The sequence below is a fragment of the Balaenoptera ricei genome, chromosome 7, assembly GCF_028023285.1.
Source record: "Balaenoptera ricei isolate mBalRic1 chromosome 7, mBalRic1.hap2, whole genome shotgun sequence".
Taxonomy (NCBI): domain Eukaryota; kingdom Metazoa; phylum Chordata; class Mammalia; order Artiodactyla; family Balaenopteridae; genus Balaenoptera; species Balaenoptera ricei.
Window position 1 is genome coordinate 107,923,465 of NC_082645.1, and position 72,089 is coordinate 107,995,553.

Genomic DNA, 72,089 nt, shown 5'->3' on the forward strand with positions numbered 1-72,089 from the left:
AGAATTAATAATAAGGAGGCAAAGGTTTTGAACAGGTGAGTAACTTAATAAAAAAATAGTCAAGGGAGACCCAGGAGGTGGGTTGGGGTGCATTTATGGGAGAGTGAGAGACATTCTAACACTCTGTGACTGACCAACCTATTGACTTATAGACACCCTTTCATGAAAGAATAACCAACTGAAATGCTATCGTCTACCTGAAAAGAGATTTGGGCAGAAAAGTGCGACTTTTCTCACCTCACTTGTTAAAAGTCATGAAAGCCCCTTCTCAGTTATTCTTAGAAAGACAAATATGTTTTGGCAACCACATACCATTTAGGAAGTGGGAGCAGTTGCTTCCCAACACCCCTTTTAGCGAGGGTATTCCATTATTATGACGTGCTGAGATACCTATTTCTGGAGTTCTGGGGTGGGGGGTGGTTGTTGGGTTGGGTTTGGTTTGGGGTTTTTCAGGAGGGAAAGCGAGGAAGTGACTGGACAGTAAAACACTCCTTCATGACAGAAACAGACCCTGGGGTTTTCATTAGGAAGCAGTGTAGTGTCTGTTCAGCTGAGCAGTAAATCAGGGCTCTGTGGGGATGGCCGGCTCTGACAACTGAAGTTCAGCTCTCCTACTTTCAGAAGAAGTTGGCCACTCATCCTCACATTTACTGCAGGCTTAATTGCAGAGTAAGGCTTGGCCTTCCAAGCACACCCCACCCTATTTCCACCAGCAAATGCAAAAGAGTAGAGCCAGCTACACCCTACGGAGGCTGGGAAAGGCTCTGTATCACTTTCAGGCTTAATAATTCTCTCTACGCCCATCATTTTGATTCATCCAGCAGGAAAGTGTTCAGGTCAACACCTATTATCTCCAGGGGAAAGAGTCTCAGAAATTATAAAGTGCTCCAGAGCAATCTCCTGTACTTTCACATAGGAAAAAAAAAAATTACCCTGGACAGAGGAACGCAGACTGTGTTCCTCCCCAATTAAATACATCCAGTGCAATATTCCTAACTGAAACCATTGTGGCAGGACACACACACATGCATAAAACAACCTGTTTTTTCTCTCTCATCTAAATGCCTAAATTTTACACTTTTGTTGATAATCGGCGTTAGAAGAATGTCCTTAAAGGGATGATAAATCAATATTTCAAATTTGCTATTTATTAAAAACTATAAAAGCTTTAGTGTGGGTGAAGGTCAAACGTGTTGGTTGAATTATACTTTTCAAATTATACTTGTTTAATTGTCTGTGCATTTAGCATCTCTAATGCTACCCTTGCAGAGAAAAATCAGAAGCTGACTATTAACACATAAAGGATTACAGAGAAACTAAATGTGATGAAAACAATAGGTAATTATCCTTTATGAATTTGTTTTCTCACATGCAATATAGTTTTCCTTTTTGTGGGATTAAGGTGATGGGTGAGGATGGACGTGAGTAATTAGTATAGAAGATAAGGTCTTGAACTTCGCTCTGCATAAAAACCACCCAAGGGACCCTCTCACAGCAAAGATTCTAAGGTGAGGCCAAGGAATCTGCATTTTTAACACACACTCCAGGTAGCTTTGATTTAAATTGTTCTTGAGCCACACTTTGAGAAATTCTGGTAGAGCTGAACCCCTTTAGCCACTGGTATTGAAGGAAGGAACCATCTCCCACCATGTAGCCTATATGGTAGTATTTTGGGGAATTTGGAATAGCTGAAGCCCCATTGCTATAAGGCATGGACTAGCAGTGTTGGCTTGAGTGAGGGCAAAAGCCTAAATATCCATAGTTTGCCAAGTGTCAGATGTATACATGACATCTAATTAGGTATCAGGGAATTAACAAATATCCTAACTTCTACCAGGCTCTTCAAAGGATGTGCTAAGTTTCACACTAGAGCTATTTGTTAGTTCAGGAAAAATAAAGCCACGTGAATTCCAAACTACTCGCCATTTTTTAAAGTGCATAAAAATTCCCCCCAAACTATTTTTGGTCTCTTTTCAGAATAAAAGTTAGATTTTTTTACCTAAGAAAATTTCATGCTGTACAGATTTTAAATTTGTAGTTACCAACCCACATATTTCTAAGAATGTTATGAAATTTAGTCATGAAGCAAAAGGTATAATAAAGCCTCTTATAAATAACAATAATCTTGGAAACTTAAAAAAATAAATCAGGCATCAGTGAGAAATGTCTATCCTTGATCATGCTTCCTAGCTCCAAGGCACATCCCAAGAAATTATTGGAGATGATTTATTAAAATCACCAAGCCAATCAATGCTGAGGAAAAGAATCTGGAGTGTTAAGAGTAAGGTATAAACTCTAATGGACACATGGGCTCCCTTTAAAGATTCCTCCAGGAAGGCACCACTGTGCTGTTATCTGCAGAAAGAGCCCACATCTTGGCTCCACCTCATATCAACTGTGTCACCATGGGCAGCTTACTTGGCCTCTCTGATCATCTGTTTTCATATCTTTAAGCATGGAGATAACAACGTCACTTACAATTGTGATTATTTGGAGTAAATGAGATAAAGCGAGTGCAAGCATTCATCACAGTCAGTACCTGACTCAGAGGAGATGCTCAGTAAATTTGATATTTTCCCCATAATAGCATGAAAACATTTAATTTTTGAAAGAAAGGAAAGCAAGTAAGGACAAAATAATTTAATTGGTTTGGAGTCTTATTTTAAGTTTTTGAAAAAATGTAATATATGCTATCAGGACAGTTTAAGACATGGCTTTTAGAGGAACTCAGGTGTAAATCCTAACTCGGCCCCTTAGTAACCTTGTTATTTGAAGTTTTTAGGCTTGGGCTCCTCATTTATAAAAATGGGACTAACATAGAGATACTGTGAGAATTTCCAAGAGAAAGAATATAAACTACTTAGTATAAGGTCTGGGACAAGATGAGCCCTTGGTTTGCAATAGTTGTTATTCATATCATTATCTCATTATTATCATTATTATTCATTAACCATACAGAAAAGATCAAGGCCCTTGAATGTTCATTTATAGGCAAACTTATTTGGTACAAGTCCCATAAGTTCGCAAAAAGTCAAATTGCATGATCTTGGCCTTTTGGCAGAACAGCTTTATCAGCCTCAGAAGTAACCTCTAAACTGTTTTCCAGATCGTTGGAGGCCAGCCACATAATATTTGGCTTCCAAGTCCTGGAATGATTGTCATCTTTGCAGAGAGCTCCAGCCAGCCGAATTGGAGACCTGGCACACTCCTTACAAAGTAAGCATATCCTGGCCCTTTGAGTAAGAAGGTGGGCATTAAGTTAACCCTTACAGTTTAAAACACAAAGAAATGCCTGTGTCCCCAAGAATCCATTCAATTCTGAGAAAATGGGGGCCTTGTATACCCTTAAAGGCATTAAAATGTGTATAGATTCAACTAAATTTTTCAGGGCAATAAAAGATTTATGCATGATATGCAAATTAGGTGACAGATATACAAATCATAAGCCAAGTCTTTCTTTGAACTAGAAACAATTAAGAATTGGCTCCACCAGGTACTTCCAAAGAGGATAGGTAGGGAAGCGTAGCCCTCATCTGGTTCCACACAACTAAAATATCCAGGTGTTTGGAGGAGAGGGGGCAGGAAGTGGATTCGAGTGATTCTGCTATTTCAGACCCTTAAAAACGATGTCTAGGGTGAGAAGGAGTTGGGAGTTTCTGCCCCTCAACCTGACCCTTGTTATTTCCAGCATGTGTTGTCAAGAGTTAGTGGCAGCAACTTTCTCAGAATGATTCTAACTGGCAAGGGATTCTGAACTTGACACTGGTTTTAGGGTTTTTGGAGAGATCATTAAACAGGCACCTCTAATTCATTGGAAGACGGCCATATTTATAAAACCTATTTTCTCTTTTTTAGAAAGATAATTTTCTCCCCATACTTAAAGATTTACTTTTACAAATATTTCCTGTGCCAGGCCCTGTATGAGGCACCCATGTACATTATTTCATTGCATGTCCCATGACGTAGGCACATCAGCCCCAAGAGACTTGGAGCTCGTAACGTCCACCTCATAGTGCATCCTGCTACAAGTCACAAAGATAACAAGTGGCAGAAGCTGAGAAAAAGGGGGGTTCTGAAGATCTATCTTTGTAATAGGGAAGAACAAATCTGACTCCATATTGGATGTTTCTTTTACTTTAACCTTTGTATTCTATTGCTTTTGCTACAAGTTAATCACCGAAGGGATGTTGCCTACAGCTTAAAGTATCATAATGGCCCATCTCTGGGAACCCTGCCTCCCAGGTAATGAGCATTAAGCTAAAATACCTTTGTTCAGCTCACAGGAAACATCCTGATCGGGCTCACCTATGAATGGATGCAGGAAAGAAGAAATTAACACATCCCCTCCGAATTTATCACCTTTTTTACTTTACCTCTTCACCTCCCCCCTCTCACGTTCTATAAAAGAAACTAACATCCAAACCCAGGCAAGATGTTTCTTCGGAACACTAGACCACCATCTTCTTGGCCTGCTGGCTTTCTGAATAAAGTCTCTCATTTTCCTTGGCCCAACAACTTGTCTCTCGATTTATTGGCCTGTCATGGGGTGAGCAGTATGAGCTTGGACTCAGTTACATGTTGACCTCAAACCCATGTTCATTCTCTAGACATTAATGAGAAACTGAAAAAGGATGATGCCGAGTCTCTGTCCTGAAGGAGGAGGGTATGATCTAGCAGCAGGAATGTACCCATGTGACACCAAACAAGGTAGAGAAAATAAACAGAGTACAACTGCAAACAAAATACTTGCAGGGGTGGGGGGCACTTAAAGAAATGAGAAGTTGCATCTGCTTGGAACAATCAGGAGAAATTTCATGGAGGAGGTGTCATCCCAGAGGTGTTAGAGTAGCAGAAGGTAAAAACATGCAAGGAGGATCCAGAAAAGCACTTTGTAGAATTAGCCTAGAGGGTAAGTTCCATAATGGCGACTGAACACATACTGTACTAGTTAATTCTGCTGGTGATGAAGAGTTTTAGTACTTCAGCAAGGGAAGCAGTGAGATAAGAACTGTTTTAGGAGGATTAATCTGGAGCTGTGAATAGGAATGAGCACGTTGGGGGAGACAGAAGGCTGGAAAACTCATCAGAAAGCCCAGTAAGGGTCTGAATGAAGATGGGGGAGGGAGGCAATGGAGGAGGGGCCAGCCAGGACTGTCTGCCTTTACCAATCTTTCCAACACAGAGCACAGTGCCTGGTACTAAATTTGTTCTCAGTATGGAAGAATGGAAGCCAGGGAGGAAAAGAGAGAGAGAATGAGGGAAGGAAGGAGGGAGGAGGGATGGAGAGAGGGCAAGTATTGGAGACATTGCCCATGAAGATTTGGGGAACTCATATTGAGTATTTTCAACTTGCAAATGTCAATCCAAAAAAAAAAAGTGCATATAAAACGGGTTAAATCCAAGTGAGATCTGTTGTCTAGTTCACTGTATTCTGCCAATGTCAATTTCCTGGTTTTACTACAATACCATCCTATGTAAGACGCTAACGTTGGCCAAAGCTGGATGAAGGAAACATGGGACTTCTCTACATTTTTTGCAACTTCTTGTGAGTCCATAATTAGTTCCAAATATAAAGCTTTCTAAAAAGTGAATACAAGTTGTAAAATACATTCATCCGCTTGTCCTATCAGACAGCTGTCCTTGCACTTACTTTCTTTGGCAGTTCACCAGGCTAAGTTAGAACAGTGTGACCTGTGGGGTGAGACAGTCCCGGTTAAGGATCCCAGTCTCAGGGACATGCCCCTTAATCTCTGGCATTCCTCAAAAAGCCTTTATTTCCCTAATCTCCCAAAAGAGCTGTTATTTTTTCTAGTTGTATCAAAGTTCACAAGTTTTCCATTTCAAAACCATTTCTATTCCAAGACCCAGTACATCAAAAGAGCTAAAGATGTTACCTTTATATTCACATTTTCTATTAAATTTCCTTCATCTCAGAGTTGTTCAAATCAGTTTACGTTATTCTCTAAATGTTCTATAGGTCTTTATTCTCCCCCAATTTTATATCTATGTGATATTTTCAGCCACTTACTTTGCCACACAAACCCCACATTTCTGTAAAACTCCTAAAATGCTATAAGTTTCTCCATACCACCTCTGGTTTTTAAGATTCCCTGATTATATGATGAAATAAGCATATTCATATAAAATGCTTAGAACAGTTCCTGTGTCAAAATGGGAAGTTAGTAAATTATAGATAATACGATCAGTAAGTTTTATTTGCCACCTCGCCCGTTAATGCCTTTTAGAAGTGTGACTTTTCAAAAAATTCTTTAGCTTAGACTTATAGTTTTACTTTTGGTATTATTTAATATTTTTCTTTATTTTAAATCTAGTGAAAGAGAAACATGCAAAGTTAGAAAACAGAAAATATGAGAGCAATCTCCCATATTCAAAACTGATTTTGAGAAGAAAGCATTTTAAAAGTTCTCCAATCTTCATTGCCTACTGCCTGTAGATAATGTTCCGAAAGATGTGGCATCTATTTATAAGTCTATGGTCTATTAGTCTGTAGTTCAGCAATTATTCTAACTTAGAACAAATTAACTTAAACAAAGAAGCAAAAAGTTGAGTCATCCTATTGGAAAACCAGGTCTTCCATTTTTATTTTAGGCATTCAACTTTGCTGCCTAGAACTTATGTTTACTGTAGAGGTAGAGAACTCTCATTTTCTTGGACTCCTTCTTGGGAGGGGGCCACTCATTGGAAAGGTGAGGTCAGTTCCAAAATTAACTGGAGAGAGGTGTCTGTCTTGTAACAGAAACAAGATCTTAGATAGAACCCAACTGAGCTTCAGGAAGGGGATCTTTTTTAGATTTCGCCCTGTGGGTATCACCATGTGGACAGCAGTTTCCAGGTGAGGGCTGTGAAGATGGCATCTCCAGATGGAGACAGGCTGGGAGATGAGAACCAGAGAAATTGTGCCAATCCTTTGGAGTTGAGGAGTATACATCTATATTAGTCTGCTAGGGCTACCATAATCAATTCGATTTTTGGCTTAAACAACATTTGTTTTCTCACAGTTCTGGAGGCCAAGAGTCCATAATCAAGGCGCCAGCAGGTTCAGTTTCTGGTGAGAGCTCTCTTCCTGGCTTGCAGATGGCCACCTTCTCTCTGGGTCTTCACGTGATCTTTCTTCTGTGCATGTACTTGGGGAGAGAGAGGTAGAGGGAGAGAGCTCTCTGGTGTGTCTTCTTATAAGGGTACTAATCCTATTGGATCAGGGCTCCATCCTTATGACCTCATTTAACCTTAATTACTTCCTTAGAGACCTTGTCTCCAAATACAGCCATATTGGGAGTTAGAGCTTCAACATATGAATTTGGGGGAGGGGAGATACAAACATTCAGTCCATAATAACATTCTAAGACAGTGTGCAGAGCAGGTCACCTGGAAGCCATCACCGAGACATCATGACACCTTCATGGTCATGTCCAAGTAACAAAGATCCCCTGTGTACAGCCCACTTAGGGCTCTACCTAAGTTCTTGTTTCTGCTGTGAGAGACACCACTGGGTAGGATCTGAAAGTTACCCTTTTAAAAACATGCTGCATTTAACCTTTACATGTAAGCTTCTGGATTTATTTCTCTTCTTCTTTCCTTGGTATATGTAAAGTCTGCTCTGAGTTCACTTTGTCTACATTCAGATTTGGGACAGAGACCTGAGCAATAGAGCACTGGCTTCCTGGAGTTATAGAGTCACCACTGGAGGGGGGGTGGTGACAGTTAAGGGTCCAAGTCAAGGCTGCTGTGTCAACTCCCAGACCCATCTGGAGCATCTCCTTTCAGGTCAAATCCTGAAGGTTCAGAAGTTACGAACTTAATAAGTTAGGAAATATTCTCTTCCATAGTCCCTCACTTTTCTACTATTATGTCTAATTTATTTTCCTTGTATTCTGTTTGCTAGAATATCCTGAGAACGTTTCCTGAATATTGGTTGTTATGGGTTGAATTGTGGCCCCACAAAAAATGTCTTAACCTTCAGTACCTCAGAATGTGACCTTATTTGGAGATAAACTCATTACAGAACTAATCAAGTTAAAAGCAGGTCATTAGAGTGGACCCTAGTACAAAATGACTGGTGTCCTTATAAAAAGGGGAAATTTGGACACAGAAACACATACAGGGGGAAGATGACATGAAGACACCCACAGGGAGAACACCATATGAAGATCGTAGTTACGGTGCATAAGCCAAGGAACTACCAGAAGTTAGGCAAGGACACAGTAAATTTCTATTGTTTTCTTTTGTTTAAGCCCCCTGGGGGTAGTTAATTGCCGCATCCCCAGAAATATATTGGTGAAACAAGCTGAGTCAGGTTCTTGTTGGCATTAGATTACACACATCTTGCTTTATTCCTTGCAGTAACAGCCACTGAAAATTGGGGACCTTTATGGTTGATTAGATCAAAGAACTATATGCCTCAAAAGGGGAAAGACTGAAAAGGACCAGATGGGCATTTCAGAGAAGACCTGCCCCCCAAAATATTGATTGCAAGGTAGTGAGGGATGGCGTAAAGGGAAAATTATAGAGATGACAAAATTATAGAAATGGAGAATAGATCAGGGTTTCTAGGGTTTCGAGAAGGAGGGAAATGTGTGACTATAAAGAGGTAATACTAGGAGCTCCCTAGTGTGGCAGAGCAGTTCTATACCTGATTGCTGTGGTGGTTATAAAAATCTATACATGGAATAAAATGTCATATACACACACATCCCAAGAAAATAATGAATACATTCAAACGCTGGTGAAATACAAGTAACATCTGTAGTCTAGTTAGTTGTATTGTTCTAATGTCAATTTCCTGGTTTTGATAATGTATTGTTGTCATGTAAGATTTTAGTTACCACTGAAGGAACCTAGCTGATGGGTACACAGCCTCTCTCTGTAATATTTTTGCAACTTTTTTTGTGAATTTGTAATTATTTCAAAATAATAAATGTTTAACCAAAAAGAGAGCTTAGCTGAGAGATAGGAGATAGAGATTTCAATTCTTTAATCTCTACTACCCACATGGCCTCAAATTTTGACCTCAATGGCTCCAGTTTAATCATCTGTTAAATTAATATCATAGAATGTGAATATTTTCGTAATCACAACTAGTTTTTTTTAAAATAAATTTATTTATTTATTTATTTATTTATTTTTGGCTGCGTTAGGTTTTCGTTTCTGTGCGAGGGCTTTCTCCAGTTGCGGCGAGCGGGGGCCACTCCTCATCGCAGTGCGCGGGCCTCTCGTTATCGCAGCCTCTCTTGTTGTGGAGCACAGGCTCCAGATGCGCAGGCTCAGTAGTTGTGGCTCACGGGCCCAGTTGCTCCGCGGCATGTGGGATTCCCAGACCAGGGCTCGAACCCGTGTCCCCTGCATTGGCAGGCAGACTCTCAACCACTGCGCCACCAGGGAAGCCCACAACTAGTTTTAAAGAATAGATTTCAAGGGCAGCAAGAGCAAAATTTTAAGCATGTACAGTTGAACTCGTTAGAATTTCAGCTCTTAGATTAATATTTATTCCAGCCTCTCTACTAATTTCTGCTCTAATCAAACCCTGTTAGATACTTGAAAATAATATAAAAATGGAACCCCCTTGGGACTGTGACACAGGTGGACTCCAAAGCAACTTCATGATTCATCAGTTGTCAGCTGGCAATCACTGCAATTATCAAATTCAGATTATCTCTAATCCTGCACCAACATTAGTTTTACGTTTTAAAAAATGAAATAATTGATTCTAATAAGTGGTCCCAGACTTGTCATTAGTGTCTCTTCAATTCCTCCCTGGTGTTTCTTTTGAGCTCTAATCAGATCCAGTTCTCTTCGGTACAGTTTGCAGGCAATATTCATATATTCTATTTTCAAGATTTATTTTTAAAATGATGGTACTTAAGATGCTTGGTAACTGAATAAACAAGTTACAGAACTGGATTATGGATAGTCACATTTCTCTATGAAATACATGTGCGTGGGTACAGGCACATTACATTTATTTTAATACATGCATAGAAAGAATCTGGAAGAATAGACTCCATGCTGTTATCAGTAGTTATCTCTGAAGGATTGAGATTGCAAAAATGCATTTTCGAAGGAATATGTTTCCATAATATTTAATCAATAAAGATTAGGTTATGTTTGATGCCCTCCCCAATCATATTGGCCAACAATATGCATATATTAATCCCATTCCTAGCTATCTATACATCACCACACACACACACACACACACAGACACACACACACACAGCAGATCACTAACCCTGCAATAATAATGCAGGGGAAAGCTTAGATTACAGGGAAGAATCACAGGCCTTGTCATTCTTTCCTCTTACCTTTTAATCCAGCCTAACCTAGAAATACAACTCAATGCTACTGGTCCATTATATCCTGTCCCGAACACTTTGACTCCCTGTCTGCCTCTGAACCTCTAATCCTAAAAACTTTGTGTTTACAAGTAGTCTGTTGTGTTTGAACCTTAACTTCGTTTACTCCTATGGCGAGGAAACTGTGGCAATTTTTCCCCTTGGGCCCAGCCTTGGGAAAAGATCCCAAGCCTAAGCCCATCTGTTCTGAGAGTGGTGGCCAGGGCAAAAGATGCCTAGTAGGGTGGGTAAATAGTCAGGGAGGAAGAGGGGTCTCAGTGCTGACAGCTTGACAAACATGCAAGAGGGACTGAAAATGCTTGTTCTTACATAGAGTATCACCCAAACATAATGACATCATTTCTGTAAAAAAAAAAAAAAATTAAGAACATAAAGAAGAAGGAACAGAAGGTCACTGCTGATGTGGCTTTTGTACATCCGAGTTCAATACACATGTACGTATTTCAGTCTAAGAATTAAAAGAAAGCTAGAGTTCTCCATGAGCAAAGGAAAGGGGAAGACAACATATATAATGTGTAACTGGTCTCCCAAAAGGGAGAGCAGATGCTACCTGGCAGATTAAAGCATGGCGGAAGGAGAGGGGTTGCATCTTGCAGGGGACCTCCAAGTAGCAAGGAAGTCTTCAAAGACTGTGTCCTGCTAAGAAGTTGGTTCTTTGGGGGCCACTGACTCAGGACAAAAGATAAGTTTGTTGACAGTCCAAGCTCCCTTTTACTGATAACCTTCCCAGCCTACATACAGAATTGAACCAAAAGTCATGACACAATCATGAAGAGATTGTGTCATGAAGAGATCATGAAGAGATTCTTCTGTGGGAGAAGCCAAAGATCAGTTCACAAACTGTCAGCAGTATTGTGGTGAGGGGACCACAGTTCTAAAACGTTCATGAGTCATAAGCTTGAACTCTCACGAGCATTAGATGCATTTGCCTGAAGAACGTGTCTGTGTACACTCACACAGAAGCTTGCATAATCTCAGGGATTTCAAAAACCCAGCTTAAGAATTTTTAAAAAGCTGTATTTCCTTGCATAAGGTTAAAACTCAGTGGAAAATCAGGAAGTTCTTAGCTTGGAACTTAGAATACTTAAGAAAAATATGGGGGAAATGAAAATAGGAAAACTAATAACAAAATGAAAGCCAAGATTAATAGGCTTAGTAAAATAGCAAAATCTCTTTGGACCAGACTTTAAACAGAAAAGTCATTTAGTAAAGCTGAATGTTTCCTCAAAGGAACAATAGAAAAACCTCAAGTGTCGGGATGGGGGTGGGAAGCTATCGTATATGAAATAAGTAGAGAAGGAGCAAGAAGAAGCCAAGTTGACTATGAAAACACCCAAATTACAAATTAAAATGACAAAAAGAAACTTGGCCAGGACTTCCCTGGTGGCGCAGTGGTTAAGAATCCGCCTGCCAGTGCAGGGATTCGGTTCGAGCCCTGGTCTGGGAAGATCTCACATGCCGCGGGGCAACTAAGCCCGTGCACCACAACTACTGAGCTTGCGCTCTAGAGCCCACAAGCCACAGGTACTGAGCCCACGTGCCACAACTACTGAAGCCCGTGCGACTAGAGCCCGTGCTCTGCAAAAAGAAAAGCCATCGCAATGAGAAGCCCGCCCACCCCAATGAAGAGTAGCCCCTGCTCACCACAACTAGAGAAAGCCCGCGTGCAGCAATGAAGACGCAACGCAGCCAAAACAAATAAATAAATTAATTAAAAAAAAAGAAACTTGGCCAGCTTACCTAAGCGAGCACAGGGAGATAGCAGGTAATTGGGCTAAAATCAGAAAATAAAAGCCAGAAATGAGATGCAAATTGCAAGACGCAAGCAAAGACTTGTACAACGTTTTTTAAACACGTTAAGGCACAAGAGACAATTACAGGGATGCTGGCCTTCAAATTACTTTTTAATAAAAGATTTTTTTAATCTCTTAAGGACTTATAACTGTACAGGAATTTAGTTTGCAAAGTTCCTAGCAGTCAATGATTGCAATAATGATAATAATAATAATCATAATATTACCAATATGTCACCAGCATGAAACATAAGCTCCAGACATGAAACCTTGTTTCCATTCATTTATTCCCTCAGTAACAATTTTCATATCATTTTAGTGGAGATCTTAAATTAGTAAATTCACATAAAGCATCAGATATTAATATTCTTATTGTTATCAATGTTTCAACCTGCTCAGCACCCATTCACCCTTTTGTGATTCAAGAATCCCTTTTCTCTTTCTGGAAACCACTCTCTTCCTACTCTGAATCCATGTGGGTTGGATAGGGTTGACCTCTGTTCCTAAGGTTCCTGAAGTTCTCCTGACCCCAACTAAGGCAGTCAGAGTGCCACACTCCTCAGCTATGGTTGTGAACTCATGGATTGCCCATGACTGAAGCAGACCAGTGAAAACCATAGTTGTGATATTTGCTGAAATGATCTCTTTCTAAGACATGGGGTACTGAGGAGCAGATATGTCTGGAACAACCAGAGCCATCTTGGCCCCTACAAAGGCAGAACATGACTGAGAGTGAAAGCAACAAAAGGAAAACCAGAGGACAAAGTTTGAGTGCAGAGACATAGGTAGGATGAAACCACCCATTTCTATTTCTAGACTTTCTAGTTACATGACTCATCGATTCCTTTTTCTTGAATAACTTGGTGTGAATTGCATTTCTCTAGCTTGCAACCCAGAGTCCTAGCCAGGAGAAGTGTGTGCCGTGTGCGTGGTATGTGCTGGAGAAATGTCAGTGTCTAAGCTAGAAGAGGTCTCCATCTTCATGGAGCTCAGAGTCTACTGAGGAAGTCCGGCATGAATAATTCATTGTGATGTATTGAGAGTAATAAGGGAGGAGTGCAGGTATCCAATGTCAAAGTTTAATAATTGGTACATCTCACCTGGTCTGAGAGATCAGAGAAGACTTCCCCAGTGAAGAGATACTTATTCTGAGATATGAAGGATGAAAAGGAGTTCATCTGGTTTAAACAGATGACATTGAAGAAACAAAATTCTTGCACATATACAAAACCCTTGAACAAAATTCTTACTCCATCTATGACATAGAAGGAAACTGAGTTGACTAATAGAACAGGCAATATCAGAAATGCAAAGCCAAGGATACACATTACATAGAAATCAAGGAATCTATAGATTTTAAAATATGTGAGACATATTAATTTTTATAAACAATGAGAAATTATATACAAGGAGACAGCTAAGGAAATATACATGTGTTCATGAATACACAGTGTTGAAGATCATTCACTCTGAGAAAACAAACTATTGGGACAGATTAGATAGAACAAATGTGTTCTGCCAAAGGGTTGAGGCATGAGGAGTTCTGAGGACTGAAAATTACTTTTGTGGTCTTAGAAAAGTCATGTAAACCTTTAGGTATCAAGTTTTTATTTAATCTAAAAGAAGACAGAGTGGTAACTAGATGATCCCTAAGAGCCTTTGCACTAATTAAATTGTGTGATGCATCTCCAGTCTAGTTTGTCAAAGCTTAATTCTGACATATTAAAGTATGATTCTGACACCTACCAAGGGCTTACTTTCCTGAGTTCATATTTCACTAGGGCCTTTATATTGATTATTCTCTGCTTGTAGGATTGTAACCTACCTCAAAAACTTGACTTTCAAAGAAAGATAGAAGCTAAAGTCCATGTTTCACGTTGTAGAGCATAGGATGTTGGCACGGTGTGATGCTTTTAAAAATCAAACAGACCTCTCAAAGCTATTCACAGAAGTATGTCTAGATTGAGAAATGACTGAAAGTAAACTATGTGCATGACATATGAGTATAAAGTAATGTGTCAGGCTTCCAAAAAAAAGTACCAAGTGGGCATGGTCTCTTTCAAAGAATTCCCTTGGGAGATGAATCCTTGCTCTGAGACCTGTGCTCAGCCGCACACCAGCTACTTTCGGAAACTACCTTCTTGAATTTCCTTTAGAGACATGCTTGCTCTTTTTTTTTTTTTAAGTTTCTTATTTATTTATTTATTTATTTAGGCTGCGTTGGGTCTTCGTTTCTGTGCACGGGCTTTCTCTAGCTGCAGCAAGCAGGGGCTACTGTTCGTTGCAGTGCATGGGCTCCTTATTGCAGTGGCTTCTCTTGTTGCGGAGCACAGGCTCTAGGCATGCGGGCTTCAGTCGTTGCAACGTGTAGGCTCAGTAGTTGTGGCGCACGAGCTTAGTTGCTCCATGGAAAGTGGGATCTTCCCAGACCAGGGATCGAACCCATATCCCCTGCATTGGCAGGCAGATTCTTAACCATTGCACCACCAGGGAAGTCCCCATGCTTGTTCTTTTGACTACCCTTAAGAGTGACAAAATTTGTCCTTTGGATGATTTTTGAAAACAATGAAAATGTACTTAGCTCCAAGCCAGGTGAATAAAGTGGGTAATCAAGCTGTAGAATTCCACTTTGATCTGAGACATGAAGCAGTGAGTTTTATCCCCCTGAGCTCAAACTGACTGTAGGGCAATTTCAAATAAGATCTAAAAAAAAAAATTTTTTTTTAACAATTACAATATCTTGAAAATACGTGTGTCTCCTGCTAGGGTGACTACTCAAGTACATACTCTGGGCTGACAGACATAGGTAATTTTTAAATCACTTATTATACCAAATCAAATATACATAAAATTAAAATTGGGGGCCCCTCCAATAATTCTCTGTGAATTCATGATTCCAAAATATCTTGGAGTCTTTAACACGAACCATGCCTGTGCATAACAGGCACTCAAAAAATAAGTATAATCTCTAATCTTAAAGCAGGGCAGCAGCAAATAAGTACTGGCGCCAGTCCTTGAGTTTACATTCCTATTGTAGGACCCCAGAGAGCATCTGGCAATAGACAGTAACAACAACATGAAAATTCAAGAGTATAGTGATGGGACTTTGGAGAAATTAAATGCAATTTCTGATCAACATTTTGAAAAATTAATGGGATCTAACTAAATATATGTTTTCCATGCTTGAGAGACAAGACAAGCTTCCTCAATTATATTTGGAGTAACACCTTTGAACAGATCTCCATCTTCATATGACTTCTAACCCCCAAACTAAAGTTCTGTAAGAACTTAAGAAATTTAGACTATTGTCTTTCCAACATGTTTACTGCCACTAGTTGTAACTCTTTACAGTGAAATTAATAATATTCAAATCCCACATTAGTTCACAATCTATTTTTACCTTTTGGAGAAAAGACACTTTGTCAATTTAAGTCAATGTAAAAATTCAAAGAAATTTACCAGTTAATTTTTAAATCCATAATAAAAATAATAGTATCCTAGCCTTCCCAACTTACTTAGGCAATACTCAATGTGAACAAAGAGTTTCCTGAGTGATTTTAAATTTCCAAAATGTTTGGGAGGAAAAATTGGTAATATGCATTACAATTATTTTTGGAAATCTATGTGTATACTGAAGGACATTACAAGATATACTAAGAAAAGGGAGAAGACAAAAGAGAACAGTTAAGATGATCATACTTTACCATTAGCAGAAGTCTTCCAATAATGCACTGCACACGTTTACTCTGCAAATATCTTTAATTTTCACTTAGGAGAATTTCAATGCCTTCAAATAGTATTCACTTTAGGTCAAAAGCCATCTAAAAATGTTTCTCTAAATTTATCTTTAGTTACTAATGTTGAAGCCAACATTACTCTTAAGCAAATATGCTAAGTACCAATAAGTGGAAAAAAAGTTTTTGTCCCTAAGACAAGGAAAACACACTCTACTTCCTCCATTTTATAAAATGACCTAATTCAAAATCGTGACTGCATCAGGTCACCCAATTCATCCACCCAAAGTCTCCGTTAGCAGATTAGGGGTATGCCATCTCAGGGTGTAAATTCTGTAAGGGAGCTTGTAATACTCTGCTCAAATGGAATTGATTTGAGCCAAAAAAGATTTTACGAGGCCAAACTGTTCATATTTTCTGGGTCAGCACAGTCCCACAGAGAGAGTATAGTGGTCCCAGAGGCATGGGCCAAATTCTCCAAGAACCTAAATATGGTTTTTGGAAATGGTTCTCTTTCAGTTGAGATTTCCACCATTCCAACTCCTTCCCACCCCTAAATTCATATAGAAAATAAAAAACATTTCTAGAACAAAGATTAAAGCTGAATTTGATACTTCCTTTTGTTGCTTGATATTATTTTACAGTTAAACATTAAAACAATCTTGCACATTTTCACAATTCTCATGTTTTCTCCATGTCTAATCGATTGACAAATACTAGTTGAGCCTCCTCTATGGGCCTATGGAAAAGGGCCCTTGCCTTTGCTGGATTTGAGGTCTAGTTGGGCAGATAGGAGACCCAAGGGAAAGAATAGCAGAACCGATAAATAAGGGTTCATTTGTGGGGTTCAGACTGCATGTTTTGGGGGAATTAAGATACTTGGGAGCTGTACTGTGCGCAGTGAACAAGGAAAATGGTCTATGTAGTGGGCGACAGATAAATGTCATCCTGGTGAGACAGCGTGTTCAGACCCCATGTCTGTCACTTACTTGCAGATTGATGGTTAGGCTGCCTCACTTCTCTAAGCGTCCAGGTCCTCAGCTGTACAAAGGGGATAAAAATAGTAGCTCCTTTATGAGTTATCATGACAATTGCCAGAAGTGATACTTAGCACAGTGCCTGGCACAAATAATAGCACAGAGCTATTACTTACTCAGGAAGTAAGACTCAGTCAAGATTTTGATTGGTGGATTGGATTTTAATATGAAGAAAGAGAGATTTGGAACAGGGAGGACGTGAGAACAAACCCAGAGGCAGAAGTGATGATACATTTTAGAGATAAACGCTACTGAAATGATCAAGCCTTTTACCAACTTACACTAAGAAAGTACAGTCTTACATAATGAATATTGTGTGTATTTAATTGCAGGAAGAATGTAGATTCCTACTCCTGCTTCCCTAGAGATTCTGATTCAGTAGGTCTATGGAGAAATCCAGGAATCTCTATGTTAAAACATATTACATGCGAGTATTTTGATCAATTAGGGAGTACTCTATGCCAATAAATTGTAATGCCTAGTATTCAGAACACTAAACACGCTAGCTATTCTGTGATTCTAGGGAAGCACATTTTAACACAAATTGTTGGATGATAATTAAATTATTTTTCAATAACTCAAGGCTGCATATTCTAGAGACAGAGTTTGGAATAGTTGAGAAGTAGATGGAAAGCACAGATAAAATCCCAGAATCATTGGCAGTTACATTAGATAACACATCTTCATTTTACAGATAAGACAACTGAGACCCAAAGGAATTAATGACTTAGCATATTCACTATATAGTAACTATATCAGAGGCCTCGGTGAGAAAAAGCCTAGTCTTTCATTTTGCATAAGCAGTTTAAGGAATATAATATTGTTCAGTATGGGAAGGAAGTAAGTTGAACAATAGTAAGAAAGGCCATGAGCCTGCAGATTTGCTAGAAAAGCAGCTTGCCTGTAGAGGCAGAGGCAAGGTCTTGAAATCTATTAAAGTAAACAGAAATTGATTTCACTTGGACTCAATCAAATGTGTATAAAAACATCTGGGTCTCAGTGGACAAAAAAGTGGCCTTGCCATGTACCTTGAGATGCACCAAAATCTGCAACCATAGCCCACTGTGAGAAAGTATGTCACTTCATCAATCCCTCCCCAGATAAAGTTGAAACTGGACAGAATCTTATTTCCTAGGCATAATTAAAACTAAATTTAGCTGTCCCAATAATACAAGGAGGGACTTTAGTAATTCCATGCATCTAAGTTAAAAACAAACTTTCGTAATACCGAACACTCCAGCCCATAAGTCAAGTTTGCTTTGGGCATTCGTATTTGGTCTGTGATTTTGCTTGGAACATTTATTCATCAAAGATCAGAACTGGATTACAAATTCAAGTGTCTTACTTAGGTCCTAAAACTTAACTCTGTCTCTACCCACTTTTGATTTATAACTACCTAAAATTGGAACGTCCTATTAACTGCTTAATTTCTAAAATATGCACATGCCAGGGGAATACTTACTATAGCCTTCCAAATGTTGTCTTCTTTTAGGGTATGGTGACCTTACTAGATTTGCATCATAGTCTTACTCATCGTTGTAATCTTTATGGTGCTCTGGAGTAGCAAAGGCCGATTTAAGTTTCATTAAGTTTCACTCTTCTCTAAAATAGGACAAATTCATTCCAGATATATAAGCCAGAAACCCGAGGGTTATACTTGACATGTACTAATTTCTCATGCCTTAGAACCAATTCATCACTGATATTCACCCCCTAAATCTTTCTAAAATCTATTTTCCTCTCATCGTTTCTAGAGCACACTCTAATCCAAGCTGCCATAATCTCTGTGAAACTCTACTCGTTGATCTGCCCTCCTCCATTCCAACTCCTCTCTGATCCATTTCCGCCCTGCAGCCAGTTATCTTTTCAAAGTGAAAGTACATTTAGGACACCTCAACCTCCTTGCTTAAAACCAGCCAACGGCTTCCCGTTCCGCATCCAGCCCAGGTCAACCTTCCTAATCGCATGCATCCCTGCCCCTTGCTCTCTGCTCGCCGGTCACATTGGCTTCTTCCATCCAGTTCCTCTTATTACAGGGCTTTTGCCCTTGCTGCTCTCTCTGGAATGTTCTCTGCCTGCCTGTCCTCCTCTTTATATAGATCTCATTTTTCAGAGGGCAGTTCAAACATCACATCTTGAGGAAGTTTAACTACCCTGCCCTCAAGTAAGCTCACTAATTTTATTAATAAACATATGTGTATGTGTGTGTATGTATTTATTTTTTTATCACATTAGCCTATGATAAATATATAATCAAGGTTTTAACATAGTTTAATTTATCTACGTCTAGTAAGATGCTAAAGTTTCGGGGCATGTATATATACCAATACCCATGGTACCTCCTAGATGGCAAACCTAACTAATCACTACCTGTCAAATCAAGGTTCTTATGTCTTGGCAGTAATTAGGTCTCAGTGAATAAGTTTTTCTTTGGAGACAGAAGAAAGAAGGGATTATTTTGGAAGGAGGGGACTTTAGGAAAGGGGAAAGGATTTTGCAATACCAGAAGGAGTGAGAGTTTCTGAGAAGCACTTCTATGAGTTGGTGATACTTCCTAGGGCGTGAAATAGATGCTGGGCCACGGAAAATCTCCCCTGTGCTGCCATCCTGGGTTGCCAGGGGCCAAGCTGTGATGTCAGGACTTGTCGTTATGCCTGCAATCCTCAGCTTCCTATTTTAACTGAGTCCCTCTAGCCCTCCCCAGCTCGTCTTCTTCAGCCTGATGTTCATTCCACCCCTCCTCTCCTTCTAGAAGGAGAAGGGAAGAAAAAAAAGAAAAACATCAAAGAAAAAATGATATCAAAGAAAAAGATATATCTCTGTCAGTCTTTATCAGTGGGGAGAAGAGGTTTAATTCTCCCTGTTACCAGCTTTTACTTCCTTCATGGATTTACCTTTCCTTTCTTATATTTACTTAATATGTAAGCCTCCCTTTTCCAAGGACCACATTCCTCTCGAACCTACTCCCTCCCTTCACTAGTTCTCAGCCCCATCTATGCACCAAAATGGCCTGATGTGCTTTCTAGAAATACCCATATCTAATCTAGCAGGTCTGTGGTGGGAGGGGGCAGGTAGAGCTCTGTGCTTCTTAAAGTATCCTAGAGTCTAACCTCATCTAGGGCTGAGAATTAACTGTTACAGTATATCAAGAATCTCTTGACTATTTTATAGCCAAAATGGAGAAAAGGCTGGCAGAATAGAAAGCAGTAGAAGGAGAGAGCAGAAACGGCATTGGAGGAAAATAACAAACAGGAAGGAGAAAAGCTAAGAAGGTTCCATTTAGAGCCCTAGAAAGATTCAGACACGTAAAGGGCTTCAGCCTGTGTGAGGCCAGGGGCGGCACCTTGTTTAAGCCACACAAGCATAGCCAGGCCTGGAGCCCAGCTCTCCTGAACCCTAGTCCACTGCTTTTTTACCTAGAGGGCTCTGAAGGGTAAACCAAGCTTGAATCAGATTCCAGCTCCAGTGGTGGTCAGAGGAGGGCGGGACTGGGAGGGAGTTGGTCCTAACTCGGGAGCTTGGACTCTGGAAGCCCAGACGGTTCTGGTCCCTCCTGTTGGTCTGCTCTTGGAGCCGGGGTCACAGATGGACCACTGGGTCAGGGGGATCTGCTGAGCCTGCAGGGTTATGGGTCTCAGTGCCTGGGCCCGGAGGCAGATGGGGCCATGGCAGCTGCGTCCCTAGTGTGAGCAGTCATACTGACCAAGGCTCAAGACTGCAGCGGACAGTGCCTTCCTTGCAAGGCTGGGCTCACGCGGCCACCACTGCCTGGACCAGCCTGCGCAAACCGGCCGAGACTCCCGGGAGATGTCTACACTGGACTGATGAACTTGAAGAACATGAACAGGAATGTGAAGCAAACTGAAAAGCCTTGAAAAATTATCTGCTAATAGGTTAACTGAATATTAGAATATGTTGTAGCAAGTATGCCTTGCCTTAACTCTGCAGTCTGAAGGTAAAGTATGGTTGATGGGTTAAAGTCTGAAAACCGTTTTCCTTAAACGGCATTTAAAATCTATAAACATAATAAAAATCTAAATGATTTCAATTTAAAGGAAACAAATCTTGACTTTCCATTGGCAGACTGTGTATGTTGAGACGGTTTCCATTGAAGGTATTGGATTTCTATTAACCCATTCACATGATCGTCTCCTGTCCCCTTGTGGCCAAATGTGGACACTTGAGAGCCAGTTACCTGGGGTAGAGCCTCCAAGTGCAAAACAGAGCAGGTGCGGATGAAAGTTAGTGCCTCCATCTCATGAGGATAATACCCAATCTAGGCAATGTATGCCCAAGAGAATTCAATTATTTGATGAACTTACAATTAGTCTAGGCTTGTCTGCAGAGGCACAAAGCCTTTGAGATGACCTTTAAAGTCCAGGAAAGGAAATTTGAGGGGATGGCACCCCCTGCTGCTCAGTTTTATCATCACCAGAATTTAATAGCCGAGAGCCAAAGGAATGATTAATCTGAGATGTGCGTGTACATGAGGTTATGGTTAATACGAGACATTCATGCAAGATTGCGACTCCTCCCAGCAGGCCCTCTGACAGTTCCAGAGCGCCACCTCACTCTTCTTTAATAACTGGCCTGTAAATGGTTCATCTTTAGGTGGTTTCCACCTCCCTTCTTTCCTCTAACCCAAGCACCAAGAGTACTTAAGAGTAAGAATAAAGCCACGTGATGCCTTTGGAGTCCAATCTCGCACTACACCTATTCTTCCACTCTTCAAGGTCAACACAAATGCCATCATTTCTTATCCTTTATTTATAGATTATCTTCTTTTTCCCTAATTCACTTTGCAGAGAACTCTCCCACTTTCAAAAATGAATTTCCACCACTACCATGGAAATCTCTAGTCTAGATCTAGACCAACAAAGACTTCCTTATTCAATGCGGGGTGGGGGGGAGCCAAATAAAAATACACTTTTGTTCAGTTCTTGAAATGTTCCAATACCACATCACGTCTTAGTTGTCCAAATCCTATGGAAAACCTCACCATTGTTTGCTTCATGGCAAAGGCCAGCTTCATTCTCAGGGTGCCCTCCTCTTTGATTGATCTCTCTTCTCCAGAATAAGTGTTTTGTAGTGTCCCCTGGCTGCCTAAGGACCCCAATGAGGACGCCCACCTTTTCCTGTCTTTTGTGAGCCCGTATGTGCTGCGCTCACTGTTTGTTCCTCTGATAACCACTCCCACCAGATTTACAACCAGCCACAGTGGTTCCAGTCTCCTTCCTTATGTAATATAAAAATATGTCACATAATATCCCAAAGGAATCAAACTGTTCAAAATCTTCCTTTTTCCCAGATAAGTAGACTTAAGGAAAGGACATTAATGGTGTGAAATTCAAGTAAGAACTAGACTGTTTTAGCACAGATCCTCTCACACGTTAACAAGTCCACTCACGTGAAGTTTGAGTGAGCTTTGTAAAATTTTTCAGTTATTTCAGCATCTCCACTATGATACTTGAAGCCTCTTTCTCTGCTTTTGGGGATCCGCTGTTCTGAGTGGCCAGAGACCTCTGAACTTCTTCAACGTACTCTAAGAATGTAAACTAATGATAATAACAATAATAATAAGCTAGTGCATTTAGTATGGTTTAATTGTATGAATCTAAAGGATGTAATTCTTTTAAGCTTACAATTTTCTCTTTTTTATAATATGGCAAGTCTAAGAAACTGTAAACTAAATGATTTTTCCAGGATGCCAAGAAATCACTAGCAAACAGAGACTTATTCACCATTTTCTGCAAATCCTGATCTATTAATCAACTGGAACGTGGCTTTACTCTCTAAAAGAAGCAGGAAGAGAAATACCTCAGCCTTCAGAGTTATTGGACCAAATAAGATTATATCAAAGTAACGGAAACTCAAACTGGAATGGTGACTGAATACTTACCTTTAAAAAGTTCAAACATTAGAGCAAATGTTACCTAGAATGTATCTCTGGGTTTGTTTGCTTGTTTGTTTGTTTGTTTTTGTTGTTCCATTTGGCTTTGTTTGGCAAGAAAAACTTAACTGAGTAGAATTTTTATACCTTACTCATTTTAACAGGAACATGTATGGAGAGGCCCAAATTGCCAATCAAGAGTATTTATCCACATGGGAAAATCCTAAGGATGTTAATTATAAATGGTTTATCACCAAGTCAGATGTTGAAAGGAGGGCTGAAAGGCAACTTTGAAAAAGGACATTTCGTTCCTCCAAAAATAAGGGCTTTTCTTTTACTTCTTTGGAAATAGCTAAATCTTGGATTCTTTCACTATCAAATCAACAGCTGAGACTTTTCTTATGATTTCCCCCCATCAAGAAGCTATAACTCATCATATCTGCAAGTATAGATAACAACTAGGTCAGGATTCTCTGTGGAACGCATCTTGTGGGGATGGATATAAACCCAACTCAAGTTGTGGTGACCCTGTGTGTTATTGGTCCACTTGTTAAGGTAATTTGCTCATTTCCAGAAACTTTGTACAATTATTAAGTGCACACCCACTATAAAAATTAACTTGTGCTTGAAGCTGTGTGCTGCTGTCCAAGGCTGCAACAAACAGGTCGGGATGTTTTATTCTCAACCACACTGCAAGGATCCTGGTAAGAACCGCCAAATGCCACCCAGGTATTGATGGTGAGTTTCCTGTCCTCTGCTACTACCATTCGGATATTGACAATGTCTGCTGCTGTTTTCCTGCTGCTAAGGCAGTAAAGGCTGGAAGTGCTCAGATTTCTACAAATAAAGAACAAACACACTCTGTTTATGAAAACAAAGCAAACCAATAAGCTGCCTAAGATCAGCTTGATTCTAAAATAAAAATGGGTATTTTTAAAAGCATGTTGATTCCAGCCCCAACTTGAAAATTTAATTAGGATCATCTGGATGACAGCGAGACATAAATGCAGGAACTAGCAAAATCAGTATCATTTTTGAAGTCTCATTTTCATTATGTCACTTCCTCTTGTCACCACTGTGAAGGATTTCAAGTGCCTGTCTCATCCATATGGTGACATTTTCTCATACGCTGAACTGAACCATAGCCATCAAATTACCGCCCTGACTCAGAGAGTAGCCCATTTTTGAAAGGGCTAAATTATCAGTGATTTAACTCTTTCTGAGGAATTAAGAACTCAAAATTAATGGTACTTGATGCTATTTTTCATTCTTTCTGATTTGCCTGCTACATCGGACAAAACTGTATTAGAATCTAAGTTTCTTCAGTCAAAAGAAAACTATGGATGTGACAAAGCAGGCTTCCTCTTGTGCCATGTGTGGAAGTATTGAGTGGTAGGACATTTCTGGAAGCAATCTGTCCTCATATAACAAGGGCTTTAAAAGGCAAAAAATACAGCTTGGCTCAGGAATTTCAGTGCTGGGAAGTCATCACAGAACTTGTTAATTTTCCCCTAACATCCATGCTCTCTGTCATCTTTAGGTAATAAAACCCCTACATTTAAGCTGGGGACAGAGCTGCCCAGATTAAGCAATCCATATCCTAGTCACCCGTGCAGCCAAATATGGACTTACTTACTGATTAAGGTCAAGCTAAGAGAATGTAACTGGAAATACTGTGCACAGGCTTCCAAGAAATGTCCTTAAAAGACAGTTGATACAAGCCTATTCTCTCTCCTTTTGTGCGGCTTGGAAAATGGATAGCAGGGCTATATCCCAGATCATGAAGTGAGGTCCTCATGCTATTGGTCAGATCAGAAAACTGGAAGTGGACTGGGTCCCAGACAACTGTGGAGTTACCATGTCACTCTAGAAACTCAAAGTCCTTTCTTTTTCTTGTCACATCTCTAAAACTGTATTGTTTTTGTGTTAAGATGTTATATACGCCTAAGTTCTAACAACTGCTTTGAGTCACTCATCTCTTGGTATGCCCACGTGTATGCACAGTGCACACGCTAATAAACTTCTCTTTACTGTTCTCTTACTAATCTATCTTTTGTCAGCCTAATGTTACAGGACCCAGCTGGAGAGCCCAGGAGGGTAGAAGGAAAAAAAGAATATTTTCCTCTCCTACACTGGAATGTTACCTCAGCACCCAAAGCTAAGTGACTTAGAATCCAATATCACTTTTCTTGAGTCACAGCTAGGAGGAGGTTGGTGGAACCTTAAGTAATTATTGGTCTGTCATGATAAATGGTCCTAAGAATTATGCCTCATATAATAAAGGTATCATTTCAGTGGCACTAAGCACATTCTCAGGGTTGTGAAAAGCAATCCGTACTTCTTATTTAAATGGGAATAAAAGACTTTGACACTATATTGGATTTTTTCATTACCTGTGAAGGCACTTTTTAGATTCTATTCTATTTGCTTGACTTCTTGCAATGAACAGTTTATAATTATAAGCAAGTAAGCTAAAGATATATCTTTCAACTGACAAAAACAAAAACTCAGGGAGCAAACCCAGGCCTCATATTCTTGCTTCTTGCTCTGCCACTGCAGGCTGAATCTTGTGGGACATCGGTTACCACTGATGAATTGTTTTAACAAAAGGGTCACCCTTGCTTCCGTGGAGATAATAATTTTCATGGTTTAAAACTCCATTGGAAAAAAAAAAAAAAAAAAACTCCATTGGAGTAGGACAAAAATAAACAGGTATATCATTTTGCTCAAATGTGTTCAGGAAAATCTAAAATTTCAACAGATAATTATAGTACATGGAGAGTACATTTTATTCAGAAGAAACTTCATGTGAATCTTTTTAGCAAGAAAACCACCCTGGGGGGGGGGGTGCTTCCCTGGTGGCGCAGTGGTTGAGAATCCACCTGCCAATGCAGAGGACACGGGTTCGAGCCCTGGTCTGGGAAGATCCCACATGCCGCGGAGCAACTAGGGCCCGCGAGCCACAACTACTGAGCCTGCGCATCTGGAGCCCGTGCTCTGCAACAAGAGAGGCTGCAACAGTGAGAGGCCCACGCACTGCAATGAAGAGTGGCCCCCGCTCGCTGCAACTAGAGAAAGCCCTCGCACAGAAACGAAGACCCAACACAGCCAAAAAAATTAATTAATTAATTTTTTTAAAAAAAGAAAACCACCCTAACCCCATCCCCTACTTACAGTTTTTCTTTTTTATAATTTGAATTTTCATGTATTCAGCTTCCTAAAAGATGAGCATATTAAGAGTTTAAATTGCATGAAAGAGAGAGAATAACAGCAGCAACAAGAACAATTACAGAAAGGAAACCCTAAAACTTACTCCACTGGTTGGCTGTGTCCATAAAATCCGTGTAAGCAGAGGGCCTCCAGTCTCCTGGCAAATGTAACCCAGGTAACAGTCAGTAACATGTCTATACTGGCGACTATCTCCTCTTCAATCATTAGAAACATTGGGCTCCAGGTTTATAGAAGTTACCATGAACAAAATAGCTCTGCAAAAAGAAAACATTCTTTTAGGTCATTAACTCCCCAAGGCCTGTGATTTGTTTGTGGTTTTTGATAAGCGAGTGGCAGCACAATTAGGCAGAACAAAGATTTGGGTTATGGGTCCTGAGATCCCATCTAAGTCAGTGATATTGTACAAACTGCTATGCATACGCATCAGACAAATTTGGTTTTTTGATTTTTTATTTGAGATTTTTCCAACCTGTACTACAGTACAGAGAATAGGATAACAAATCCCCACGTGGGGACTTCCCTGGTGGTCCAGTGGCTGACTCCGCACTCCCAATGCAGGGTGCCTGGATTCGATCCCTGGTCGGGAACTAGATCCCACATGCCGCAGTTAAGAGTTTGCGTGCCGCAACTAAAGATCCCACATGCAGCAACGAAGATCCCATGTGCCACAACTAAGACCCGGCGCAGCCAAAATAAATAGATAGATAGATAGATAGATAGACAGACAGACAGACAGACAGACAGATAGATAGATAGATAGATACTTTTTAAAAATCCCCATGTGAACATCACACAGTCTGGTAGGCTGAATAATAGCCCCCAAAGAAACCAAGCTCCTTAGTCCATTGAAGCCATGAATGTTTCTTTATATGAGAAAAGGGTCTTTTCAGATGTGATTAAATTAAGGATCTTGAGATGGAGTGGCTATCCTGGATTATCCAGGTAAGCCCTATTGTATAATCACAAACATCCTTAGAATAAGGAGAAAGAGGGAGATTTGATTTCAGACAAAAGAGAAGAAGACCCTGGGATGGAAGCCAAGAGAAGCAGATGCTATGCTTCTGGCTTTGAAGATGGAGGAGTAGGACCTGAGCCAAGGAATAAAAGAAATGCCACTCAAAACACTGGAAAAGGCAAAGAAAGAAATGGATTCTCCCCTAGAATCTCTAGAGGAAGCATGCCCTGCAAACACCTGATTTCATCTCACTGAAACTATTGGGACTTCCAATTTCTGGAACTAATTACAGTGTAGAAGAATCAATGTGTGCTGTTTGAAGCCAAGTTTCTGGTAACTTATTGCAGCAGCCATAGGAAACGAATACTACCAGCTTCAACAATTATCAGTACACATCAAATCTTGGCCCCTCATTCACACACACACACACACGCACACACACACACACGCACACACACACGCACACACTCTCCCTTCCATCGCCATTAGATCACTTTGAAGCAAATCACATATATAATAATGGTTTATCCATAAATACTTCATTTTGTTTCCCTAAAAGATATGGACTCAAAAAATAAGCATAATATTTTAACCTAATTAAAAATAATTAACAAGAAGTTTCTTTTTAATTAATTAATTTATTTATTTTTTATTTTTGGCTGCATTGGGTCTTCATTGCTCCGCGCAGGCTTTCTCTAGTTGCGGCAAGCGGGTGCTACTCTTCGTTGCGGTGCGCGGGCTTCTCATTGTGGTGGCTTCTCTTGTTGCGGAGCACAGGCTCTAGATGCACGAGCTTCAGTAGTTGTGGCACGCGGGCTCAGTAGTTGTGGCTCACAGGCTCTAGAGTGCAGGCTCAGTAGTTGTGGCGCACGGGCTTAGTTGCTCTGCGGCATGTGGGATCTTCCTGGACCAGGGCTCAAACCCATGTCCCCTGCATTGGCAGATAGATTCTTAACCACTGCACCACCAGGGAAGCCCAACAAGAATTTCTTAATATAAATATCCTTTCAGGTTTCAAATTTCCCAAATAGTTCCTAATTGTTTTTTGTACTTGGAACATCTTATTGGTTTGTTTATTTCAGGATTCAAGTAAACTCCATACATTGCATTTAGTTGATTTATCTCTTATTTTTTAGTTTTTGCTATGCTGTCCAATGTGGTAGCCCTTAGCCACGTGTGGCTATTTAAATTTAATAAGTTATTTATAAATTAAACAATATTTAAAATCAGCTCCTCAGTCTCATTAGCTGTACTTCAAGTCTTCGATTCTAATATGTGGCTAGTAGTTACCTAACTGGACAGCACAGATATAGAGAATATTTTCATCATCTCAGAAAGTTTTATAGGTTCTCCCTTTTCCTCCCTCCCTTCCTCCCTTCCTTCCTTCCTTCCTGCTTTCTTTCTTTGTTTCTGTCCATCTGTCTTTCATTTTTTTTTGTCCAGTAGAATTTCTTATATTCTGAATTTTGCTGATAGTATCCCCATGATGTCATTTAACACGTCTCTCTCCCTCTTATGTTTTTTGTAAACTAGTAGTTATATTTAGGGGTTTAATCATTTTTTTTGGAAGAATACTTCACAAGTGAGGTTGTGAATTTCCTATTGTATCCCATTAAGGTACAAAATGTCTGATGATTTCTTTTTTTGTTAAGATTAATCAGATTAAAATTAGTTGTTTTAGCAGTCACTGATCATTGTTTGCTTATAACCAATTTTTTTAAGGAACTGAAAAATTGTAGTACTCTAAATTTCACCTTACTTCCTTTGTTTATTTATCAATTTTATCTATTATGTAGAACGTAGAGTTTTTCATTATCAAATATTTGCTTATCTGAGGTGTATTTCATAAAGAAAATGTAGGAATATAGTTTGATTGTTTTCACTTATTTAGAATTTTGTTTTTTGAATTATCAATTGATTCCTCAGCATCTTCTAAAGGAGACCAATGTCAATGAGCTGGGTTGTTTTTTGCTTGTTTTTTGTTGTTGTTTGTTTGTTTTTGGTTTTGTTTTTTTGAGTGAGGAGGGGAATATTATCATGAACTCATGAATTCTCATATATTTGATGTGTTTCAATCCATTTCAGGATGTTTTGTTTTATTTTGTTTTGTTTTTACACTCAAATCATCTGATTTTTGGCAAGTAAGAACCCCTTCAAGCTGGCTTTTGAATCCTTCTGCCATATCCCCAATAACCTTTAATAGCTTCCTTGCTTTTCATTATAAAAAGATGCCCAAGTTCATCTAATCCAGATCTGGAATTAGTCATACCTCTAAGGACCCCTGAGTCCTGTTAGTGAGAAATAGCATTAGAAATCATAATCTAGGAGGTCAGGGTGCTTATTTGTACTAGGCTCTGTAACAGAGAGGAACAAACCTGACTCCACATTGGATCTATTCCTTTAGCTCGAACCCTTGTGCTCTGCTGCCTGTGCTTAGTCATGGAGCTCTGTACCTTTTGTAAGAGAATGTTGCCTACACCTTGAAATATACACCTTAGCCCAGTCTCAAGGCTCTAACCTTTAAAAGTATAACACTTTTCCATTCATACAGAGATAAAAAGTTGCAGAACACAGAGTAACATTTGTCTTGTTGGAAGCTTATAGGAACATTGTGACTAGACCTACCTGGACAGCTGCAAGAACAAAGGATTCCGGCACCAAGAAGTCTGCAACAAGCAGCCACACCCCCTCCCCTTTTAGTACAAAAGAAGCCTGAATTCTAACTCAGGCAAGATGGTTCTTTGGGACTCTAGTCCACCATCTTCTTGGTCTGCTGGCTTTCCGAATAAAGTCACTATTCCTTGCCCCAACAATTCGTCTCTTGATTTATTGGCCTGTCACACAGTGAAGAGTACGAGCTTGGACTCGGTAACAGCTTTGCATAGTTTCTATTTTTAAAATATAGAAGAAAATATATCAATCTCAAGCTAATATTCCCATTTCAGAGTTTTTGTTTGATTTTATATTTGTAGCTATTTTCTCTCTGAAAGTTTTGTTTCCTGAAAACATTAACATATTAATTTGCTCTATCCCAATAATATATATTATATACACACAATAGTAAGATTAATGATATGATTATTGAAACTTCTCTTTCTTTACAGTTGTGTGTGTATGTATCCTTAGGATTTATCTGATAAAATCTATAAGGTCAAACTACTGTGCTTTCAATTCAAATGAGTGATTATGTAATATTCTAAAGCAATTATTCCCAGTGTTCCCTTAAGATTTAGTAAATAAAGGGAATGAGTCAAGCATTTATCCTCTTTCTGATACAAACTGTGCCACCATCTTTATGTAACCGAACAATAAATGATTATAGAAGTATTCCAGGTAATAAATGCAGAAGAAGACAATTAGAATATCATTTTACAACCCCCAGTGAATTAATAGGTCTAAGCATTAGATATCAACAACTTCGACCATCTTTTTATTTTTTTTTAATATTTATTTATTTATTTATTTATATTTTTGGCTAAGTCAGGTCTTAGTTGCGGCATGCAGGATCTTTCATTGTGGCGCGCGGGCTTCTCTCTAGTTGTGGCACGCGGGCTCGGTAGTTGCCCAGTGACATGTGGGATCTTAGTTCCCTGACCAGGGATCGAACCCGTGTCCCCTGCATTGGAAGGCAGGTTCTTAACCACTGGACCACCAGGGAAGTCCCCAACTTCGACCATCTTAAGAAGAGACACTCAGCTATTACATATCTCTTCATGGAAGACAATGCATGCTACCACCTATCAAGTAGTCTAGCCACCACCAACATCTCCTCCAAAATAAGAACCTGAATATGATCAATATCCTCGATGCAACTATCAATTTTCTTTTTTATCTATAGAAATATAGATACCAGAGGAACATGTTGAACTATGACACTAGGAAGCAATCTGCAAAATCCAAACTGTGGAACACTCTACAAGACAAATGGCCCAGGGTCTTCAAAAATCAAATTGCAAGAGAGAGGGGGAGAGAGAGAGAGAGAAAGAGAGAGAGAGAGAGAGAGAGATGAGGGAGCTGAGAGCCTATAGATTAAAAGAGACTTAAAATATACAGCAACCCATCAAAATATGTGGATTTATTTGAATCCTGAGTTAAAATTTTTGTATCATTTATGATATAACTGGAAAATTTAATGCTGACCAAATGGTTAGCTCAGTCTTAACCTAATCTCTTCCCTTCTCGGGTGAGGCCACTTCCAGTTCTGCTACATCATTTACTCCTGCCTTAATTTTTATTTTAGGTATAACAATGATAATTGTTTAAATATTTTAAATTCTTGTCTTTTAGAAATACATACTGAAGTGTTTGCAGGAAAAAAAGATATGAATTGAATTTGCTTTAAATTAACACAGGAGAGGAGAAATGAGTGGGGTATAGGTGAAATGAGATTTAATTATTATTTTTGGAGCTAGGTGATGTATACATGGGAACAACTTTTTCCTAATAAAAAGTTAAAAAAAAAAATCAGATGGCAGAAGGAAGAAAGAGGAGAAAGGAGAAAGTGGAATCAGCTAACTTTATCATAATGGGAAGTTAGTCAAAACTGAGGATTTAAACGATTAAGTATATTACATAAAATTATAGTTAAAGTAATTCCTAAAAACTAAAAACTGAGTACAAATATTCCAAATTTCTAGAATATGTGTGCACATGAATGTGCCCCCCACACAAACACACTGTTACACCTAGTGAAATACACTAAAACAAAGGAAGTGTTAAACAATTGAATGACACTGTAAAATGTATTTGCCATATCAAACTTGTAACAAGGTACACATCTATCTATAAGAAAAGCCCTTAGCTGGAATTCTAAGCAGAGTCCAACAGAATGATGTGTGTAAGTGAAGACTCAGCTAGGAACAGCTGAAAATCAAAGAAGGGACAAAGGTCCATACACAAAAATGCAGACAAGGGGAAGCAAGAGTCATGGTCACAACATCAGACAAGGTGGAATTCAGACACAAACATGTTAAATGAGTCAAGAAAGGTGCTTTACAATGATGAGGGACACAATCCTCAAGGCAGATCTTACAGTTATACCTAACTGTGCACCAAATAACATTGGGTCAAAAATGCAGAGAAAAATCTACAGGAAACACTAGGAGAAATAAAGGCACATCAGCAAAAGGAGGCTAATAAAACATCTTTCAGATCATGATGCATTAGGTAAGCAAACGAACAAAAAAGAAGCCCTAAATCACCTAAGAACAATCTAGATGTAAGTAACATGTATCAAACTCTTAAATGCTGAAACCTAAGAATTCACCTTCTTTTCAAAGGCCTGTAATACCAGGCATCCTATTTATAGGAATTTACCCTGAATATATATACCTTCAATCTCACGGAGAAAAAAATCACAATATTATTCATTGTGGTATTATTTGTAATAGCAAAGTAATGGAAAGAACCTAAATCTCATATCTAGGAGATTGAATAAATAATTAATGGTCATCCACTCTATGAAAAAAATATGCTGATGTTAAAAAAAAAAGATAAGAAAAATCTCTGTGAACTGATATGGAGTAATTTTAATGATGCGTTGTTAAGATTAAAAAAGAAAAATCCAAGATACAAAATATACACCATTTGCATAGGAAAAAAGGGGAAATAAGAACCTACTGTATGTATGTGTGCTTATTTTTACATAAGGATTAACCAGAAGCTGCTAAGGGTGGGTGGGAAGAGGTGGATGGGAATGAGCATCCTCAGAATATATCTGTTTAAATAGTTTTGGGACTTCCCTGGTGGTCCAGTGGGTTAATACTCTGCTCTCCCAATGCAGGGAGCACAGGTTCGATCCCTGGTTAGGAAACTAAGATCCTGCATGCCACGTGGCGTAGCCAAAAAAAAAGTTTTGACTTTTGTTCTACGTTAATGTTTTGTATAATCAAAAAAAAACAAACAAATTAATACAGGTGAGGAAAAATCCTAAAACTAATTTTTTAAAAACTGAACCTGATTATAGGAGTGCCAGGTAATTTCACAGCTGAAGTCTATTAAAATATTAAGCAATAGTAACTCCAATGCTATTTAAACTACTCCAGCAAATGGTAAGGAGTGAGAAAGTGAGAATCTTCCAAATTCTTGTCATAGAGCATAATACTAACATCTGACAGAAAGAGCACACCCAGAAAAAAGAAAATTAGGGACTCATTCAGTCACGAACCTCAAAGCAAAAATAGTAAATGACCCGTATTCAAAAATAGGCTTTAGCATCACATTAAAATAACAATACCTGATGAGCAAGCAGAATTCGGAGGAGCAATACCAGTAAATTTCATCTTAGGAAATAAAAGAATATATTTGGCATTTTAATAAATCAAGATGGGAATAGAAATCAAATTATCATCCTTATAGATGCCAAAAGGCCTCGGATCAAATTTAATATATATTTATTTAATGGGATCTGGGATAGATGGGAAATTTCTTTATATTAGAATAAGAATATATACATCTTCATAATATACATGTACTTATTTATTTATGTATTGCTGCAGAATTGTATTCTACACAAGAAGGAAGTGTCTCTTCTCCACTTAGTGACATGCCAAATAGGAATCTCTTTCAAAACCTGGTCAATCAGGATATTCTATTCCCTGGTCAGGAAAAGTTAAAAGTACAGCATAAGTTAATGAGATCTTGGCCCTAGATTTTTGCTGGAGCTACTGAGAAAGAGGTTTTCCTCATCTCAGGCATCATTAGTAGGACCTTTGAACTGTGACTGCAGAGACAGACCAAGCCTTGAGAGTTATGCAGAATCCAATCAGAGTTGTCAAAGCAAATTGGTGTTCAGGGAACTATATCTAACCTCTGGGTCGACATATCTGGACATAGACTGATTGTGGTCTAATTAGCCCATTTCTAAGAGGACTGGAAAGGAATTAAGCTAGCTTCAGCACTTCTACAATATAGAAGAAGTTCCTGTAAGTCAGTAAGAAAGGGATAGGACACCTAAAATTTTTTTGAAAGGGTGAAGGATATTAATAGGTAATTCACATAAGAACTAATCAGAGAGATGCCTCACTTCTCTAATGATCAGGGGAAAGCAAATTAAAACAAAACCAGGTACAATTTTACAGTCCTTGGGTTGTCAATAATTTGAGACTTCAGAACACCAAGCTCTGAAGAGGATGTTGGAGAATAAGAGCCCTCGGACACCGCTGGTGGGACTACCTGCATACAGAGCCACTGGAGAACAGCCTCCAATTCTTGAAACTGTGGCTGCAGTTGCCCTGGGATTTAGCAATCCCAGGCCTGCGTGCAAGTACCTGCCACAAAAACTACCTCACAAGTGCAAAGGGAGATGTAAACCTGTGAGCTGGGAAAAGCATAGCTTTCAGTAGCAAGGAGTTAGATAGACATAGAGACGTCCATCTAAACGTGAACTGTCAATAAAATAGAATTCTATGCAAAGGTTAGAAGGAATTAACTGGCTTTGTGTTTAGCCACGTAGATAAATCTCAAAAATACAATGTTGAGTGAAAAAGTAAGGAACCAAATGAGGTTAAAAGCACAATGCTACTTAAGTAGGTTTTTCAAAACATGAAACCTACTATGGATACATGTAAATAAAATGATGGAAGTGTGTATGTTAAATACATGAGAAGAGGAAGGAGAAGTGAGACTGGGTATCATAAATGAAAGAAGAAATCAAATTTTAAGAATTTAAATATCCATATATAGACTTATGATATGTCCTAAATTGAGGAGCATGACCACCTTGATTCTGTTCAAATAAGGTCAAAAATGAATAATCTCTGGTCTTCCCTGGTGGCCCAGTGGTTGAGAATCTGCCTGCCAATGCAGGGGACACGGGTTTGAGCCCTGGTCTGGGAAGATCCCACATGCCGCGGAGCAACGAGGCCTGTGAGCCACAACTACTGAGCCTGCGCGTCTGGAGCCCGTGCTCCGCAACAAGAGAGGCCACGACAGTGAGAGGCCCGCGCACCGCGATGAAGAGTGGCCCCCGCTTGCCGCAACTAGAGAAAGCCCTCACACGAAACGAAGACCCAATACAGCCAAAAATAAATAAATAAATAAATAAATAATCCTTCCCTCTACTTTAAAAAAAAAATAATAATAATCTCTAAGTTATAAAGCCCATTCCATTTTTTAAATTTAATGAAAACATATAAAATGATAACGGTCATGATTTGGAATTACAAAAGCAAATAAAACAAGAAACAACTAAAACTATTCCTCCAGAAATAAATAGATCAACAAAGGATGGCATATTAGTTCAATAAAATGTCCTCAGGCCCCTGAAAATTAATATTAAGATTATAAAGCATAAGTCAATGCTGTAAATTAATATATGGAGAACTTGTTTTGGAAACAGAATGCAAACTATCATATTTCAATGTTAAACAAAAGATGAAAACGCACCAAAAGAAACCCACAACCCACAGAAAAATTTAAAACTGTTGAGCTTTAGGGATGCCTGTGGCATTATGGATGAAATTACCTTTAATGACAAACATTTTTTTTAATTAATACCACAAATGTGAGCATGAATAATAACAAGAAACAAAGCCAAGAAAAATAAGCCAAGAAATACATCAGAACTGGTTTTTGTAGCAACCATCTCTGGGTTTCAGCTTGCTTGCTCATCTGATTGTTTTTTTTTTAATTGTGGCAAAATACACATAACAAAATTTATCATCTTGACCAGTTTTATGTGTGCAGTTCAGTGGCATTAAGTATATTCACATTGTTGGCAACCACATTCCATCTCTAGAACACTTCATTTTGCAAAACTGAAACTCCGTATCCATTAAACGATAACTACCGATTTCCTCCTCCCAGCCCCCAGCAAACACCATCTACTTTCTGTCTCTATGAATCTGACTACCCTGGGGACCTCATATAAGTGGAAACATGCAATGTTTGTCCTTTTGTGAACAGCTTGTTTCACTCAGCTTAATGGCCTCAAGTTCCATCCATGTTGCAGCATGTGTCAGAATTTCCTTCCTTCTTAAGGATGAATAATATTCCATTGTTTGTATGTACCATGTTTTGTTTACCATTCATCTGTCAATGGACACATGGGTTGCTTTCATTCTTTGGTTATTGTGAATAATGCTGTCATGAACATGGCTGTGCTCATCTGATTTTTAAATAATAGCATTTGGGCTTTCATCAGATGCCCCCAAGCAATACCCTCAAGAACTTAAGGTACAGATACTGGAAAGACCACAGCACCCTATTGATGACTAATTCCAGCCAATGCTTGACCTAGCAATAAGGGGCATGTCTGGTCACAGGTAGAAATAGTATAGCACAGGGAACTATAGTCAATATCTTGTAATAACCTATGATGGAAGAGAACGTAACAAAAGAATATATATATGTATGCATGTATAACTGAATCACTTTGCTGTATATCTGAAACAGAACAGAATTGTAAATCAACTATATTTCAATTAAAAAAAATTTTAAACGGCAAAAAAAATAATGATCAGAACAGGTGATGACAGATGGGGGATGGCATAAGCCTGAGGTTTCGTGGAAGGTGCTGTGGAGGTCTGGGAGGTGTAGAAGGGATGTGGAATGTTTTCTGAATGCACATTTTGTGCAAAATCCACAGTTGCTGTATAGTAGATTGCTATTCGAAGTCACCTCCTCTGGCCAGTCTTCCCTGAGGTCCAGTCGGAGGTAGCCACTCTCTACCACAGCACTCCCCCACGTTTTCTGTTCATCCCCATTTGATACTTTCTCGTGTGTTTCTCTCTTGTTTCATCAACTAGAATGTAAGCTCCCACAGATGCAGGAACATTGCTGCCTCTTCAGAGCCTGAAAAAGTACCAAGGGGAATCTTTAATTCCACTCCTGGGGCATAGGAATTAGAAAATGAGAGATGGTCATGATTAACAGATGACATGATTGTGTGCATAGAAAACCCAAAGCTTTTGGTAGGAGAATTTAGCACATTTGCTGGATATGAAAAACGGTTTACAAATATTATAGTCTAAATTCCTGCAACACACATTTTAAAAATGATATTTCAGAAGATGTTATCTACAATAGTATAAAAAATAATTTGCACAAGGGGTGTGCTTTGTGATTAATAACACAAAACAGAATCTTGTGAATAATTTATTTTTGCTACTAATTAGGTGATATTCAAATTCATCCCTATGACCTCACTTCAATGAACTTCCATTCTGATGTTTAAAGGGAGAGATTAGTCCTTTTTTATTTAACTTTTTATTTTATATTGGAGTATATCCGATTAACAATGTTGTGACAGTTTCAGATGCACAGCAAAGCGACTCAGCCATACATATACATGTATCCATTCTCTCCCAGAAGATTAGTCCTTTTTTTACTGAGGTGTGATATTGCAGTTATATCTGGTTTTTTTCCCTAAAAAAAAAAAGGGAAATAGTATAGCACAGGGAACTATAGTCAATACCTTGTAATAACCTATAATGGAAGAGAACATAACAAAAGAATATATATATGTATGCATGTATAACTGAATCACTTTGCTATATATCTGAAACTAACAGAACATTGTAAATCAACTGTATTTCAATTTAAAAAATTTTTAAATGGCAAAAAAAATAATGATCAGGACAGGTGATCCTCACCACAAATAAATTTACATTAAGAAGGCCAAAGATAGAAGAACAAACTACAGGTAGTACATGTACTTCCATATATTTCCTTTTTTTTTAATATATTTATTTATTTGTTGCTGTGCGCAGGCTTTCTCTAGTTGCAGCGAGCGGGGGCTACTCTTCGTTGCAGTGTGCGGGCTTCTCATTGCGATGGCTTCTCTTGTTGAGGAGCACAGGTTCTAGGCATGCGGGCTCAGTAGTTGTGGCACGTGGGCTCAGTAATTGTGGCTTGTGGGCTCTAGAGCGCAGGCTCAGTAGCTGTGGAGCGCAGGCTTAGTTGCTCAGTGGCACATGGGATCTTCCTGGACCAGGGATTGAACCCGTGTCCCCTGCATTGGCAGGCGGATTCTTAACCACCGTGCCACCAGGGAAGTCTCTGCACAGATTCTTAATGTCTTACCCAACTCTCTCTGGTCACTGGGCCCCTTCCCTTCACAGCCTCCATGGGTAGCCGCAAATTTACTATCACAGCCACATGTGGCACTCGAAAAGCAAACATTAATTTATTAAATATGTCTTGCTGATGTTCCTTTTAAAAAAATCATGCACACACAACACACAGATACAGAGACACAATCACTGCCTAAAATAGAAGATATTTATGGTCTTAGTTTTAGTACACAGTGGACTTGAACTATGTAGTTTCTAGGATAACTGAATAATGTCCTCTCCACTTAGATCAAAAGATAGTAGATGGAGCAGTTTTCAGATTAATAGAGCAGTCAGGAGACATCTCTACTTTTGTTTCTTTCCTAAATTATGGGACCATAATTAAGAGAACTTTTGTCTTAAGAAGCAAACTTCATCTCCCACACTGGAGTGTCTCCTTTCCATTTGCAAACTGCAAATATTCATGTAGCTAAATTATATGTTAAATTACTTTCACTCCAAAGGCACTGAGGTCTTCTCAGGTGTAAACCAAAGAAACCAAATGGAAACCAAACGTGGTGCATCACAGCTGACAAGAATCAACTCAAGGTGGTGGTTTGCTCACTAATTGTACACCTTTCCTCAGCGTTCTGATTCCAGGCTGTCTTTCATTTTTTAAGAGTGCTGTGTTAGGACTTGTCAAGGGAGCGCTGCAGAAAAAATACTTATGTTCTTGCACTTAGGGGATATTTCCATGGTGTCTGTGGGCCTTTTTAAAGCACTGTTGGTTTGGCATGATGATACATTAAAGCAATTGAAACAGAGTTCTCCAGTGTATATGTATCATTTTCTTCTTAATTTATGAGAGATTTTCTGTTAGAAGAAAAGCTGCAGCAATTAACTGAACAGCCCTTGATCTTGAACTAGGGGAATACTAAGAGTGTCTAGCACTGTGCTGCTTGCATGATTGGAGCTCAAGAAGTATTTGTTGATGGGTTGGTTGGAAAAGATACACTGGACATGGACAGACACACACAAGCCTCGAAGCTGCCGGGGGCATTGCTGCTGTGATGTCATGGTCTTTGCAGCTGCAAAAGTCTCGATGGAAACTACCCTATTAATATTAATTCCCAGTAAGCATTCTAGACGAATGAGGGAGATGCACTGGGTGCAGATTCCTAGCTGTGTTAATTATTACAATATTTTTTTCCTTTTAGATTTAAGGCAATCGAAAACAAATTTTAGCTCCCCATTTGTCTGTTTAATTAGAATCAGTTTAATGTTTATCTGGAATTTCTTCTCTATGCCTCACCTGTTCAGGATCAAATTAAGAAAATAAAAATAAATTCAGGATGGTGCTCAGCTTGAGGGTAACAACCTAAATTAGACAAGGTTTTCTCAGCCAACGATCTCACATCCAACTTTACCGAGAAAACTGAAAGAATCAAAAGAAAACTTCTACCGACTCCAACAGACCATCTCTACCCACATTCCCACATGGCTCCTGTTGATGACAGATATCCAAGATCAGGTTATAAAAGACATCGTTGCTTATATTTAATGTGATGTCTGTTGTAGTTGCGTTTAAAGCTACAACTTATCTGTTTTCCATTTGTTCCATTTGTTCTTTGTTCTGTTTTTCCTCTTTTTCTGCCTGCTTTTGGATCTCTTGCTGGCATATTAACTATAACTCTCGGTATTGTTATTTAGTGGTTTCTCTAGGTTCAGAGTGTCCTCTTTACCTTATCACACTCTGCCTGCAAGTAACATTCGGGTATCCTGTAAGAACTTTAAGAAAGTATACTTTCATTTCTGTCCTCCCAGTCTGTACACTATTGCTATCATCAAATGTTTTCTACTTATAGTTTAAACACCATACTATATTGTTATTGTCTTTGCTTTAAACAAAATATTTAAATGATAAAAAAGTCTTTTTACTCACATAGTTACTATTTCCAGGGCTCTTTAGTTCCTGTGTAGAACTTCAATCCATGTCTTACACTATATACGAAACTCAATTCAAAATGGATCACAGGGCTTCCCTGGTGGCGCAGTGGTTGAGAATCTGCCTGCTAATGCAGGGGACACGGGTTCAAGCCCTGGTCTGGGAAGATCCCACATGCCGCGGAGCAACTAGGCCCGTGAGCCACAACTACTGAGCCTGCGTGTCTGGAGCCTGTGTTCTGCAACAAGAGAGGCCGCGATAGTGAGAGGCCCGCGCACCGCGATGAAGAGTGGCCCCCGCTTGCCGCAACTAGAGAAAGCCCTCGCACAGAAACGAAGACCCAACACACCCAAAAATTAATTAATTAATTAATTTTTTTAAAAAAATGGATCACAGACCTAAATGCAAAACCTAACATTGTAAAACTTCTAGAAGAAACGTAGGAGAAAATCTTTATGATGTAGGGTTAGGCAAAGATTTCTTAGATATGATCAAAATCACAATCCATAGAAGAAAAAAACTGGACTTCATCAAAATAACAACTGCTCTTTGAAAGACACTGTTAATAAAATAAAAGCATAAGCCACAGTCTGGGAGAAAATATTTGCAAGTCTTCTACCTGTAAAAGGACTTGAATGCAGGATACATTCAACACTCTAATAAACTCTAATTAGAAAACAAACCCAATAAAACAAATGGGTATAAGATTTGAACAGATATTTACTAAAGAAGATAAATGGATGGCAAATGGACACATTAAAATATGCTTGGCATCACCAGTCATTATGGATATGCAAATTAGAACCTCAGTGAGACACTACTACATACAAATTAGACACACCACTACGTTCAAAATAGACTGACCATATCAAGTGTTGGCAAAGATATGGAGCAACTTGAACACTCCTTCACTGCTGGTGAGAAAATGGTTCAACCGTGTTGGAAAACGGATTGGCAATTTCTTAAAAAGTTAAACATGTATCTACCATATGATCCAGCTATCCCACTTCTTAGGTATTTTCCCAAGACAAATGAAAGTATGCATTTATACAAAGACTATTACATGAATGTTCATAGCAGCTTTATTTGCAGCAGCAAAAACTGGAAGCAGCAAATGGATGGATAAACAAATCCATAGCGTGGAATACTACTGCTGCAGCAGCCGTCTTGAAAGGCTTAGTAATCGCATCCGTGTGAAGTTTGCTGGGAGCATCCACAAGGGCCGGAGCCTCCTCTCAGGTGCGTCCCGCTTCCTGGGGACAGGTGCTGGGTCCCTCTCCCGCTGCCCTGGCTCCGCGGGGACCTTGCCCCGGGAGGACCTGAACTTGGACGCCAACGTGGTGGGTTTAGGCACAAGCCCCGGCTCCTGGGAGGTCGGCACTCCCCTCGCCGCGAGTATCCCAGTGCGGGGGGATCATTTTAAATAGCAAATAAAAAACGCCATGACTGGTGGAGAAAGACCACCGGAGAAAGCGAAACGCTGTTTTCTTGATTTTCGAACCAGGAGCCCAACATTTTCACTTTGCGCTGGGCCAAGCAAATTGCGCATGCAGCTCTCCATAGCGCAGGTAGGAAAGCAAGGGAAAGCGTAGCCACGTGCGTGGAGAAGGACGAGGAGAGCGCGTGACGCGGGGGACAGATGGAGCTCCAGCACCCGAACCCTTGTGAACATGGGTTTTGGCTTGCCTTTGGCATCCAGGGTGTGGAAGCCTTCTCTTTGTCCCACCCTTGGCTGTGTGCATTAATTAAACAATATGTTAAAAAGCGGTTACCACGTGCCCCGTACTGGGCCGGGCACTGGAACTGCTTTACAAAGGGTGGTGAGCATCTCTTAAAAAGTGATATTTGATCTGAACGCCAAGTGGTGTCTCTGCCCTGAAGGCAGCCTGGAAGATCTGGAGGAGGAGAACTACAGACCGAAGGAACAAAGCCGCGAAGCGGGAAAAAGCTTAACTCACAGTGGTGTACCAGTGACGTGTGTGCAGAAGTAATTTCCTGGGATATTTAACTGATGAAAGGCTTCCTCTCTTTGACCTGAAAGTGGGAACTATTTGATCTACTAAATTAGAGGCTTGACCAACCCCTAAAGGTATCATCTTTCACGTTGTCCACTGAAGAACACAGATGAGCTGTCGAACATTATCTGTGACCTCTATTTACTACCGTGGGTTGAGATTAAGTGCTCCTTTGCTACCTCCAGCTTTCCCTAAATACTATTTAGAATAAATGTGTTCATTCAACAAATCTTGCTTAAGCACCTCTTAATGTTCAAAGGCTCTCTAAGAGGAACATCAAGGAATACAACCTTCAGGTTCTTTGGAATCTAGCAGTGGGCAAAAGGCACTTAACCTGGAGAATTTGGTGACTACTTTAAGAGATGCAAAAGCAGTGCTTGCCTTAGGAGCCTAGCTAGGGGAGAATCCCTTTTATCTAAGGTTTAGTAGACAGAGGTTCTGTGAGCTTAACCAAGAATCTGTGTATATCAAAGAACCAGTTGATATCAGGCTAAAAAAATACCTTATACATACTAAAAAAAACTCAGTATCTTGAGTTTTCCAACATTTTCCTTAGTTTAGAAGCTTACATAGCTTTTTAAAAAATTAGATTCCAACTATGCTCATTTATTTTACCAAACTTCTCCATGAATCAATTTGCAAAAAGGGTGAGACAAAAACTGGCAGTCAGAGACATTTAGCATTTTTTAAGTTTCCAGTTCTCAGAAACAATGCAATTTAAAACTCTCAAGGTGACTAAATCATAACCTTTATAAAATCTTGTTCATACACTATGTTTGAAGAGTCCTAGTATCTAGACTTCAACATACTTTATAAAATATTTAATTCCATCCTTACATTTCAGAAATAATAAAACCAAGGTCCAAAAAGTCAATTGGCTTATGTAAACTTACATCCTTCTCTTTCACTGTCCATGATTTTTTTTTTCTCAGAATACATATTGGCATATAATAAACTAGATAGGTTTGTAAGTAGTCCTGTTATCCGGCCTGACAATAAAGTGAAAAATAGAGACATAGAAACAGGGATGGTACGTCTGCAGGAGTGGAAAAGACCTTGCTTAAGTTACCTCTGTGGGCAGAGCCCCACACATACCAGGAACCTGTGATAGGCAAGCAAAATCTATGTTCTGTCTGTTTCTATGGCAACCAAGAATTACATAGTTAGGCCATGCACCTGATTCTCCACATAATTAATTTCTTATGTGTTGGGATGGTTAATACTTCTAAACATCACAGAAAAAGAACCTGATGAAATCTCTTTAAAATATAAAACACACACACGCACAACCTAAATCTAAAACCACTGTCCTGGGACTTCCCTGGTGGCTCAGTGGTTAAGAATCCACCTGCCAATGTAGGAAACACAGGTTCAAGCCCTGGTCCGGGAAGATCCCACATGCCGCGGAGCAACTAAGCCCTTGCACCGCAACCACTGAGCCTGAGCTCTAGAGCCCGCAAGCCACAACTACTGAAGCCCACGCGCCTAGAGCCCGTGCTCCACAACAAGGGAAGCCACCGCAATGAGAAGCCTGTGCACCGCAACGAAGAGTAGCCCCGCTCGCCACAACAAGAGACAGCCCGCGCACAGCAAGGAACACCCAACGCAGCCAAAAATAAATAATAAATAAATTAAAAAATAAATAAAATAAAACCACTGTCCTTCCACTTGCTTTAACTTTATCCTTTCAGTGATTTTATGTTTTGTTGAGAAAATGGAGGGCAGATTGCACAGGCAATTGAGTTTTCTTTCTCAAAGATCTCACATTTTAGCTAGCCACTTTTGCAGATACTCACAGATTTTTGTCTCATGCATGAGTTAGTTCAGCTCAATCATTATTTTGGTCTGGATGCATATTTGCACAGTGGGCTTCACTTAAGATGTGAAGAGGAAAGCTCAGAATACCTATATGGTAAATGTTCATACCAGTGGCTGCATATTAATGTATCTGGGGAGCTTTTAAAAATAACTATGCCAGGTCAGTTCCTAGGAATTCTCATTTAATTGTCTGATACTTATTAAAAACACTTATTGTTCATTATTAATCACCAAGTGGTACAAATAAATGAAAGCTATAGGAAAATATCTAAACTTGTCAATTTAGAGATTAACATTTTTAATTAATCTCATTCTTCAACTCAAGAGTGTGATACAATTTAAGTTCCCAGGCTCGAGTTTATTCATTGAAAGTTACAAGCAGAAGGTTATCACCTACCAAGAATAAGAGCAAAAGGATGATATATAGTTTTAGAGAAGTTTAAGATCCCTTGTTTTAACTAAATAAGATATGTTTATTTCTTTATTTTACAGATTTAAAAAAAAAAGAAAAGAGAAATTGAGGCTCAGATAGTTTAATTGACTTGTAAAGACAATTGTTGATGAAGCCAGAACTAGAACCCAGTTCATCAGGCCTTGTGTCTTATCTGTCTTGACTTGGCAGTGACCTACAGATATATGGGACCCTCCCTCATGCATATTGAATGCCTGACTTTTCTTTGATTGATATGCAAGGGTTTGGAGAGTCTTTGGGCTTGAAATTATGGTATTAGCTTTGCAAATAACACATTAACATACTAAGCAGCAGATTTTGATTTTGCAAGGGGATAAAACTTCAACATCTCGTCAAGTACTAAAAATGGATTATTTAGATTATTTTAAAGCGCACTTCAGTAATTTCCAACAAGCAAAAGGGAATTTTCAGTCAATGGATCCTTATATCCCCCAGGAATTTATTGCACTAAGAACTAAGTGGACACATCATTGATCAGTGATCACTGGCAAATCACATCATCTACCTCCCAGTCAAACCTGTCTAGAAAAAACAGCTCATTTTACTAAGTAATCAGATTCCTGAAAAAATACAACTTCATGTCACTTGATTATTGCACTTGTAGGAAAACCTTTAAACCCAATAGTTAACAAAATGGTTTATTCTGTATCTCTTTGGATATTCATGACTGTGTTACCTTCAATGTAAACAGCAGGCAAATCTGCACTGACATCTTTTATGACTCCCAGAGTGTTTCCTGGATCGATAGAATCATTGGGAAAGATAATTTTGCTTTCTGTCATAATCAGGCCAGAGAGGAACTCATTTTCAGTGACCTAAATGAGCCACTGAAACACACTGAACTCAGGGCCAAAGGTATCTGAAGATCGCTGAAGAAAAAAACTGCAAAAAAAGGTGGGGGGGTGGGGAGTAGGAGATTAAATTTCATATCCTGGGGAGCAGAAATGAGGAGGTGTAAAGAGAAAGATTGTAGAGCTTGCTTTTTTTGCTTTGTTTTCTCCTGAGAATCTCGATTTGTTAAAATGGCTAAAGGAATCTCTGCAATTTAAGACAGGGAGTACTGAAAACCCAATTATCTCAGTATGGTTATTTCTCGTGGAGAAATCTCTTAAATATGCTAAATTATGAGTTCCTTGTCACACATCTAAAGATAGTGTGACACTGCAAAATAGCTTTTCATTTGACCTGTGCGTAGATTTGCACAAGAATGTTTATATACAAAATATTCTTTCCTAGGCAGCTGAAAACATGCACTGCCACCCTGTTCTCTAGACCCTCAACTTCTTCTGTGCATGATCTTTTGGATTTACACTAGGTAAAGAAAATTAAACATTTCTTAATCAAAGATGCCGTTGTCAAGCTAAGATAAATCCCTAATATGGAGCAAGTTAGCAGACTTTCTAAATTAAGTTGCATTAGTGACCTTGTATGATCAAATCCAGACTCCTTAGTAGGGTGTAAAGACCCCTTATGATCTGGCCCCGCCCAGTGGTCAAAACTTGTCTCCTGCCACCACGACGCCACCCCACCTACACTCACCTCTCAAACGATACTTCACTTCTGTGGTTTAGCCCCAGTGTGGTTCCACAGCTCTATGCCTCTTCCACATCTACTCTTATCTACATGAAACAATACCCTCTCCTTGTCTGATCTGCAAACTTTTGCTCATCCTTCTGCCAGAATTGAGAGACTGCTTCTTCTGAATTTTCCCCTGACCTTTCCCCAGGTGTCTTCTGCTTTGTTTGCAGAGCTTCCTTTACCTCCTCGCCCATGTTCCTGGTAAAGCTCTCATCCTCAGCATCTATCACAGTGTCTGGCTTCAAACTGAACCAAAGAATCAGAATTATGATTAACAGTTTAGAAATGTGATTCATCTTAAGTCTTGCAGCTATATCAAGAATCTACGCATTATCGTAAGAGTTTATAGCTCTCAGCAAGTAGGGAAAAAATACTGTAAAAGTGATCTAGAGCTCCTGAAATGGGGGTGAGCAACAGTTAAATTTCCAGATGGGGAGGACAGAGTGGACACCATTGAGAAGGTGGTTTAAGCAAAAATTTGAAGGAGGTGAGGGAATAATGTCCTGGAACATCACAGAGTCAGTGTGTCTGCCCCAGAGTGAGTGGAGTGAGGGTAGAAGCGGGTGAGATCAAACTGGGTGCGATCCTGCATGTGAAGAAAGGACACTGGCTTGTCCTCCAAGGGAAATGGCAATCATTGCATGGCTTGAGCCGAGGAATGAGAGATTTGCTTTGTTCATTGGGAACCACTATAGCTGCTGGGTTAGAATAAATGGAGGGGCCAGGGCAGAGGCACAGAGACAGGATAGGAGGCCATTCTAAACACCCAGATAAGAGCAGGTGACAGCCTCAGAGGCGGAGCAGAGAAGGGGTGGGATTCTGGGAAACTGTGGTTCCAAACGATTAAAAACAGTCTTGGAAATAGATTTGGGATTTTCCAAGTATGTACATCCTTGTGACATGGTCTTAAGAAAATTTCTAGCTCTGACCTAGACAAGATACTTGGAAACTTGGATGTGTGGCGAGTATATTGGGAACACAAAAAGATCTCTTATTGTCCTGTCAACTTCCTTCTCCATAATTATCTTTTTGTTTTTATATATGTACATTTGATGGGATGTGTAAGCAGACTACAGTAATTCAAGTTAAAAAAATACTATTCCCATCACATAGGCATACAAGGAGGGATTAATGCTTAGTGTGGTGGCCTCTGCTCGCCTCTCTCAACCCCCAAATGTCACCAGGCAACACTTTACCTCCTCCGGCACCTCAGCCTTCCCAAGAAGGGTCAGCTGGTCCCTTCACATATTTCTTTAACTTGGGTCCTGGCATGGAAGATCACAGTGGCCGCAGACAGTACAGTCAGTGTGAACCAAGGGAGAAATCGGTCACAGGTGTACACAGGTTGTCAATAGTGACCTCAGATCCCCCAACTCCTTGTAAAACCAAGATTCCAATAATCCATAAAAGAATATGCATGCTCAGCAATAAAAAGGAAAAAACTACTGACACACACAGCCACATGGATGAACCTCAAATGCATTGTGCTAACTGAAAGAAGACTCAAAAGGCTCCACACTGCGTGATTCCATTTAGGACATTCTGGAAAAAGCAAAACTCTAGGGACAGAAAACTGACCAGGTCTTACCTGATACCTGGGCATGGGGGAAGGAGTTAACTGTGAAAGGTTGGGTGAATTTGGTGGGGTGGTGATGGAAGTGCTCTGTATCTTGGTTGTGGTGGTGGTTACATGACGGCCTCTGAGTGAAATTTACTGTATGTAAATTGTAACTCAATTTTAAACAATGTTTAAAGGAATATACATGGAACTAGCCTCAAGTCTAAATTTTAATTTGAAACTTATTTTTAAATATCTTAAGTGATTGCTATTATTCAAGGAAGATACAAACTTAGAAAATACAAATTCCTACAGGATGACATTCCAGGCCACTTGACCTGGAATATGATTGTACAAGGCTATTGTTTGTTGGTTTTTTCCCATCGTAAAAGATGACCCCCCCCCGCCAAGATAGTCTCAACTCACCTAAGTAAGTGGCAGGGGTATTGAAAAATCTCCTTGTGTGAGACATATTTCTTACAATTGCTAATTTGCTTTGGCAATGGCACAGAATCCCTGGGCTTTTTGGCCTGTGAGTAAATAATGTATTTTCTTTTTTTTCTTTTTTCTTTTTCTTTTTTTTCTTTTTTCTTTTTGGTAAAGTGAAAGCAGGTTTATTTAGAGAGATACACATTCCATAGCCAGCATGCTGCCTGTCTCAGAGAGTGAGAGTGACCCTGGGAGAAACACACTCCCATAGACGGAGTGTGGGCCATCTCAGAAGGCGAGAGGCCAAAAATGTATTTCCGATAGTTTCTAAAGTTATAAGACTTTGATTGTCATTTGCTGTATCCTGAGGACTGTGGCACATAAGCAGAGTGTAAGGCAGCATGCATGTCCCAGGGGAAGCTGGCCTAGATGAAATGACAAGACATAAAATAACAATACATGAAAATTAGCTGCTGACGGGACACTGCAGCTAAGAGATTAAAGTGGGGTTGAGTAATTATGGGAGACTCTGGAGGAGATAGGAACTGAGCTAGACCTGGAAGGTTGTAGAGACCATGAGAAAGTGCATTTCTGGTGGCATCTAGGGCAATCCAAAAGACGGAACTGAGGAAAAGATATAACGCAAAAACTGTCCCTCATCCCGGAAGCCAGGCAGTGTCTTTTCAGCTAAGCAGTAAATCTGGGCTTTGATGGTCGGGCAAACCCTGAAGCCTGAAGCTCAGCTTCCCTACATCAAGGAGGGTTCAGCCGTCAAGCCTACCTTCAGTCAGGTCAACATGAGCCATACTGTTTCCATATCGAGGGCTCTGCAGGGAGTTGGTTGATGAAGTATGGCTGAAGCACAATTGTTTACTAGGCATGGATTAGATGTGTTTAATTAAACAGGGGAAGGAGGCTTCAATAACACATGTGCTGAGTGCACAATGGGTGAATGACACTATATTAGGTGTCCTGGAATAAGTGTTTTTCCCTCGGTTCTCTGGGACTCTCCAGGCACAAATGTCAATTTTCACAATAGAAATATACATTCAGGTCAAGATAAAGAAAACCACAACGTTGTCAAACTATTTTCCAACCCTTAATGCAAGTTAAACCTCCATATTTCATTTTAGTGTATTCTCATGTGAAAGATTAATTTGTATTTTTTTTAAATGGCAGGCCCAAAGGTTTGAAATTCGCAGCTACGGACCCACACATGTTCAAGACTCTTCTGAGATTCTCTGTCCTAAAGCAAAAGGTAGAGCTCCTTAAAAAATAAAAATAAAAAAGTGTACTTTGCAACTCAGAAAAAAAATTAGGAATCAAAATGAGCCCAGACTTTGCATCTTCCCATACATAGAAAGGCGTTAAATTCATTAACTTGAGATGTCTGGTTTTCTTTGATTAACAGTAATATTTTGATGTTTCACCTACCTGGTCTTTTGCTGCAAAAACTTCTATATATCCTGGCTCCCCTGCTTGCCTCTTTGGAACAGTTTCTCAGCGTTATCTGAGGTGCTGTGTCCTGGGCTTGAAGTCCTCAGAATGTCTGCTGAATAAAGCATAACTTTCAACATTTAGGTTGTGCATTTTCTTCAGTCAACAAACACTTGGTCTCATCATTTTGATGCAGATCCTGCCTATATCCCAATAGACCTGGTGTTTGGAAGTGGACTGTGGTGTTGGATGCTTGATGATTCTCCACGCACCTGGCTCACTCCTTTAGCTCTCAGACCTCTATGGGAACTCTCTTCCCTCGCTCCAGCCTCATAGCAGAAACGCAATACCTGAACCATCCATTCTGCAGGCAACAGCTTATCTGGAAGTGTGAGTAAGTTCTTAGGGAAAAACAAGGGTCAAAACAGGATAACATGCTGCATTTGTATATTATGTAAATGCCTTTTGATGTCGTGATTTATAATAAAAAGTACATATTTGGCCTTTGTCCTCATTTTTGACTCAGCTGCTTAAACCCTTGGAATTTCCTAGGTGATGAGAGCAACAAATTGTTATGTTATGAGGTAACTTTTGGACAGTACCTAAGGATGGGGGCTGGTTGCCAAGAGAGCCAACCACATGATTTGAGGGTTGGAACTTTCAGTCCCACCCCCTGACCTCTGAGGAGTGGAGAGGGGAGAAGCTGGAAGTTGAATCAATCACTGATGGCCAAAGCTAACCTAATCTTGCCCATGTAATGAAGCCTCCATAAGAATCGAAAAGGACAGGATTTGGAGAGCATCTATGTTGGTGAAATATGGAGATTCAGGGAAAGTGGTGCACTCAGAAAGGGAATAGAATCTCCAAGCCCTCCCTATACCTTGTCCTCTGCATCTCTTCCATTTTGCTGTTCCTGAGTTATATCTTTTTATAATAAGCTGATGATCTAATAAGTAGAATGTTTCTCTGAGTTCTGTGAGCTGCACTAGTAAATTAGTCAAACCCAAGGAGGGAGTCATTGGAAGCGTCAATCTATAGCTAGTGAGTCAGAAGCACAGCTGACAACTTGAGCTTGTGACTGGCATATGAATAGGGGTCGGGGGGGGGGGGCAGTCTTGCAGGACTGAGTCCTTAACCTGTGGCATCTGGTGCTATCTCCAGGCAGATAGTGTCAGAACTGAGCTGAATTGTAGGACACCCAGCTAGTGTTGGAGAATTTCTCGGTGGTATGGAAAAACTACCCCCATGATGGAATTGATTCAAGAGCTTTATACCTAAAGCCTGATGAATGCCTTGCATGAACTGAAAATGCTACCTCTTGACAAAATACAGTCAAGGCATAGAGATATCATTTAGGTGATAAATATTAAATAACATAAAGATGGAAGAACAGGCAGCCATTGCCTGGTATTGCATCTGTACATCCGGATTGACTACAAATCCCATCAACAATAATGAAAGCTAAAGGAAAAGAGTAGAATAGTAAAAATGATATGGGGACTTCATCATTAATCTCCCCCAAAAAGAAACAATCAGAAGAAGTGATAAAATTTTCACTGTTTGCAGATGACATGATATTATACATAGAGAATCCTCAAGATGCTATGAGAAAACTACTAGAGCTCATCAATGAATTCGGTAAAGTTGCAGGATACAAAGTTAATATGCAGAAATCTGTTTCACTCCTATACACTAACAATGAAAGATCAGAAAGAGAAATTAAGGAAACAATCCCATTTACCATCACATCAAAAAGAATAAAGTACATAGGAATAAACCTACCTAAGGAGGCAAAAGATCTGTACTCTGAAAACTATAAGATGCTGATGAAAAAAATCAAAGATGACATGAACAGATGGAAAATATACCATATTCTTGGATTGGAAGAATCAATATTGTCAAAATCACTATACTACCCAAGGCAACCTACAGATTCAATGCAATCCCTATCAAATTACCAATGACATTCTTAACAGAACTAGAACAAATTTTTTTTTCATTGGTATGGAAACATAAAAGACCCCAAATAGCCAAAGCAATCTTGAGAAAGAAAAACTGAGCAGGAGGAATCAGGTTCCCTGACTTCAGACTATAATACAAAGCTACTGTAATCAAAATAGTATGGTACTGGCACAAAAACAGAAATATAGATCAATGGAACAGGATAGAAAGCCCAGAGATAAACCCACGCACATATGGTCACCTTACCTTTGATAAAGGAGACAAGAATATACAATGGAGAAAAGACAGTCTCTTCAATAAGTGGTGCTGGGAAAACTGGACAGCTACATGTCAAAGAATGAAATTAGAACACCTCCTAACACCATACACAAAAATAAACTCAAAATGGATTAAAGACCTAAATGTAAGACTGGATACTATAAAACTCTTAGAGGAAAACATAGGCAGAACACTCTTTGACATAAATCACAGCAAGATCCTTTTGGTTCCACCTCCTAGAGTAATGGAAATAAAAACAAAAGTAAACAAATAGGACCTAATTAAACTTAAAAGCTTTTGCATAGCAAAGGAAACCATAAGCAAAATGAAAAGACAACCCACATAATGGTAGAAAATATTTGTAAACGATGCAACCAACAAGGGATTAATCTCCAAAATATACAAACAGCTCATGCAGCTCAATATAAAAAATAATAATAATAATGACCCAATCAAAAAAGGTTATTGAGTTACTCAATAACCTACTCAAAAAAGGTTATGAGTAGAAGATCTTAATAGATATTTCTCCAAAGAATACATACAGATGACCAAAAAGCACATGAAAAGATGCTCAACATCGTTAATTATTAGAGAAATGCAAATCAAAACTACAATGAGGTATCACATCACACCAGTCAGAATGGCCATCATCAAAGTCTACAAATAATAGATGTTGGAGAGGGTGTAGAGAAAAGGGAACCCTCCTACACTGTTGGTGGGAATGTAAATTGGTTACTGCCACTGTGGAAAACAGTATGGAGATTCCTTAAAAACTAGAAATGGAGCTACCATATGATCCAGCAATCACACTCCTGGGCATATATTTGGAGAAAACCATAATTCAAAAAGATAAATGCACCCCAATGTTCATATCAGCACTATTTATAATAGCTAAGACATGAAACAACCTAAATGTCCATCAACAGATGAATGGATAGGTAAGACGTAGAGCTCACCTTCCTTCCCACAAATACATCAAAAATACATCTACATGTCGAACAACTCCTGCAGAACACCCACTGAACGCTGGCAGAAGACCTCAACTTCCTAAAAGGCAAGAAACTCCCCACGTACCTGGGTAAGGCAAAAGAAAAAAGAAAAAACAGAGACAAAAGAATAGGGACAGGACCTGCACCTCTGGGAGGGAGCTGTGAAGGAGGAAAAGTTTACATGCACTAGGAAGCCTCGTCACTGCTGGAGACCGTGGGGGGCAAAGCTTTGGAGCCACGGAGGAAAGCGCCGCAACAGGGATGCGGAAGGCAAAGTGGAGAGTTTCCCGCACAGAGGATCAGTGCATACCAGCACTCACCAGCCCGAGAGGCTCGTCTGCTCACCTGCCAGGGTGGGTGGGGGCTGGGAGCTGAGGATTGGGCTTTAGAGATCAGACCCCAGGGAGAGGACTGGGGTGGCTGTGTGAACACAGCCTGAAGGGGGCTAGTGCACCATAGGTAACAGGGAGGGAGTCCAGGAAAAAGTCTGGAACTGCTTAAGAGTCAAGAGACCATTGTTTCAGGGTGCACGAGGAGAGGTGATCCTTCCCTGTCTGCCCACAGAAGGCAGAGCACCGCCTAAACGAGCTCCAGAGACAGGCGTGAGCGGCTATCAGCTCAGACCCCAGAGACGAGCATGAACTGCTAACGCTGCTGCTGCAGCCAATAAGAATCCTGTGTGCAAGCACAGCTCACTATCCACATCTCCCATCCCGGGACCCTGTGCAGCCCACCACTGCCAGGGTCCCATTTTCCAGGGACAACTTCCCCAGAAGAATACATGGCGCACCTGAGGCTGTTGCAACATCACGCTGACCTCTGCCACCACAGACTCGCCCCGCATTCCAATTATAACTACTGTACCACTCCCTCCACACCCTCCGCTGGCATGAGTGAGCCAGAGCCCCCTAATCAGCCACTGCTTTCCCATCCTGTCTGGGTGGAACAGAAGCCTGAGGGCAACCTACACATAGAGGTGGGGCCAAATTCAAAGCTGAACCCTGGGAGCTGTGCGAACAAAGAAGAGAAAGGGAAATCTCTCCCAGCAGCCTCAGGAGCAGCGGATTAAATCTCCACAATCAACTTGATCTACCTGCATCTCTGGAATACCTGCATAGACAACGAATCAACCCAAAATTGAGGCAGTGGACTTTGGGAGCAAATGTAAACAAGGGGTTTGCTGTCTGCCAATGACTTGTTTCTGATTTTTATCTTTACCTTAGTATAGTTTTTAGTGCTTGTTATCATTTGTGGATTTGTTTATTGCTTTTGTGGCTCTTTTCTTTTTTTCTTTTTTTATTACTTTTTAAATTTTAATAAATTTTTTTATTTTTCTTTTTTAATTATTTTCTTTCATTTTTCTCTCTTTTCCTCTGAGCTGTATGGCTGACAGGGTCTTGGTGCTCCAGCCTGGAGCCTCTGAGGTGGGAGAGCCGAGTTCAGGACATTGGTCCACCAGAGACCTCCTGGCCCCACAAAATATCAATCAGTGAGAGCTCTGCCAGAGATCGCCATCTCAATGCTAAGACCCAGCTCCACCCAATGGCCAGCAAGCCCCAGTGCTGGACACCCCATGACAAACAACTAGCAAGACAGGAACACAACCCCACCCATTAGCAGAGAGGCTGCCCAAAATCATACTAAGTTCACAGACACACCAAAACACACCACTGGACACAGTCCTGCCCACCAGAAAAACAAGATACAGCCTCACACACCAGAACACAGGCACCAGTCCCCTCCACTAGGAAGCCTACACAACCCACTGAACCAAACTTACCCACTGGGAGCAGACACCAAAAACAATGGCAACTACGAACCTGCAGCCTGCGAAAGGAGACCCCAAACACAGTAAGTTAAGCAAAATGGGAAGACAGAGAAATATGCAGCAGATGAAGGAGCAGGTAAAAATCCACCAGACCAAACAAATGAAGAAGAAATAGGCAGTCTACCTGAAAAAGAATTCAGAGTAATGATAGTAAAGATGATCCAAAATCTTGGAAATAGAATGGAGAAAATACAGGAAACATTTAACAAGGACCTAGAAGAACTGAAGAGCAAACAAACAAGGATGAAAAATACAATAAATGAAATTAAAAATTCTCTAGAAGGAATCAGTAGCAGAATAACTGAGGCAGAAGAACGGATAAGTGACCTGGATGATAAAATAGTGGAAATAACTACCGCAGAGCAGAATAAAGAAAGAAGAATGAAAAGAACTGAGGACAGTCTCAGAGACCTTGGGAACAACATTAAACACACCAATATTTGAATTATAGGGGTTCCAGAAGAAGAAGAGAAAAAGAAAGGGACTGAGAAAATATTTGAAGAGATTACAGTTGAAAACTTCCCTAATATGGGAAAACAAATAGTCAATCAAGTCCAGGAAGCGCAGAGAGTCCCATACAGGATAAATCCAAGGAGAAACACGCCAAGACACATATTAATCAAACTATCAAAAATTAAATACAAAGAAAAAATATTAAAAGCAGCAAGGGAAAAGCAACAAATAACATACAAGGGAATCCCCATAAGGTTAACAGCGGATCTTTCAGAAGAAACTCTGCAAGCCAGAAGGCAGTGGCAGGACATATTTAAAGTGATGAAAAGGAAAAACCTACAACCAAGATTACTCTACACAGCAAGGATCTCACTCAGGTTCGACGGAGAAATTAAAACCTTTACAGACAAGCAAAAATTAAGAGAATTCAGCACCACCAAACCAGCTTTACAACAAATGCTAAAGGAACTTCTCTAGGCAGGACACGCAAGAGAAGGAAATGACCTACAAAGACAAACCCAAAACAATTAAGAAAATGGTAATAGGAACATACATATCGATAATTACCTTAAATGTAAATGGATTAAATGCTCCAACCAAAAGACATAGACTGGCTGAATGGAAACAAAGACAAGACCCATATATATGCTGTCTACAAGAGACCCACTTCAGATCTAGGGACACATACAGACTGAAAGTGAAGGGATGGAAAAAGATATTCCATGCAAATGGAAATCAAAAGAAAGCTGGAGTAGCAATTCTCGTATCAGGCAAAAGTAGACCTTAAAATAAAGACTATTACAAGAGACAAAGAGGAACACTACATAATGATCAAGGGATCAATCCAAGAAGAAGATATAACAGTTGTGAATATTTATGCACCCAACATAGGAGCACCTCAATACATAAGGCAAATGCTAACAGCCATAAAAGGGGAGATCAATAGCAACACAATAATAGTAGGGGACTTTAACATCCCACTTTCACCAATGGACAGATCATCCAAAATGAAAATAAATAAGGAAACAGAAACTTTAAATGATACATTAAACAAGATGGACTTAATTGATATTTATAGGACATTCCACCCAAAACAACAGAACACACTTTCTTCTCAAGTGCTCATGGAACATTCTCCAGGATAGATCATACCTTTGGTCACAAATCAAGCCTTGGTAAATTTAAGAAAATTGAAATCGTATCCAGTACCTTTTCCACCACAACACTATGAGACTAGATATCAATTACAGGAAAAAAATATGTAACAAATACAAACACATGGAAGATAAACAATACAATACTAAATAACCAAGAGATCATTGAAGAAATCAAAGGGGAAATTTAAAAATACCTAGAAACAAATGATAATGAAAACACGATGACCCAAAACCTATGAGATGCAGCAAAAGCAGTTCTAAGAGGGAAGTTTATAGCAATACAATCCTACCTTAAGAAACAAGAAACATCTCAAATAAACAACCTAATCTTACACCTAAAGCAAATAGAGAAAGAAGAACAAAAAAACCCCAAAGTTAGCAGAAGGAAAGAAATCATAAAGATCAGATGAGAAATAAATGAAAACGAAATGAAGATCAATACAACTAAAGGCTGGTTCTTTGAGAAGATAAACAAAATTGATAAACCACTAGCCAGACTCATCAAGAAAAAAAGGGAGAAGACTCAAATCAACAGAATTAGAAATAAAAAAGGTGAAGTAACAACTGACCCTGCAGAAATACAAAGAATCATGAGGGTAATTTACTACAAGCAGCTATATACCACTAAAATGGACAACCTGGGAGAAATGGACAAATTCTTAGAAAAGCACAACCTTCTGAGACTGAACCAGGAAGAAATAAAAAATATAAACAGACCAATCACAAGCACTGAAATTGAAACTGTGATGAAAAATCTTCCAACAAACAAAAGCCCAGGACCAGATGGCTTCACAGGCGAATTCTATCAAACATTTAGAGAAGAGATAACACCTATCCTTCTCAAACTCTTCCAAAATATAGCAGAGGGAAGAACACACCAAAACTCATTCTATGAGATCACCATCACCCTGATACCAAAATCAGACAAAGATGTCACAAAAAAAGAAAACTACAGACCAATATCACTGATGAACACAGATGCAAAAATCCTCAACAAAATACTAGCAAACAGAATCCAATAACCCATTAAAAAGATCATACACCATGATCAAGTGGGGTTTATCCCAGGAATACAAGGATTCTTCAATATACGAAAATCAATCAATGTGATATACCATATTAACAAACTGAAGGATAAAAACCATATGATAATCTCAATAGATGCAGAAAAAGCTTTTGACAAAATTCAACACCCATTTATGATAAAAACTCTCCAGAAAGTAGGCATAGGGGGAACTTACCTCAACATAATAAAGGCCATATATGAGAAACCCACAGCCAACATTGTTCTCAATGGTGAAAAACTAAAACCATTTCCACTAAGATCAGGAGCAAGATAAGGTTGCCCACTCTCACCACTATTATTCAATATAGTATTGGAAGTTTTAGCCACAGCAGTCAGAGAAGAAAAAGAAATAAAAGGAATCCAAATCAGAAAAGAAGTAAAGCTGTCACTGTTTGCAGATAACATGATACGATACATAGAGATGCCTAAAGATGCTACCAGAAAATGACTAGAGCTAATCAATGAATTTGGTAAAGTAGCAGGGTACAAAATTAATGCATAGAAATCTCTTGCATTCCTATACACTAATGATCAAAAATCAGAAAGAGAAATTAAGAAACACTCCCACTTACCATTGCAACAAAAAGAATAAAATAACTAGGAATAAACCTACCTAAGGAGAAAAAAGACCTGTATGCAGAAAACTATAAGACACTGATGAAAGAAATTAAAGATGATACAAACAGGTGGAGAGATATATCATGTTCTTGGATTGGAAGAATCAACATTGTGAAAATGGCTATAGTACCCAAAGCAATCTACAGATTCAATGCAATCCCTATCAAACTACCACTGGCATTTTTCACAGAACTAGAACAAAAAATTTCACAATTTATGTGGAAACACAAAAGACCCTGAATAGCAAAAACAATCTTGAGAAAGAAAAATGGAGCTGGAGGAATCAGGCTCCCTGACTTCAGACTATAATATAAAGCCACAGTAATCAAGACAGTATGGTACTGGCACAAAAACAGAAATATAGATCAATAGAACAGGATAGAAAGCCCAGAGATAAACCCACGCACATATGGTCACCTTATCTTTGATAAAGGAGACAAGAATATACAATGGAGAAAAGACAGCCTCTTCAGTAAGTGGTGCTGGGAAAACCGGACAGCTACATGTAAAAGAATGAAATTAGAACACCTCCTAACACCATACACAAAAATAAACTCAAAATGGATTAAAGACCTAAATGTAAGACCAGACACTATAAAATTCTTAGAGGAAAACATAGGAAGAACACTCTTTGACATAAATCACAGCAAGATCCTTTTTAACCCACCTCTTACAGAAATGGAAATAAAAACAAAAATAAACAAATGAGACCTAATGAAACTTAAAAGCTTTTGCACAGCAAAGGAAACCATAAACAAGATGAAAAGACAACCCTCAGAATGGGAGAAAATATTTGCAAATGAAGCAACTGACAAAGGGTTAATCTCCAAAATATACAAGCAGCTCATGCAGCTCAATATCAGAAAAACAAACAACCCAATCCAAAAATGGGCAGAAGACCTAAATAGACATTTCTCCAAAGATATACAGATTGCCAACAAACACATGAAAGGATGTTCAAGATCGCTAATCATTAGAGAAATGCAAATCAAAACTGCAATGAGGTATCACCTCACACTGGTCAGAATGGCCATCATCAAAAATCTACAAACATTAAATGCTGGAGAGGGTGTGGAGAAAAGGCAACCCTCTTGCACTGTTGGTGGGAATGTTCATTGATACAGTCACTATGGAAAACAGTATGGAGGTTCCTTAAAAAACTAAAACTAGAACTACCATATTACCCAGCAATCCCACTACTGGGCATATACCCTGAGAAAACCATAATTCAGAAATACGCATGCACCCCAATGTTCACTGCAGCACTATTTACAATAGCCAGGTCATGGAAGCAAACTAAATGCCCATCAGCAGATTACTGGGTAAAGAAGATGTGGTACATATATACAATGGAATATTACTCAGCAATAAGAAGGAAAACTGGGTCATTTGCAGAGATGTGGATGGATCTAGAGACTGTCATACAGAGTAAAGTAAGTCAGAAAGAGGAAAACAAATACCATATACTAACACATATATATGGAAACTAAAAAAAAAATGGTTCTGATAACCTAGGGGCGGGACAGGAATAAAGATGCAGATGTAGAGAACGGACCTGAGGACACGGGGAGGGGGAAGGGTAAGCTGGGATGATGTGGGAGAGTAGTGTTGACATATATACACTACCAAATGTAAAATAGATAGCTTGTGGAAAGCAGCTACGTAGCACAGGGAGATCAGCTCTGTGCTTTGTGACCATCTATAGGGGTGGGATAGGGAGGGTGGGAGGGAGACACAAGAGGGAGGGGATATGGGGACATATGTATACATAGAGCTGATTCACTTTGTTATACAGAAGAAACTAACACAACATTGTAAAGCAATTATACTCCAGTAAAGATGTTTAAATAAATAAATAAAAACAGATGAATAAAGAAGATGTAATACATATATGCAATGGAATATTATTCAGCCATTAAAAAAAATGAAATAATGCCATTTGCAGTAACATGGATGGACCTAGAGGTTATCATACTAAGTGAAGTAAGTCAGACAAAGACAAATATCATATATCACTTATATGTGGAATCTAAAAAAAATGATACAAATAAACTTATTTACAAAATAGAAACAGACTCACAGACTTAGAAAGCAAACTTATGGTTACCGAAGGGGAAGGGTTGGGGGGAGGGATAAATTAGTAGTTTGGCTTTAACATACACACACTACTATATATAAAATAGATAATCAACAAGGACCTGCTGTATAGCACAGGGGACTCTACTCAATATCTTGTAATAACCTAAATGGGAAAAGAATCAGAAAAAGAATAGATATATGTATACGTATAACTGAATCACTTTGCTGTACACCTGAAACTAACACAACATTGTAAATCACCTATACTCCAATATAAAATAAAAATGTATAAAAAAAGAAGTGGTACCCTGAAGTAGCAGGGGCTCTAAAAAATGGTCGTCTGCTTTGCTGTGGAAAAATCTGTCCCCAAGAGCCACCACCATTACAGAAGGAAAGTTTGTTGACAACTTGGGCTCCCTCCTGAAATCCCCCTCACAGTAGATAGCACTGGACAAGGGGCAAGACACAATAATCAAGAAAAGCCCTATCACTCAGCATCATGGAAAAACACAAGTGTTGGGTCACAAACTATCAGCAAGTATTTGTGGTAAGGAAACTTTTCACATCTAACTTTTCTAAACTTTTTCTAGGTTACAAACCTAAAATTTGATGATACCCCTGACATTCTCCCCAGGGAAATGTCCGCATGAACACTCAAATTTACATTCAGTTTCAGAGACTTTAAAGACCTCCTGCTGCTTATGGATGCCAGGTAAGAACCTTTGGAATCGAAGCTAAATCCCTTCGCAGAAATTAAAACATGGTGGGAAAATAGCCATTCACATTTACCATATAAAACAAGGAATTGTTAATACAGAGGGTACAGTGGAACGATGGCCTTTAACACTGCCTTATTAGTTTGAGGAGTAAAGGGTCCTTAGAAACAATTCACATCTCATAGCTCTAGCTTGCAAAGTTCTTAGACACCAGAAATAATAATGATAGTCAAAGCAAAGGTCATTTTGTACCAACCACATGCCAGGCCTCTGGCACCAAACTGTTCATTTATTTAACAAGTAGTTATCAAGAATTTTAGTGGTCATTTAAAATAAGTTAATACACAGAGAAAGCTTAAAGGATAGCTTGACATACAGCAAGTACTCAAGATAAGTTAGCTATTATTATTACAGTCAGGAAGTACTAAGGTATTGGGGTTTTAGTAAAAAGGCCCACCAGGGCACCTGACACCACCCCTCCCTGAAAAGTCATTGACCCACTCAAAACATAATAACCAAATATTCCCCTTAAAGCTTATGTTTTGGTTAAGACTGCCAGGAAACTACATTTAGTGCAAAAACCCAAAACTACTGCTGAAACCCGGCATCGAACCAGGGACCTTTAGATCTTCAGTCTAACGCTCTCCCAACTGAGCTATTTCAGCTTGTTCAGGTGATTTCTCCTGAATAACTATAATGGAATAATAGTTGTTTTATAATAATAAAAAAAATCAATACTCAGAGTCAGCTGGAAGTAGGCATTTAACACATCTTCAGAGATGATGAGGTAAGATCCCTGTTTACAAGCTAGACGTAATAAATAATTTCGCTTTTCTCAGTTCTGTGTTTAAATGCCCTGCAATCTGTTTTTTCCATTTAAAAATAAATCATGGACTTTTTTCACGTCCAAAAAATACACGTCTTTACTTGGAATTTCCATCCTAATATATGCTTAATTTCTAGAAAAATGGCAGCTTGGTCCACTTAAAAATTTAATTAAATATCACTTTTTCATAAAAGCAATGTTCCCAGACTTCCCTGGCTGTCCAGTGGTTAAGACTCCGTGCTCCCACTTCTGGGGGCACGGGTTGGATCCCTGGTCAGGGAACTAAGATCCCACACACCACATGGCACGGCTGAAGAAAAAAAAAAAAGCAATGTTCCCATAAGCTCATTAACATAGCCAGGATTGGAAACTAGCTGAAGGCTAAAGCTCCAAAGAGATCACTAAAGTGTAATGCAGACCAAAAAAATATGAACAAGAAAGATGAAATAAACTGAAAAGCTCTGTGGTAATAGAATAACAGGCCTCCAAAGGTACCCAGGTCCTAATGTTACCTGTTGCTCACTGCTCAAAAAGCTGCTCAAAAATCAGTACTTGAGAGAGAGACAAATGTTGGTAGAAAGGAAAGTTGCTTGTAATCAGAATTCCGGCAATCTGGGGATATGGCGGGCTCAGTGTCCCGCAGAAACCATCTCTGAAGATTCTGCTTGGCCATGAAAGTTTTTAAAGGGAAAAAGGGAGGTAATCTCCATTAATCATTGAGATGGGGGGGGGGGTCAGAGTCCTCGCCACCCCCCACTGTGCGCAGGCTTGTTGACTTCTTGTGATTTTTCTTTAGATGCTATCTTGTGCATACAGTTTGTTCACGAGATGACTGAAGGGGAAACTAGGAAAAAGATCTGGTTATCTGTTAATTACTTATTCTTCATTTCTACTTCTTTGATCTATGGAAAGAACCAACGGATTAGGCAAGGTGTTGTGTGATCAAAAGATTTGAAAGGTGTGTTAGGGCTGGAGATAAGTAGCGCATGGGGGTCCCTGGTTTAATATTAGTGACAGGACAAAGGGGTGCCTCCTGCGGAGAGCTCTTTCCTGCCAGAAACTGCTTATGAATGCCCCCTTGTCAGAGCATCATTCCATTTCTATGGGATTATGGGCGAAGGTGGGTCTTCTGTAACTTCTTCATGCTGACATAGGGCGCCGTATTCTTAGAGCAGAAGATGTCAACATGGGTCTGAAGCATCTCTTTGCTGACCATTGTAGTTGCCCGTTTACATAACCAGGCAGAACAAGCTACAATTATTTTGATGCCTACAAAGAATATTATGAGCATCAGTGTTAATCCCATCCTCTTAAGGCCAGTTCTTGGAACTGTGTTAGCCATAAATTCAGTATTGCTCAAGATGGAGCAGCTTATGTCATGGTTACTGCCTGGGCATCATGCAGTCAGCTTTTTCCCTCTCGTGGCAGCTACAGTATCTGTAAAACAACTCAGGAATGTGCATCAGACACTTGAGTCTGTGACTTTATTGTCCTAATCATTAGCTGCTTGAGGCAGCTCCTTTGTGACTCCGGTAGGCCTGGGAGACTTCAGCTTTTCTATAAACAAGAGACAGGAGACATGAAGAGGCCTTTGTACTTGGAGAGGTCACAGGGTTCTGCTCAGTTCCACTAATCCCCAGACAATACAATATGTTAGGAAACCTGGAAAAGGAGAATCAAGGTTGCAGGTGGAATTGTTTGCTAATCGGTTTACTTTGAGACGAGGAGAGCATCCTGGACCATCTGGGTGGGCCCAACGTAATCACAAGAGTCCTTATAGGTAGAAGAAGGAGGCAGAAGAAAGAACCAGAGAGATGGCAGCACAAGAGAAACCCGGCCTGACACTGCTGGATTTGAAGGCGGAAGAGGGCCAGAAGGAATGTGGGCGGCAGCCCCTGGAAGCTGGAAAAGGCAAAAAAACGGATTCTCTCCTGGAGCCTGCACAAAAGAATGCAGCCCTGCCGACACCTTGATTTTAGCCCAGGGAGGCTAATTTTGGTCCTCTCACCTCCAGAACTGTAAGATAATAAATTTGTGTTATTTCAAGTCACGACGTTTGTGGTAGTTTGTTGCAGCAGCAATTGAAAACTAATAGGTTTGTAAGAAAACATATTTATAAGGAAGTTAACTGAATATTGGAATTTTAGAATGTCTAATATTAGAATTTTTAATACCAAATGTGCCTTGGATTAATTCTGTAGTTTGAAGGTAAGCTATCTTTGATGACTTAAAGTCTCAGATTCTTTTATCCTAAATAATTTCAAAACCTACAAACTCAATAAATATGGAAGGTAGGGTTGTAGCTAAATTCTGGCATTGATTTTAAATAGATTCTATGTGATTTAAAGTAAGAGACTGAATCTAACACCATTTTTCTTTGTCGCACAAATTTCTGCATTTCCTAGATAGTTAGGTAAAATTGGCGCAGTAAAAGAATTGGGCAACTGAATTCCCTGGACCTCGTTTTCCTCCATTTCCTCTATAAAATGGAGATAATGTCTGTTATGGACTGAACTGTGTTTCTCCCAAATTCAGATGTCGAGGTCTCAACTCCCAGTATCTCAGTATTCACCTTGTTAAAGAGTGATTGTTAAAATGAGGCCCTTAGGGTAGGACCTTAATCCAATCTGACTGGTGTCCTTATAAGAGGAAGAGAACAGGGGACACTGCTGCACAGAGGGACGACCATGTGGGGAAATTGGCAAGACGGGAACCATCTGCAAGCCAAGGAGGGAGGCCTGAAACAGGTCCTCCCACCACGGCCCCCAGAGGAAGCACACCCTGCCTGTAGCTTGATCTAGGACTTCAGCCTCCAGAACCGTGAGAATTTAAATTCCTGTTGTTAAGGTACCCATTCTGCGCTGTTTTGTCACAGCAACCCTAGCGAACTAATACAATACCCAATTCACAGAGTAAATAAAGAGATCATGTACGTTAAAAGCACTCGGTAAGTATCTAGGGGAAAAGGTATTGGGAGTAATAGAGATGTTGAACCAAAGACAAAATCTTACTTTTGTTCAGATCGTTTTTAAATCTCTAGGATTAACTCTTTGATCCTTTTGTTTTGTCCAGTAAATTTTTATAAAATAAGCACACTTCTGCCCCACAAGTAAAACTCCTAACTAATATTGCAAATACTTTGGGGATATACAATATATTTCAAAAAACCAAAGTCATTTATCTGAAATCATTCAGAAAGCCAGGGTCTGATAGTTGGATAATCACTGCAGTCACAATTTCTTTCCACAGCAGCTTGGTGGAAAAACATACTTTTTAATAAGAGAACATTGCTTCAGCTGCTTCGTAGGCACATTTAAATCAGTTATTTAGATCATTCCTAAATGTTTCTTTGGAAGATAAAAGCAAAACATTCTAAGTCAGGATACATTCAAGTTGTGGATTTCAGACTCTAGAATTTGAGAGACTTAAACCCTTTGAATCAAAAAGGAAATAATGACAGAAATGTTTTTAGTAAACCTCTGAATATTGAGGAAAAACAGCTTTTACCAAAATGAAACAACCACACCCCCCCCCCAAAAAAATGTCAGAATTATAGGCCACTGGTATTTAAATCAAATCTTATCCTTAAGTCTGTGACATTTTCTGGAACAGCTTTGCTCTTTTGGGCCTGTTTCCCACAAGCGATTTTCCTCTGGACAACAATGGCGGACTTACCCCTCCTCAGGATAAGCCATGGTGGTGTTACACTTATAATAACCACTGTGTCTTGGATGTCTTTTCAAATTAGGTTTCTTCTCATATGCATCCACAGAGACTCCCCCGCTCCTATGCAGTTCTCCATTCCTTTTATCCCAAAGCCAAGTGAAACATTGGCTCTAGGATGAAAGAATCTGAGACTTAAACTTATCAATTATGACACATTTTCAGTCTACAGAATTCATTCACAGCACATCGGGTATCAGAAATTCTGATATTAACTAATAAATACTCTTCCCAAAGCCTGCCTTCATGTACTTCACATTCCTGTTCATGTTCTTCAAGTTCATCAGTCCCCCAGAGGGGTCTCCTGGGAGTCTCGGCCGGTTTGTGCACGCTGGTCCAGGCAGTGGTGGTTGCATGAGCCCAGCCTTGCAAGGAAGGCACTGTCCGCTGCAGTCTTGAGCCTTGGCCAGTATGACTGCTCACACTAGGGACGCAGCTGCCATGGCCCCATCTGCTTCCGGGCCCAGGCACTGAGACTCATGACCTTGCAGGTTCATCAGATCCCACTGACTCGGTGGTCTGGCTGTGACCCCAACTCTAAGAGTAGACCAAGAGGGACCAGAACTGTCTGGGCTCCTGGGCCCTAAGCTTCAATGTTTGAACCATGTGTTGCTGCCGCATTCCCTGATCTGCACTGGAATCTGATTCTGGGTTCGGATCTCCTTCGCACTAGACATCCCAGATTTCCCCAGAATAGAATGTACTCCTAGAAATCAGAAGTGCTTTTTAGAAGTTGCATTTATAATTATGGGTTTCTAGATTCCCTGTGGATTTGTCATACTAGATGCAGGTTTGGACAAGGTGAACCTGACAGATATAGTTTTGAAACCGTGTCCTTCACACTGTGGAACAAACTGTCCCTTGGACTCAGAACACATGTTTAACCCCAATTAGCTATGGTGAAACCTTAAAATCAAACATTTCTGGGCTTCAGTTTCCTAACAAGATGTTCTCTAAGATCCCTGTCTGGACCAGCTTCTAGGAATCCATGGGGCATTAGCCACCTGCTAAGCCAGAAGAGATGGGGGTGGGCAAGGGGTTGTTATCATTTTCAGGGATCAACCGTGAGAACTCAAGGTAGCGCCCCCCGGCCCTGAAAGAGTTGGTGCACTTCTACAAAAAGCCTTCATCCCCCAGTAACGCTTACTCTGGGTATGTTTCTCTGTTGCTGACTCACCATTGGCAGACCGTGTACTTTAAGCTAATTTCTTATTAGAGGTGTTAGATTTACACCCATGCATTCACAGTTGATGGGACTAGAAGTTCTCTCATGGCACAAAGCAGAGCATCTCTCATGTGCTCTGAATTTCATAAAAATGAGCCTCTAAGAGCCTCCATAGGACCCTGGTTCCCAATATATCAAGTCAAGTGTTAAGGAATTCCCCAGAAAGGTGGCTAGAAACTATGGTTTAAATAGCAACGTAAGTTAAAAACTGCTGTCACCCAGAGGGTTTTCATTGGTCGTGACAGTGTTCTAAAAACACTGCAAAGCTTTAAAAACAAAATAAGAAGCAACTTCATCTGATTAAAGGAAAAGGCTGCCCATTATGTTTCTGCCCTGTTAGACGCCAGAGTGATCGGTTAGAACAGTCACGCTGCCAAGTGCTTTCAAAATGGTCTTCTAATGCACTGGCTTTTGTTTTGCTTTGCTTTGTTTCTCCTGTTGTAGACTTTCTTTACCTAAATTTTGTGAGTCTTTAAGTCACTGCTAACTTGTCCTAACTACCTCTAACTTGTTGATCCAGCAGATTATAGCAACTAGGTTACTTCATGAGCCTCCCCAAAAAAGACAGCAATCCACCTTTCTGTCAAGACATAGAACCTTCGATTTGACCTTTGGTGACTGTCAGATGACCTTTGCCGTCTAGAGAACAATGTTTCAGAAAATGGCCTCCCAGACCCCTCTCCCTCCTCCTCCCCCACCACTGGTAAATTTTATTATGAAAGTAATTGTTGGAAAACCAAAGGAGGGACAAAACTGTGAGTAATGGTTGACAAAGTCTGAACATGAGCTTTCTAGTCTATGTCTCAGGTCCCTTCACAGCTAGCGAAATTCTCATTCTCCGAAGTAGGTCCTCAGACCGTTCCAGAAGTGCCCCTTGACCTTTCTTTAACATTTAATAGAAGAAACTGCTTCTTAATCCCTCCCTTTTTTCCTTCTTGATCCTACAACCCCCTAAAGTATAGCCTTTTCAGGGCTACCTCCCAAGACAGATATGTGACCACCCTTCAAGAAAACAGTGAGAACCATTACTTTTCATCCTTTAATTATATCTTGTTTTCTTCTATTTCCTCTCGTCTATAGAATGCTCCTATTTTCTGATAGGAACCTCTTTTCTTCCCTTTTAAAGCCAAACTCAAAGCAATCAACCATTCATAAGAGTTTCACTTTCAAGAGGAAAAACTATCTCAAGGTTAAAAGATACTTGTACTCAGTTCCTGAGGCTCCCCTAGAACCACGTCATGGGTTCAGTAGCCCAAAGTCTTCCATCCAATAGCTAAGAGGAATACTGTGCACGCTAGTGTCCAGGGTCATCCCTCCACCCTTGGCGCTTGCTCCTTCTTCAGGGGACTTTCAGGTACCCTGGAATGTACCTGCTCCCACTGTCCTTCTTGAGCTTCCTGCTGTGGAATCCAACATGTCTCTCTCTGATCTCCACCCCAACCCAGCTGAAAAGTATCGGTTGAGACTGGGACCTTACACGATGGTGATAAACTATCAGAATTATGTGGCAGTGCTAAACCTCTGTAAGTTACCTGTAAGCAGTAGGCCTGAACTTAAGGCCATGTTAGTAATGGTGGAAAGTTCAAATTCATGGCAGGTTTTCAGACTGACATGTCACGAGACTCTCCTCTGCATTCTCATGCACAAACCTTCACTTACTTGAAATCATTTGTCAACTTATCATTGTTTTCTGGGCTTTTCAGCATTTCCACCATGACACTGGAAACTGGTCTCACCATTTCTGGGCATTTGCTATTCTATGCGGCCAGAGAATTTTGAATGACTTCAAGGTATTCTAGGATATAGGGGAAAAATTATACAAGGTGGTTTAATATGATTTAATTTTGGTAATTCAGAAACCAGAATACCAGAACAGTGTAACTCTTTTAATTTCTCTGTGACCTCCTTTTTAATACAGAGATCTAGAAATTGAAAAATTAAATGATTTTGTCAGGATGGAACAAAAAGTCAATGTTAGAGCAGAGAAGTACAGCCGTATTCTGCCAGTCTTGATCTATTAATCAACTAGGACCCAGCTCTGCTGTCTAAAAGAGGCAAAAGAATAAAAATCCAATTCAGGGGCTTTATAGACTTAGAAGAGAATAAGCATGTAGCACGACTATAGAAACTGGAAATAGTGTGCTATTTAATACTTGTTCACCACTGAAATATTTGAATATTACAACAAATTCTGCCTAAAGTACAATCTGAGATTACTTTTTTCAGAAGTATCTATCTGGTTAGAAGTTTTATGCCTTTCCCAGTTTAATATGAATGATAGGTGTTTAGTCACCTACAGCCCAATATCCCAAGACAGTAATTGTACATAATTTACGAAAAAATAGTTAATTATCACAGGTTATAGAAAAGAAAAGAATTAAAAGATAACTCTGAAATTAGAAAATTACACCTATCAAAAGTATGAGTTTTCTTTCATTATTGTGGAAATCCTGGAATATGATTTACTTCACTATCAAGTCACAATTGAGGTAACCCATTTCAAAGCCAATCCAGTCAGTTACCTTTAGAAATGGATAAATAACTATTAACTGTGTATGGCCTGGGTATCTCTCAGGGAACTGTATCACATGGTGGGACTGGGGGCAGATACAGCTCAAGTTGGATGACCCTGTGGGTGATCAACTGATTTATCAAGTGATTAACCCACCTACAGAAATATTTTTCTACATTAAATGTTTACTACCATTAAAGTAAATTTTTGCTTGGCTTGGTACACCAACAGACTCAGGTATTTTATTCTTAACCACACTACAAGGGATCCTGAGTAAGAACCACCAAATATGACCCATATATTGTTGGTGAACCCTTATTTTGTCTGCCATGATGGTTTGGAAATTGGCAAGATCAGCCAAGGCTTGCTTGCCTGCTGCTGAGGTAGTGTAATAGGAAAGAACCTTTGTATTCTATTAGAAGTTAATCACTAAAGGGATGTTGCCTACAAGCTTAAGTTATACATAATGGCCCATCTCTGGGAACCCTGCCTCCCAGGTAATGGAAGTGTTAAACTAAAATATCTTTGTTTAAGTCACGGGAAACCTCCTGACCAGGCCCGCCTGTGAATGACTGCAGGAAGGAAGAAATGAACACATCCCCTCTGGAGGCTGAACGGAACCAGGAAATGTTTTACTTTACTCCCTCCCCTTTTAGTATAAAAGAAGCCTGAATTCTAACTCAGGTAAGATGGTTCTTTGGGACACTAGTCCACCATCTTCTCTGTCTGCTGGGTTTCCCAATAAAGTCACTATTCCTTGCCCCAACAACATGTCTCTAGGTTTATTGGCCTGTTGTGCAGCAAGCAGGACGAGCTTGGATTTGGTAACAGTAGTGGAGGCTGTTAGGTCTCCAGCGTTAAAGCATAAACACACTTTGCTTATGACAACAGTTAGAGCAGATGTGCTACTTAATACATGCTTGACTATGAGGCCAAAATGCAAATATTGAGAGCATATTGAGATTTTCCCCCCGATTCTGCTTTAAATATTTCAATGAAGGTGAGCAAAAGGACATTTTTATTAATACTGACACATAAATGCAGGCAGCAGAAAGCAGGAAGAGCTACCATTTCTCAAGTCTCATTTTGAGTATGTCTTCCCATCCTGGGCACTGGATGTGAACCCCAGATACGCTCCCATCACAAGATGGTTTTTCCTCATGCACTCTGCACACAGTACCAGGGCAATTGACTTATCAGCCTGACTCCAAGGGTAGCTCTTATTTGAAAGAGATAGGCTGGCATTGCTTCACTGTTTTCTAAGAATTTAGAAAATCCATGGTTAATTGTGTGGAGGGTATTTTCTAGTCTTTCTGGTTTGCCTGCGACACCCAGATAAAGCCAACATGAGCTTGAATTTCCTAAGTTATAAAGGACCCAAATAACAATTACCATCAAGCTGTTTTTCAGTAGGGTTTTCTATAAGCCTCAGGAAGTCTGTTGTTTGCGTTAAGGTTGTTTTTAATCCTCAACATCAGAAGAAACAAATTCACCCTCCACTTGCTAGACATACTAATTTCAAGCAGCATAATACCCCAAGTGTCTGAATGCAGATATCAAAAAAATGTGCTAAAATGAAGACCCAACACAGCCATTTAAAATAAACAATTTATAAAAATTTAAAAAAAAAAAAAAAAAAAAAAAAAAAAAAAAAAAAAATGTGCTAAAGACATAAAGAAACAATTCACAAAGAAGAAATACAGCCAATGAATATATGAAAAAAATTTAGTCCTACTAATAGTCATAAAAATGCAAATATAGTGATGATATTTTTTCTCCTATCAAACTGTCAAATATTTTGTTTCAATGATAATATTAAATGTTGGCAAGAGCTAGATGAGGCAGACACACTTGTGCAATATTGGAGAGAATAAACTAGAAAAACATTTCTGGGGAGCATATTGGCCACTTATATCAAGGACCTTACAGAAAGTAAAAGAGCTTTTGACTCATTTCACTACTAGGGGCTGTAACAGGGAGTGCTAGGTGGACCCAAATATCCATTCTCCCCTTCTCTTAGAAAAGAAAGTTCAGCTAGACTCACAGAATTGAGGCTGCATTTCCAGAAACAACAATGTCACTGAAGGAAAAATAGTATATAAAACCTAAAACACAGTTTGACTCTGTTTGGAGAAAAAAAACAACAACTATATATTGTTGACCTAAAACAAATAGACTGCCAGTTGTTTTGCCAGCAAAAAATGGATTTATTTGGGATTAGCAAAGAATTGCAATTTGGGTTCTACAACCCTGGTGAGCCACGTGCAAAAACAGAATTCTTTTATAAAGGGAAAAGGAAGTTGGGAGGGAGATAGTAAACAAAGAGTCCATGGCTTTTCATTGGCTAAGTAGTGACTGTCTCTCATTGGCTGAGCTCTTGCCAGGCATGAGAGCTCTCCCTTCTAGCTTCTCAACACTATTTTGAATTGAGGTTTATATATATATAAATGTCAATTATATATTGTAATATATATATTATAATATTTAACCATAGAGGACCTAATGAAACTTAAAAGCTTTTGCACAGCAAAGGAAACCATAAACAAGACCAAAAGACAACCCTCAGAATGGGAGAAAATATTTGCAAATGAAACAACTGACAAAGGATTAATCTCCAAGATTTACAAGCAGCTCATGCAGCTCAATAACAAAAAAACAAACAATCCAATCCAAAAATGGGCAGAAGACCTAAATAGACATTTCTCCAAAGAAGATATACAGATTGCCAACAGACACATGAAAGAATGCTCAACATCATTAATCATTAGAGAAATGCAAATCAAAACTACAATGAGATATCATCTCACACCGGTCAGAATGGCCATCATCAAAACATCTAGAAACAATAAATGCTGGAGAGGGTGTGGAGAAAAGGGAACACTCTTGCACTGTTGGTGGGAATGTAAATTGATACAGCCACTATGGAGAACAGTATGGAGGTTCCTTAAAAAACTACAAATAGAACTACCATACGACCCAGTAATCCCACTACTGGGCATATACCCTGAGAAAACCATAATTCAAAAAGAGTCATGTACCAATATGTTCATTGCAGCTCTATTTACAATAGCCAGGACATGGAAGCAACCTAAGTGTCCATCATCGGATGAATGGATAAAGAAGATGTGGCACATATATACAATGGAATATTACTCAGCCGTAAAAAGAAATGAAATGGAGGTATTTGTAGTGAGGTGGATGGAGTTAGAGTCTGTCATACAGAGTGAAGTAAGTCAGAAAGAGAAAAACAAATACAGTATGCTAACACATATATATGGAATCTAAGGGAAAATAAAGGTCATGAAGAACCTAGTGGCAAGACGTGAATAAAGACACAGACCTACTAGAGAATGGACTTGAGGATATGGGGAGGGGGAGGGGTAAGATGTGACAGGGTGAGAGAGTGGCATAGACATATATACAC

At 39.5% G+C, this 72,089-nt stretch overlaps 1 long non-coding RNA gene and 1 other non-coding gene across 2 annotated transcripts; both read right to left on the minus strand.

Moving 5' to 3' along the window:
- Window positions 1-25,998: 25,998 nt before the first annotated feature.
- On the minus strand, window positions 25,999-49,601 carry LOC132368716 (uncharacterized). Its single transcript, XR_009504153.1, has 4 exons — window positions 49,526-49,601; window positions 49,251-49,368; window positions 26,138-26,309; window positions 25,999-26,041 (listed from the first exon to the last, which is right to left on the minus strand). It is a non-coding gene; the product is annotated as an uncharacterized LOC132368716 (long non-coding RNA).
- Window positions 49,602-60,971: 11,370 nt separating this feature from the next.
- TRNAF-GAA (transfer RNA phenylalanine (anticodon GAA)) lies at window positions 60,972-61,044 on the minus strand. Its single transcript has one exon. It is a non-coding gene; the product is annotated as a tRNA-Phe (tRNA).
- Between the last annotated feature and the right edge of the window lie 11,045 nt (window positions 61,045-72,089).